Source organism: Dermacentor andersoni, chromosome 1 (assembly GCF_023375885.2).
Source record: "Dermacentor andersoni chromosome 1, qqDerAnde1_hic_scaffold, whole genome shotgun sequence".
Taxonomy (NCBI): domain Eukaryota; kingdom Metazoa; phylum Arthropoda; class Arachnida; order Ixodida; family Ixodidae; genus Dermacentor; species Dermacentor andersoni.
In genome coordinates, this window is record NC_092814.1 from 31,553,459 (window position 1) to 31,625,547 (window position 72,089).

Here is a 72,089-nt window from a genome sequence, read left to right on the forward strand (position 1 = left end):
TGTACGTTGAGTTATATTCCATTTGTAATTTATTTTGCCACGTTTGTTTGGAAACGAAAGGTAAGGGTTTAGTTAGTGATGTCATCCATCATTAAAACCATGAACAGCAGTAATGAAACGTGAACAAGTAACAAAGCGGAGAGAATAATTGAAGAAATAACATAGCCTGTAAGAACATCGTTTAGTGAATTAAGTACCTCACTTTCGTTGAATGGAGGCGGGTTCATTTACCTCAATATCCGTATTAACGAAGTAACAGCCAAAGCTTCCTGAGGCGTACGAAAGAAACTTAACGCATTGAAGAGAAATAATAGCGCTACTTCAGGTGAGTTTGCTGTTGGGTTAGTTGGTACAAGGGGTCATACTTTTTTGACAAGTCCTACCTCCTAAGACACACCACAGCCGTTTTGGAGGAAACTTGCAAGTCTAGGGGAGCAACTGTTTTTAAATAAGGCACGCAGCGGGAGATGAAAACCTGCGATAACGAAAAGAGCATGAGGAGGAAAGTGGTGGAGGACGGTGCAGCGGAACCATGAGGCGGAAAGCGGAGGAGAAGCAAAGCGTAGTGCCGCGCAAGACTGGCTTTGCGGCGACGATGTCTACGAGATGGTGCCAGAGCAGAGAGCGTCGTCTGTATGGAAAGAAAGCGCTGCATGAGCGGAGGTCTGTCTGCTGCGGCTGCTGTGAATCGCGCCCACGCGTCACCCACGCGCCGCCTCTCGCGATCTCCCGATTAGCGAGGCAGTCGCGCCACACATCGTTCTGTTTGCAACGTGCCGCACGAGACAGATTGTCCGCGCCAGCATATATATCTCGTGCGTCTCTTTGGTATAAGACTGCCCAAGCACCGTAGTTAGATGCGTCAGTATTCATCGCAAAGGGCAGGTTGAAGTCCAGTAACGTAAGCACTGGGTCGGATGATATTCTATGTACGAGTGCCTGGTAGGCTGGCTCACATTCCTCAGTCCATAGAAAATGGATATAATTTTTGGTCAGTTCCGTCAAGCATTTTGCTATTTTAGCAAAATCTTTGATAAATATTCAGAAGTATCCAGCAAGTCCAAGAAGATCTCCGAGTTAATGCAGATCATAAGGCTTCGTAAGCTTCAAGATTCGTTGCACCGACTCTTGTTTGGTGCTCTTGGTGGCACTATCAAACACCCTTCGAAGAAAAACTGCCCGAATCTTGAAGAATTATGCACTTTTTATTTCGTTTACCTTCAGATCTGCATCACTATGAGCCCTTGCAATAGTGTGGCCAAGTGCTCAGAGTGCTCTTTTTTTTACCTCGAGTAAACTATAATGTCATCAATGTAGACGTTGCAAAAGCGTCCAAGATGTGGCTTCAGGACATTATTCATCTGTTGAAACGAAGTTCGCGAACCCGGTAAAAGATTTTCCGCTCATTTTGTATGGATACGACGGCAAAAATTTGGACGACGCTTAGGCTTCGCCTTTAAGAGTGGAACGCAAAAGCGTTCAAAAACCATTTACTGCTTTTCACGCTTTCTGGCAACTGCAGTTTATGTAACCGTGACGTTTACCCGGAAACGCTGGCTGCGAACGCTATGTACCAAGGCAAGCTTTCTGGTAGACACGCGGACTTTTGCGTGGGTCGGTCTCCTGTTATTGTTTCGCACTTTCAATATTTCAGTCTGAGAAGAGCTAACATAAAGGACATGCGCTGTCGGTGTTTTTTTTTTTTTCTCATTACATTTATTTGTGGGCTGCCGTTCTCAAAATTCCGAGGAAAAACTTCGTAAAGAATGAAAGACAAGGTATTCGCAACTTTGGTGGTGGATGATTGGTTGGCTATGCATGGTACGGAATTTGGTTCGAAATTCGTTTTGTCGTAACGACGTCCAACGCCGACGCGGGACGCCGACGCCGGATTTTCTGCGACACCGGCTCCTTAACGCTATCGCGTTGAAAGCAAGTGCCCAATGAGCGGGCGGAGGTAATCATCACGTGCCAGGGCAAGAGTATCAAAACCAGAGCGCTGGTCCTCGACGGAGTAAAATATCAAATGCTTTTGTCATGTCCAGTAATGCAAGAGGTCCGTCTAAATCTTTAGTGGGATGGCTAAGTTACTATTTCAGATGGTTATCAGTTATCATCGTTCTCCCTACTTAGTGAAAGCCTTCGGAAGCCCGCTACAGCGGATTACGTTACCAGGATGTACCCAGAGCTCCTTTGCGTAGGAGGTTACACTAAGGCAAAATCAAAGTTAAAATACCGTTTGAGCTTTGAGATACAAGAGTTGTGAAACGCAAGCCTTACATGTCGCTGGATAAGAAGATATGGCTCAAGAAAGAACTGCAGGAGATGCTCGACACTAGTGTTATCCGACCGTCCACGTCTACCTTCGCATCACCCATCACTATAGCACCGTAAGAAGACGGAAGGTATCGACCTTGCATCGACTACCGTCAACTTAACAAACTGTCCTGTTTCCTTTCCCGATGCCACACATGGACGAAATTATCAACGAAACTGGTTGCTCCAGCGTCTTTTCACGCTAGGATCTTTGTAAGGGCTTTTGACGAGTGCCTTTAGAAGAGGAGACCAAAAAGTTTTCAGCATTTGTCACACCTTTCGACATATATGAATATATTAAACTGCCTTTTGGTTGGAAGAATTCGCCAGCTTGATTTCAAAAGATGATGAATAATGTTCTGGAAGCCACATCTTGGACGCTTATGCAACGTCTACATTGATGATATTATAATTTACTTGAAGTCGGAAAAAGAGAACTTTGAGCACTTGATCATTATTCTGCAAGCGCTTAGTGATGCAGCTTTGAAGATAAACGAAAGAAAAAATGAAATTATTCAAGCCTCGGGCAGTTTTTCTTCGAAGGGTGTATGATGGTGCCACTAAGAGCACCAAACAAGAGTCGGTGCAACGAATCTCGAAACTCGAAGACACATGATTTGCATTCATTCAGAGTTTTTCTTGGACTTGCTGGCCATTTCAGCGCATTTATCAAAGATTTTGCTAAAATAGCAAAATGCTTGACTGAACTGACCAAGAAATGGTGTTCCTTTTCTCTGGACTGAATAACGTGAGGCAGCCTACCAGGAACTCGTACATCGAATATCATCCGACCCATTGCTTACTTTACAGGACTTCAGCTTGCTCTGTGCGATGAATATTGACGCATCTAACAATGGTGCTTGGGCAGTCTTATACCAAAGAGACACGCGATCTTCCCCAAGTCAGCAGCTATGAGTAATAGGTTACTATTTCTACACCTTCAACCCTCGTCAATTTAATTATACTACGAACGAGAAAGAAGCCCTGGCTGTTTTAATGCCAGTGCGCTATTTTCGGTCATATATCGATGGAAGCAAGTTTAAATTACATAGAAATGATCAAACCTTGACTTACCTCCTGAATATGTTGGAACCAAGAGGGAAGCTTGCTCTTTGGATAAATGAACAGACATAAACAGTGATGGCCGCCTTTTTAGCCTCTTACAAAATTGCTCGGCGAAGTCTACATGTATGACTTCAAAAGGTCTGTCGAGTGTTCAGGCAATACAATTAAGCTCGTCTGGTCGTGGCCGGTACTTGGCTTCGTTTATCTGGTAGAAATGACATGACCTTACATAGTTTTTCAATGTCTTTTTTCATGTGTTTCCATATAAAGCTTTGAAAAAATCCTGCCGACTGTGCCAAATTTTAAGAGAACAGGTGACCAGGCCAACAAGGTGGTCATCACTGTTTATTTCTGTTCATAAAAAGCCGCCCACTGCTTCCTCTTCCGGAGCAGCTTCCTCGCTTCTTCTTCTTCGGCTAGGTTACAATATACTCCCGGAAATTTGGAAGTAAAAAAAAAAAGAAGGATTGAAGCCCGAGGTTTACAGATCCGTAACAATGTATCAAAAATACACATCGCAGTTTTGTAAAGTGCATCTGTTAGAGCATCTCAAGGGGACAATTTAGAGCTGGCGTGGATTTGTTGCAACGTTTACGAGGGTTTTGCAAAAGCTTGCTCGCAAATTATTGACATATCTCATAGTCGGGTATACTACATCTATATTATCCTCCTTAGATTTATTGTTAGCTGCAGTTTACAGAATGGTCATATCGTGTTTTTATTGCTCGGTTACAGAGTTGTAAACTTGATGCTCGAGTCTTTCTTTTCAATTTTGCTATTGTCAACAATTTTCGTAAAAACATTGACGCCCTATATAACGAATACGCTTCCTACAGTCACTAGATATTAACTCTTTCTTATAAGTGCAACAAACCTCACCAAATTTGGTGCAGTGATGCTTAGCAAAAAGATTTCTCCATGCAACGGCCGCATGGCCCTAGCTGTAGCGAGCGCTGAAACTAGATTGATAGCCAGTGGCACAGTTCCAACGGATTGCTCTCAAATTGGAGAAGAATCTGCCATAGCACTTGCAATTGCAAGTGCTTCAGCCAAGATTATAGTCAGCGACTCTAAGGTTGCGGTGATGAACTTTGCCAGAGGCAGAATTTCTCCCGAAGCGAACAGAATCCTGCAGACCTGCAGAGATAGCAGGAAAATTGAAATAATCTGGGCACCTGCACACGCCTCCCTCGCTGGGAACGAGGCGGCCCACGAATTAGCTCGAGGACTTACATTCCGAGCTGGTGGGCTAGCCGAAGGCTTCACGGGGCGAGACCGCTTAGTGTGCTACAGAGAGATCACACAACACTACAGACTAGGGCGGGTTAAATATCCTCCGGCTGATGCATCCTTAAACAAGAGCCAGGTTTCCACTTGGCGTCGCCTGCAAACCAACTCGTTTCCAAGCCCGGTGTCGTGCAGCCTCTACTACACGGGTCAGTACTCCAGCCAGTGTAAGCTATGTAAAGCCAGGGCTAATCTTAATCACATTCTGTGGGAATGCCCACAGGCTCCCTCTGAGGCAAGAATAAAGTCTTTAGAACAGTGGGAGACCTTATTACTCAGCTCCGATCCGGAGATTCAACTGAAGACCGTCCAACTGGCCGAAATCGCCGCTAGGGTCCAAGGACTCCTGGCCGTCGTCTAGGTGGGAAGACTTAAAGCCTTCCCTACATCTGTTGGACAAATAAAGTTTTACAATCCAAAAATCCATTCTCACGGTATTTAGATGGGAGCCTCGGCCCGGGCTAGAGCTTCCTCTAAAGGCGACACCGGTGTTGTCTGTGCGTCGATACTTTAAGGCATAATGAGACTTCACTTTACACCAGTTCTGGAAATTCTTGCGAGTCATATTTGCGGATTCTTTGATCCCCTTAAAAGCTGCATGCAAATTCGCACATAGTTTGTGGAGCTGATTTTTTGTTCCTGCTTGTCTCTCTCTTTCTTCTTACGTTTCTTGCTTACCGACGGCGTGAACTGGCCAGGTCATGTGCCGTATAGAGATCACCATGTGCGTTGCTACGCCTGCGGTCCAGACGCTGTAGGCGGCAGTGGAAAGCGCTCGGGCCATTGTCGAGGAGGGTTTAGCGCAGCTATGCTTCGCTCCTGCATGCGCACAGCTCGCGAATAGCGCATGCTGTTGCAGTTCGCAGACGGCGGTGGTGAGCGACGTCGTCGAAGGCATCATTAATTCACATTTGGCGCCCTGCGTCATGAATATTAATTGAGGACACGGGAGCGCGACTGCGGTGAAGAATGCTCGATCTATTAGGGGCCTTTCAGTCATATTCGGCGCGAGCAGCGCTTGGCGAACGATTCGCGACAGGTAAAGCGATTGCGTCATCGCCAAGCGGCTCCTGTTCGCATCGAATACATTTCCAGACAGTGACGACATCAGCTGAGTGCACACCCGTCCGCCCATGCCTATAGGGGGGGGGGGGGGGGGGTGAGCGGTCGTTTCGCCTTCTGACTCAGGGTCGTGAGTTCGAGTCCAAGTCACACGTTTCGAAGGCGGGGAGCGTGCGCGAGAGCTTTTGTGCTGATACGCTGGTGTGTGTCGAAGAGCACTCCAGAGTGGACTGAAAATCTAAACACTTGGAGCCGTATTTTATGAGCATTCGTTTGCTCCGGTCGTGTTTATTTCATGTCATTTTTTCCGCAGTGTGACCAAGTCCGGCGATAGCAGTGGCGGATTCGTGCGATCCAGTGACGAAGGGCAAACGAAGAGCAAGAAGAATGGAAAATGAAAAGAATCGCTACAAAACACGGCACTTGAGCTCTGTAACGTAAAACTATTACGATCTGCTTCTATTCCAATCTACTAACGTCAAACTTACTTAACCACCGGCGCAAGCATCGGGCAGCAACCCGCAGCGTTTTTCTTAAAGGCCAATCAAACGCGCTCCTCGTTTATAGGAGATCACTTGTTGTTGTTCTTTTTTTTTGCCTTCAAAGCGAATAGCATTGTCGACACTGAGTAGCTTTAAATGCATAAGCATTTCTATGCTTATCCAACGAGAAAAACATCCGCCCCTCCGTTCGTCCTTTAAGACGAACGCTTTCAAGATAGAGCCCGCAAAAGCGAGCGAATTCACTCGCGCGCTGCCTCTCGCTTCAACGCCAACGAAGCGGCGAGAACACTGCGCTCACGGAGCTCTCAGCACACGCCTCACTCTGCCACTTTCGCCGGTCGCTTGCAATATAGGGGCCCGCGCGTCTCTCTTCAACGCTAAGTAAGCAGCGAGAACACAGCCCGCGAAGCTATCAGCAGTCGGCACTCTTTGTCGGGGTCGCAGATCGCTTTCAAGGTGCGGCCCGCGCGGCGGTGCCACACGATGTCGCCGCATGAGTACGTTTGGTCACGGTTCATAATGGTTCGACGCGGATGTATAACGTGCTAAAGAGCAATAACGGCTTATAATGACCAGAACGTCATCAGCGCACGTGGCGTCGCCACCTGCAGTACTTGCTTGGGTCATCAATGCTCCTTGCGCCGCCGTCCGCACCAGTTCGTGTTGCCACAGCGCTGTCGTTTGTAATCGCCTGATCAACTTTTGTAATATTGATAATGACACCAGACTACGTGGAGATGAACAAGTGGCACAATGCTTACGCATACTTAGACAACTCCCAGAGGAGTGTCTGCGTGACTTTTCTTAAGAGGAAACTTTAGTTCGAGCCCAACACCGATGCCGCCTATTATCTATTTGGCTGACAAGAGGCGAGGAGCACGCTCAAGTGGAGAGGGTTTCGATGTGGCTCGAGCCAACACAATGAAAGTAAATAACTGGATGAGGAGGGTAGTCCCGGCGTCTGCGATTGGTCCGCTTCCCCTTACATGCTTGCCATGGTTGGTCGAAAATCACGGCGGCTTGCAACGGAACGTTAAAAATGACGCTAAAACGCATTCTTAGCAAAGAAGAGTTGGCAGAGCCATGTTGTATACGTGCCGAAAGTGCTCGAGAAAGTTTTTTTTTTCTTTAAATTTTATTATGCGCAAATAAATACATACTCTCCGGCAGCTCCGAGTAGCCAGTGCCAGTGTGATCGGCGGGCAGCCATCTTCTATTCCTTTCGGAACGGGGAAGTCTCCGGCTATACAGAAAAAAAAAATTCAGTTTTGTTCGGCATATTAATGCTTCTTTAACGCGTGGACTTCACTTTGACGCGGTAAATTTTCGCGGTTTTGTGGCGTCACGTCACAGACAGGCAAAGTGGGCGCAGCCCGAAAACATTTGACCAATAGCAGAGGGCTAATGGCGAAAAAAGCGTCGAATCAGAAATATTTATTTTTCTTTCGTTCGGTTGAATCCTGCATGTACAGTTTGCACATATATCAGAGGGGCGTTTTCGCGGGTTTTGTGACGTCACGTGACAGACAGGAAAAGTGGGGGGTGACCTGAAAATGTTTTGATCAATCGTGGAGGGCTGATTGTAGAATTGGAATAAAAGAGTTTGGAATAGGATTTACGTTATAGCGCCCTTGGTATCAATCTACGGGTTCTCAAGTGGACACTATGTAGTGCACTGCCTTGTGGTTGGACACCATGCTCGTGATCGGACCCAAATGATAGCCTATACGCACTGGTGTACCGTAGGACTCGCGCGCGCTTTAAGGTCTCCCGCGCTGGGCAGTTATAATATAAGGATTCCTTCAGCACGATTTGCATTTTTATATAATCCACCATCCATGACCAGACGATGCCAGTGATAACGTTGGCGGAGGGCCGTTCTGACCATTGGTGAAAGAAACAGCAAGAAAATAGAATCGCTACGTTATCCCGACCCTGAATTCAAAAAGGTTTATGTTATTAAGGCGAAAGCCTTAAGTGCCTCATGGGTCGAAAAATCTGTTATCCGGCGTTATATAAAAATTGACCGTCCGGCGTTATGCCACCAATGAATGAATAGAATTTATTGATAGGAAAGACAGAGAGGTCGACCTGAGCTAGTGCGCTCTAGCCTGCTACTCTGCACTGGGGAAGAGGGAAGGGGAGTGAAAGTACTGGGATAGATGATGATGATAAGAGAAGTGAGAGAGAGAAGGGAAAACGGAAAGGCAGGGAGGTTAACCAGACTGAGTCCGGTTTGCTACCCTACACGTGGGGAGGGGAATGGGGAGTGAAAGAGAGAGAGAGAGAGAACTTAGGTGTAGGATGTCTATAGTCGGGCACTCAAGTCTGTTGCCCTCAGGTAGCGAAAAAGCGCTCGAACTGCTTTCTGGGCTAATGAACTGTGAGGCCAGGCTCCCAAGATCTTCGCTTCCGTAAATGGCCTGTCATCCATTCTATTTAAGGCACTCTGGAGAGTCTCACGTTGATTATCGAAGCGAGAACAGTGGCACAGAAGGTGACTGATGGTCTCTTCGCACTTGCACTTAGCGCACATTGGTGAATCCGCCATTCCAATACGATAGCTGTAGGAGTTGGTGAATGCTACTCCTACCCACAGCCGACACAGCAGTGTTGCGTCACGTCGTGGAAGGTGCGCTGGTAATTTAAGTTTCAGTGATGGGTCGAGGCTGTATAAACGACACTTAGAGTTCTGTGGTGTATGCCAGCAACCTAACGTGATGGTACGAGCGAGTCTGCGAAGCTCTCTTGCAGCGTCGACTCTGGATAAAGGTATAAGGAGTGTCAGTGAGCCAGCCTGGGCACGTCGGGCAGCGTCATCGGCGAGGTGATTATCAACGATGCCACAATGTCCCGGCAGCCACTGAAATATGATATCATGTCCTCGTTCAGAAGCGCAATGGCAGGTTTCGTTGATTTATGACACCAGCTGTTCATAATTGCCACGTCGTAAACTTCGCAAGCTCTGGAGGGCTGCTTTCGAGTCACAAAATATTGCCCATTTGTTGGGCGGTTCTTTTTCAATGTATTCGACAGCAGCGCAAAGAGCGGCCAGTTCGGAACCTGTAGATGTCGTTACGTGTGAAGTCTTAAACTTGATGACGACCGATTGAGATGGTGGAACAACGGCACCAGTAGAATTTTCCGAGACGGAACCATCCGTGTAAACATGAATTCGGTTAGCGTATGAACAATGCAGAAGTTCCAATGTGATCTGCTTGAGAGCCGCGGTGGTCAGGCTAGCTTTCTTCACTATTCCTGGAACAGCAAGGTACACAGGAGGCTTCTTCAAGCACCACATAGGGGATGGCGTTCTTGTTGCGGGTGAGTGCCTCAAAGACAAAGAGTGCCGGTTAGCCGCAATTGATCTGGAGAACGCTGCCTTGGGTCTTTTCTCAGGCAAGTGAGCGAGATGGTGGTCAGGGACTCTGGATATATGGCGAACATGCGCCCGGAGTGCGTCGATATCTATATAGGTCCTTATTGGGTGGTCTCTCGCGGTGGCAATTGTTGCCACGGTTGAAGCATTTCGAGGTAGCCCCAGACATGTTCGAAGGGCTTGGCCTTGAATGCTCTGTAGGACATGGATGTTAGTTTTGTTAGCATTGGACAGCACTGGTGTGCTGTATCGCAAGTATCCTACGAAGAGCGTCCTGTATAGTTGAAGCATAGATGCCACGGATGTGCCCCACGTTTTACCGGCAAGAAACCTTAGTATATGGGAGATAGAAGTAAGCCTCTTCTTCAAGATTGAGATGTGGGGGCTCCATGAAAGGTCTCTGTCTATAATAACGCCTAGGAATCGGTGAGTTTTTGCGTAGGAAATTGGTTGGTGGTCAATAGAAATGGGGTACCAGGTCATGGGCTTAAAGGTAAAAGCGACTAAGGCGCACTTGGACGAAATGCTGAGGCCTTGCGCACGCAGGTACGATGATGTTAGGGTCACTGCTTTTTGGAGCCGTGCACGCACCTGGAGACGTGTAACTTCCGAGGCCCATATGCATATGTCGTCAGCATATATGGAAAGGTTTACTGTATGTGGTAGAACGTCGGCAAGTCCAAGGATTGCAAGGTTGAACAAAGTGGGGCTAAGAACCCCACCCTGAGGGACGCCACAGCAAGTGTAATGGTCAGCAGTTCGGCCATCTGCACTGTGCACAAAGGAGGATCTTTTGAATAGATAGCTCCGAATCCACCGAAACATGCGTCCACCAATTCCATTATTTTCCAGGGCATCAAGCATAGCTTCATGCGTTACATTATGATAGGCGCTTTTCACGTCGATGAATAGTGCAACCGATATACGCTTGTGGTGTTTTTCTTGTTATACAGACGTGACTAGGTCGATGACATTGTCAATAGAGGAACGGCCTCTTCTAAAACCAGCCATAGCCTCGGGGCATACGTTGTGGCGCTCAAGATACCATTCTAGGCGGGTGAGAATCATTCTTTCCATGACCTTCCCAACACAGCTGGACAGCGCAATGGGTCGGTAGGACGCTAGGTCAAGTGGCGACTTTCCAGGCTTCAGGAGTGGTATCAAGCGGCTGGACTTCCACCGCTCAGGAACGACGCCATCATTCCATGACTGGTTATAACATTCCAGAAGTCTGCTTCGGCCATCTTCACCTAGGTGGCATAAAGCAGCGTAGGTGATGCCGTCTGGTCCTGGCGACGATGAGCGCCTGCATGTGGCCAGAGCAGCGTGCAATTCCTCAAGTGAGAAGGACACATTCAATTCTGGGAAGCGTGTCGCAGGAACCTCACCCGAAATTTCGCTATTGATGGTGACCACACTGCCCGCAATCTTCACACAGAAATCTTCGGCTATATAGACCTGTGAGCGGCCTTGATGGAGGGCTAGGGCTGAGAATGGGTGTCGTTGCTGTGGAGACGAGCCAAGGCCGCGCACCGTCCTCCATATGATAGACAGTGGCTTGCGGGGGTCAAGTGATTCGCAGAACGTCTTCCACCGTTGTTCCTCCAGCCTGTCCATACAACGTTGGATTTTCTTCTGTATACGTCGAGCGACTCTAAGGTCATGAATTGACTTCGTGCGCCTGTATCGCCTCTCGGCTCTTCTGCGAATCGTTCGAAGTCGCTCAAGTTCCATGTCATAATCAGTACGTTTTTTAGCGGATATAAATGTGTACTTAGACGATTCCAGTACACTTGTAATAAGGTTCTCAATGGTGCCGGTAAATCCTTCTTTGCATGCCTCTTCCACCTTTGTCTTATACGTTGACCACTTTATATATACTTGTCGGGAAGTACAAAAGGAGAAGCTTCCAAATCCAGTTATACTTAAGTAGGTGGGAATATGGTCACTGCCATGAGTCTCGATGTCAGAGAACCATCGAACATTTTGACCAAGTTGCCGTGACACCAAGGTCAAGTCTAAGCAACTGCTATAGTTCGAACCGCGCAAGTACGTCGGACTGCCATCGTTCATAATGCTAAGTTCATGGTCGGAAGCAAATTCCACAAGTTTCCGGCCCCTGGAATCTATTCTGGAGCTTCCCCAAGCCAAGTGATGAGCATTAAAGTTTCCCGTGATAATCCAGGGTCCAGTAGTCGCCGTCAGGATGTCTCGCAATCGGTCACCGTCGAACCGACTATATGGGGATATGTAGGCGCCGATAAGGGTGAAGGCCACTTTATTCTTTGTAATGCAGAGACCCACGTATTGGTTTCCATCATGAGGCTGCACCGAGTGGGGAATGTAACTCAGTTCTGTACGGATGTAAATAATTACTTTGCTGGATTGCCCGCACGTCGACGCCATAAAGGCTTCGTATCCAGAGAGTCTTAGCGCTTTTGACACGTTTGGTACACATATTACCACTACTGGAAATCGGTTCGTGAAAACGTATTGGCGGAAACATGAAATCCGTGATTTAAGTCCTCTGGCATTCCACTGGAAAATCGTCGCGCTACGCACTTCATCACGGAGTGAAGGCAGTGGAAGAGCCATTGTGCTTATGCAAGATTTGCAAGCACTGGGCTCAGGGCATCGAACACTTGCACTGCGCTTCGAGCTGTTGGCCTATTCGAGTTGCCCACAAGCGTGCGAATCGCATTTATCAAAGACTTGAGCATTGTTACAATTCGGCGGTCATGCTCTGTCAACTCATCTGGGTGAGGGCTGGAGCATTGTGGTGCCTCTCCTTGTTGGGGTTTTTCCACAGGGATATATCCTTGGCAGTGGTGGCCATTCCTCATCCACGGCATTCTTTTCAGATGCTCCGTTATCTATACGCGGTTTGGACACATTCTGCACTGGGGTTGGAGCAGATTCAACAGCAAGAGGCTGTGCGTCACGCGTATTCTTTGTGCGGAGAGCAGAATTCCTTGATGAGCGTCTGCGACGAGAACGGCGTCGCCTGATGTCAGCAGCTGCTTCACGATGAGTCGACCGGTCCCTCACCATTTTCTTCAAGATGGAGAGTTCTCGCTTAACTCTAGGACATTCCTTTGATGAGGCATCGTGGGGCCCTTGACAGTTCGGACACTTATACGTTTTTGCCTGGCAGTTGTCTGCAGAGTGTTGTGCTGCACAGCGGGAACATATAGCAGACTTTCCACAGACGGCGCTCACGTGGCCGAATTTCTGGCAGTTTCTGCACTGAAGCGGCTTGGGAACGAAGGGTCGGACAGCATGTCGGAAATGACCTACCTTCACATGCGATGGAAGGCAGTCAGCTTTAAAGACAATTTTCACGCATCTGGAAGTTCCGAGACGGGCCACCTGTAGTATGTGGGTCCCATGATTGGCAGGCTTTATCAAAAGTGGTAAATCCTCGCCTGAGATGGCCGCATCAATGTCATATATGACGCCTGTAGTAGCCTCTTTTCCCATCGGGATGATGGTACGGACGTTCATGCCACCGAGAACAGTGACAGCTCGCAGAGAATCTAACGCCGGCGCTTGGGCGACGTCTACCGCGACAACATTCTTCCGAAGGTTGACTCGTACGTCCTCAATGCCATTTGGCAACAGTCTCTCGAGTTCAACCGATGCAACTTGCCTGTTGAGGAACCTCATGTTGTCGGAGGGTAGCACAGGTAAGAAAAGGATGGTGTACTTCGGCGAACTCTGCGGAGTCCTCATAGTAGATGTGTCCACAGAGGCCCTAAGCATCCGCCGCTTTGCTTTCTGACTCAGGACAGTCACGTAGTCGTCGTCGGAGCTGTCGTCGCTCTCGGTCGAGTCTATCAGGGCAGCCTCGCTGTCGCTCGAGAGGCTGTTCCGCTTCCTTGAGGCTGCCGACGCGGGCGCCGCTACATCAGGTGGGAGAGCGGGTGGCTCCACTTCCATTCCCGTCGGGCAGGGAACAGTGTTCCCCGGAAGAAAGCGAGAATTACCACAAAATACTGGTGACGGAGAACAAACACTCAGCAATAGGATCACTTCGCCGTCTTCATAAGAGAAGTGGTGAGTGCTTATGTATATGAGACAGTTGCCTTTCTAGAGCCGCTCGTGGAGCTTGGTGTCCTGCAGAAACTTCAACAATACTTTTGTTGCACGAATTGAAATTGCAGTGTCAGGCCATGGGCTATGCCACCAAAATTCAATGGTACTAAAATTGATGGTGCCACCCACGGCCATTGGTGGGACGTACTGGAACCCACGACCATTGGTGGGAGGCAAATCTACCACCTTTGATGTTAATTAAGGCCATTCGAACCCACGATCTTTGGGGGGAGTCGTACCCTCGGCCTTTGGTCGGTCTAAAATTCAATGGCACCAAAATTGATGGTGCCACCATTGATGGTCGAACTCACGACCTTTGGTGTTAAGACGAAGTTAATAAGGTACCGTTAATTAAGGCAGAAGTAATTAAGGCACTCGGACTCCTGACCTTTAGTGGTAGAAAATGGGAAGTAACAACGCATTCTAATGAGAATTTCAATTAATTTAATCAATGTCTCGTGAGTGTGCAGGCTTTCGCATTCATCCTCTTTAGCGTATGCTAAAGTGACTGTCAACTTTTTTTGGGGAAACACGGGGAATGCGGGAGATGTAAATTCAAGACGATGAACAAATCGAGAACAAAATGAACGCAGGAGCCAACGTTTCGACAAATGGACTTGAAAAAGACAAGTCCACTTAGAACGACAGAAAGCTGAGCTAGTTGCTAAGGATTCATATTGCAAAGAAGGGGTAAAGCGTGCAGACACGGACACAAGAGAAGTGGACAACACGAACGCCGACTATCAACTGAAGGAAGCACTGAGGCGAGAAAAGAAAGAAGACGCAAAACTCATCTGCGCATGCTCTGGAAAGGTAGCACCAGGTGTCAATCGGGTACACGTGCCGGTCTACGTGATAGGTGACTGTTAAGGCATTTGATCTCTTTTTTATGTAAGGTAATCGAAGGCTGACTCACGGACGTACTTCCGCTATTATTTATATGCCATGCCTCGACCATTAGACGCGTGTCTTCATTCCTATGCCTGTACAATGTCGCGCATTCATCTAACTGAGGCGTGCCGTTACAATCTTGGCAGTTTTGGCAATGTAAGGAAATATTAGAGGGCGATCAACCGGTTAACGACCTTTTATGTTCCATTAGCATCTGATTGATACACCGCCCCGTTTGCCCTACGTAGGACTTGTCGAAACGGACTTGTCGAAACGTTGGCTCCTGCGTTCATCTTCTCGTTTTGCTCATTGTCAACTTCTTTGAAAGCACTGTGTGCCATTGACTGGCCACCTTGGTTAATTATATATCGGACATCACAATTGGCTGGCATGTGAATGCTTTTACGAACAGTTCTATAGCGCAATAACTTATGGCGAAAGCCTTAGACAGGTGATGGGACGAAAACTCTGATGTCCGGCGCCAGGCCGTCCGGCGTTATGGCACCAAAATTCATAGGGAATCGAACCCTCGACCTTTGGTGGGACTCAAACGCACTTCTCGTAGTGTTAATTAAGGTGAATTTAATTAAGACCGACGGGCTTTGGTGTTAATTAGTGCGAATTAAGATATCAATTTCTTTATAAGAAAGCGTGAAGTCAAGGCGAAGAAGCGTCAGCATGACCTGTGGTGTTAATTAAGGCACAGTTTAGTCTCTTGAACCGTGACCTTTGGTGGTAGTCTGCGCAGCGAGTTCAGCAGAGACCAGGTCTGACCATTGTGAGCTGACAAGCGTAGTGCATGCAATGCGCGCTAACGATCGTGTCTGCTAAGTATTACATGCCCGCACGCCGCGTAAAGAGCTAAAATTTCAAACCAAACGCGTTTGCCCTCTCCTCACGGGCGCCGCGCTTCCATCCGGACAGTCGACCTTTATCGCTAACTGGACAGTCGACCTATCCTCTAACCTATCCTTACCTATGCAGACACTTTGACTTAGACAGACTGAAAGATATATCATGCTATGACATGTGGTTCTTGGATCATCATGGATAGTTTTAATGCGCTCCACTCAACTTGAGGGAGCGCTAAGATAAACTTCAGAGGATGAACCCATGTCTCGTCTGCGACCATGAAATTTGCTGTCGAAACGACGGTAGTACAAAATTTCTGCAAGGGTTTACTTTGTTTCGCGGTTTCTGCTCGACAGTGTCCTCAGGGTTCTAAGGCATAAAGTGTTACGACTGGCGTGTAACACCCCGTGTAAAAATGAGCTAAAGACCCTGCCTAATCGAAGCGGAGGATGGATCCCTAATTTGATATGGTTGTCTCGAGAGGTTGCCGGTCTGGCGGGCGCCCCACAGTGATTTCGGGCCCCTTTGTGTGTGTGCGATTCAATGGGAGACCCTTTCCGCGTACTGTGCGACTCAAGGGGAGACTCCTTTCCGCGAACCAAACAGGACCCACGGGTTGCCGCCAGCGGAGGCAAGCACGTGCAACGTCGCCTAGGAGAGAGGGAGCAGCCGCGAAGCACCGACGGGATTCAATACATGTCACGTGACGTTGACGAGAGCAAGATCCCGCCTACGATTTTACCGGGCCTATTTAAGCGGCCCCGCAATGTATTCTTTATTCATTCATTCTCTTCTTTTTATCCTTCACCAACCATGGAACAAACAGTGCAAGTTTCGCACTAGAAATCGTCTCGCCCCTGCCTGGTCGCCATGGTCTACCAGACGCCTGCAGCCTGCCGACAACGCCACGCTACCCAGTAGTAACGCCGGTCGAGGTTCGAGTAACAGGCTTCGCAACAAAAGAGACATAGACGCGACCAGACCAACTTGGAGGTTAACGGTCTTATGAAGATTTCTTTTTTTTTTTCGCGTAGCGCTCTTCGCCAAGTCGACTAGTCCGCGTCTAGGTCTCTTATGAAGCAGTCATGTCTAGGTGGCCTCTCTTCCAGCTTGGAAAATAAGATCGCAAAGGCTACGCAAGACGTCTTATGCACGTTGCAGTCAATGTCCAAATATGCGGAGTTCGTGGAGATACTATTAGCTTCGTGTCGTCTGCTGGAGGGCCAGAACAGATACAGACTTACCAAATCGATCCACAATCCTAGAGAGGCACAAGCGCATTCAAAAGGAGTTTCAGCAAGCAAAACTTGAAGTACGAAAACATTGAGATATTCAAATATCACAAACATTTGCGAAGTTCCACACAAGAGTTAAAGAAGTCACAGAAAAGAGTAAGAGGACACAATAGACACACAATTCCGCAAACGCAAGCTAGTTCGAAAGCGCGCACATAAGTTGACGTTTTGCAACACTGTGAAGTAGAGTAGCCGGCGCCAAATCTTTCTTGAATAACACAATAAATAATTAAATAAATAAATAAATGTAACCAGGAACAACACTGAGGTCTGGGTGCTGGTGCACAGAAAAACGAAAGCAAAAAAGGTAAATATGTGATACAACTATACGACTAAAATTTATGCGATAAAGATTACATTGGAAAAACAAAGGCGAAAAAAGAACTGGAATAAACGGCTATAAATTGAGCAATGATACAGTAATAACACACAAGTGAGAGACGTAGAACACGTACGGAAAAAGAAACTATGAGCAAGGAAGGAGAGAGAGAGAGAGTAAACTTTATAGAAAAGAGGACATCAACGTAGCGTGGTTTGACAGAAATGAAGCTCAAGAGAAAGTGCGAAGCTCGGTACTGAAAGAAGATGGCACGTTTCAAAAGATATCGAGGTAGAGAAAATGACGGTTGCAAAGATTTTGCATAGACGAGTGTCTGCTGAAAGAGGCAGGAACGTGGAAGGGCCTATGTACCCTAGTAGTCTTCTGCGGAACCCGCATTGGGAAACCGAAGCTAGTAGATCTGAATATTTAATAATTCCATGAATGATATTGTGAAAAGAGAAGATGTCGGTATGACTACATCTGCAGCAAAGTGGCGGAAATGTAGAATGAATATTCTGTCTTAAAACGTTGTTCGTGCGCGATACCAGAAAACGATGTTTATATACAGGGTGTTTCAGCGAACAGTTTCAAATATTTTTTAAAAAATTGCCTGTGGCAGATAGCACAATTCTAGTCCAGGAGCTGGTCTACTCGAAGAGGCAGACATTGCACAAAAAATGCATAATAGAAAAATTAACAAAAATTCACTAAGTTTTTAAGTAGTTACTTATGGCACATATTGCAATTTACAAATTCTAGCCGGGGAGTTCGCAAGGCGGATCCACTTGGAACAGTTTCTCAGGATGTGTTTGGGCGATACGTTGTTCCCCTTTGTTGTTTGTTATTTTCTGTTTGCTGCATTGCATTACATGCAAACTAATGTTCCTCTATCACCCTGATGTGCCGTTATTTGAAGGTGTTATAAGAATTACAAAGCTGTGCGGCAAAGCGGTTCCCATTTTTCTTTTTTTTTTTTTTTGCATACGTATTTATAATACAGTTTTAGAAGCGAAGCGACCTAATTACTTCTTGGCAATGGAAGCACCGCTCGTTAACAAAAAAGGTCTGACTAACTTAATTGTGTAGCAGATGCCACTATAATGGTGCCATTACTTTCTATATGGTCACTATCTATATGCAGTTCCACTCAACGTGAAAGTTGTCGGAAGTGCGGAGCAGTGATTCGCCAGTGTTTCCATTGTGTTATTGTTGTGAGTACCTTGTGTTTATCTTCTGTTTATTTGTGTTTTGCTTTTGTTTCTCAGTGTTTATTCTTATAATTTTTCTCTGTTTAGCTTTTCTTTTTGCGTGTTTTGCCTTTCTTTTTCTGTGTTTGGCTTTACATTTGACCTTTAACCAAATTAGTGTCAGCTTACCTTTTCTGCCGTTTCGCTTGAGCTTCCCGAAGTTTAACCGGAGGATTCGCTTTTCATCGCTGTTGTTGAACCTTGACTGCTGCCTGACGAAGCTGGGGATTTGCCTCTCTTCGTTGACACTTGGCTTCTGCTTCACGTTGTCGTACAGACGAATCGGCCCTCCGGTGTCGCTGAATGGATGGATTGATGCTATAAGCGTCCCCTTTGGAACGGGGTGTTGGGTTGCTCCACCAAGCTCGTGTTATTATATTGTCTAATCTCCTAGCTATGTTTAAAAATAAAAAAGGAAAGAAAAACAAACAAACAATGAATTCCCATAACCAAACTTTCTGAACCCCTATTGTAAACTTTGTTTTTGCACGCTTCCGTTGTTTGTCGTTTTCTTACTTATCTTCCGATCGCCGCTTACTAATCTCTACTGTGGACATGTTCACTTTCCCCCTGCTCTCGCTGAAACCAAGGGATTCAAGGATGCCAGAGATGCTTAAATCGACCGATGGGCAGATATCTTCACATTCTAATAAAACATGATCCATCGTTTCTCTAGCTTTACCACAGCAAGCACATGCTTCTTCTTCTTTCTCATATCTCGTTTTGTAAGTGCGTGTTCCAAGGCACCCTGATCTCGCTTCGAAAAGCAATGAGCTTCCCTTTGAGTAATCATAAATTGTTTCTTTCCCGATTTTGTTTTTTCCTCGTAAGTAGTTACTCATAGCAGGTTTTTTTACTATTACGGCTCTTTGTACGTGACTGTCACGTATAGGCACTCCGCCACCGTACACACCACGATCTACAGCTGAGGGGACAGATCGCGCAAGTCTTCTACCCCCTTCGCCAAGCGCTGGGCTAGTCCTGTCCTTTCCTGTGTAGGACGTCGTTTAGCCCACCTGCTCCTATGACAAGGTTGCGCACGTGGGCATTTTCCGCGAGCTTTGCTTCTGCTCGCTCCATGACAGAACCCAGTGTCCGTTCTTTAAATGTCCCTACCGTCACTCTTTTATCACCTTTCACCCTCTCCACAATTGCTTCTGAGCACCTAGTCAGGTTTGAGTCGCCGGGGATAATCACCATTTCACTCTCTTTTACCTCTCCTTGCTTCCTTTTGTCCTTTTCCGCGTGATTCGGACTTGACAAGGGGCATTGACCCCTGCGCTCCAGCTTTCTTTGTGTGGCGGCCTCAAGGTAGGTGCCGCTCTATCCAGCTACCCCCTCCTCACGTTGCGCGCATTCCACGTGCTTTGCTGACGCTCTCTCTAATGTCACGTCCGGGGACTGCGTTCCATTGTCACGACCATTCTCGTTCATGATGGCGGCCTTGTTCAGCTTTTCCTCGGCTGCTTTTCCACTACGTTCCGTGCATCACGCTCAATATTTAGCTCATTTTTGAGCTCTTCAAGCTGTTTGACAAGCTCATCCTGGAAAGCATCCATTTTCTTCAGCCTAGCATCGACATCACAATGTGTGTGCCGATTGACTCGATTCCCTCTCTATTCTCAGCCGTCCTTTCGTCTGACTTGAGGTACTCCCCGCACATTGAGCGCTTTCCCGGCTTTCTTGCCATGTATTGCACGGCTTTTTCTAATGCAAATGCTATAATACTTGGCAGTGGTGACGACGGCACTGCATCTCGCCTAACCGCTGTCGGTTATTTGGTGCAGGTCTCCGATCGTTCAGCTGCACTTCGTCCTTCCGTTCCTGCGCATCACCATCTGCACATCACTGTTTGCTGCCTTCCAGCGACGTGTGAAGATAACATCCGGACGGAAGTTGAACAGTCAGCAGTGCTTGGAACCTGTTACAACTAGCGGCGGCGTTTATCAACCTCAAGAAAGCGCATATAAGGACCTGCAAGAGCTGCTACCGGCCACACTTGGCAGTGGTGACGACGGCACTGCATCTCGCCTAACCGCTGTCGGTTATTTGGTGCAGGTCTCCGATCGTTCAGCTGCACTTCGTCCTTCCGTTCCTGCGCATCACCATCTGCACATCACTGTTTGCTGCCTTCCAGCGACGTGTGAAGATAACATCCGGACGGAAGTTGAACAGTCAGCAGTGCTTGGAACCTGTTACAACTAGCGGCGGCGTTTATCAACCTCAAGAAAGCGCATATAAGGACCTGCAAGAGCTGCTACCGGCCACACTTGGCAGTGGTGACGACGGCACTGCATCTCGCCTAACCGCTGTCGGTTATTTGGTGCAGGTTAGTGCTCGCTAAACTTGCAGTATTTTCCGGTTCTTCTTAGACGTATTCGTTGTTGCCACAGCCATAGTTTGTTGTTTGTTTGTTTTTGTAAACATACTTCTTTTGCACTCTTCGGCTTGCTACTACAGCGTTGTATGAGTGAAATGGCCAAGGAATTGAGCAAGTTAAAAGAAGATTTTAAGGCAGAATTTAATAAACTCAAAGAGGAACTTAAGACGTCGAGAGAGTCATTGGAGAGAGACTTGCGAATTGAAATTCGTGAGCTCCGCAACGAACAAAGAAAAATGACGGAAAGCCTTGAATTCTCACACGGTACTGTGGCGGAATTAAAGAAGAGTCTGGAAGCAGAAATTGCAAGAAATGCTAAGTTGAACAGGGAAAATGAAGCTTTGCAAACCAGGTGTACAACTCTTGAAAAGCGTGCTTGTGAGCTTGAAAGACGTATCACGAATCAAGAACAGTACTCGAGAAACTGCAATGTCGAAATTCAAGGGGTCGAAAAACGTGAAGACGAACAGGTCTGCGACATTGTTTCTAAGATTGGTACTGCTATTGGCGAACCAATAGCACTTTCCGATATCGAATCCTGCCATCGTGTGCCGACAAGAAATCCTGACAAAACAAACATTATTGTCCAGTTTAAAACGCGCGCGAAACGCGACATAACGCTGAGAAAGGCCAAAAGGACAAAGCTCACTAACTTGCAGATTGGGCTTAATACTCGAACTCCGTTTTTGTTAATGAGCATTTGTGCCCTACTCTGAAGCGGCTTCTGGGCATGGCTATCAGACGTAAACATGAACACAAGTGGAAGTCTGTGTGGACGTTCGGTGGCAGGATATTTGCGAGGCAGTTTGATGACTCAGTCATGATTCAGATCACAGACGAGGCTGACCTTGACAAAATACGCTAGTTTTTTCGGGTTACATCTGTTGGTTGCTACTAAGAAACAGAAAACCTCCAAAAATGGATTATCACGAATTTGTCTTGCCACGTCACATTAACCCAGCTAACGCAAATTGTCGCTCTGTTCTGCACATGAATGCACGCTCAGCTTCTAGTAAGCATGTAGAAATATATGATTTTGTAACTGCATTTAGTTTCCAATTTTCTGCCGTACTAATCACAGAAACTTGGTATAATGATGGATGCACTATGCTAAATTTACCTGGCTATAATAATTTCTTTCTAAATAGGCCTCAACAACGAGGTGGAGGCGTCGCTATATATGTTAAAAAGGGACCAACGTATGTCTTAGTACCAGAGTTTTGCAGGGTTACTGATGACTACGAAATACTAACACTGCGGGACAACACAGAGTTCATAGCTGTCGTATACCGCCCACCACGTGGCAATACGTATGCATTTTTTACTTACCTCGAAAGCTTCCTAGACTACATCTCAGTAAATAATTTTAACCTTATTAGCGGCGGTGACTTCAATATAAATATCTCGGAGAACACACGCGAAACGACCGCCTTCAAAAATATCCTTAGCTCTACTGGTTTCACTAATTTAATTAGTACTGCGACACGCGTGACACTTACTACTGCATCAACTCTCGACTTAATAATTACGAACGTCGAAACCATTGTACTGCATGCGGGAACGTTGGCGTCAGGTCTCAGTGACCACTGCCCCATATTTGCTGTATTTGATAGCATTATACGTGACAAAAGACGCGAACCTGAGCCTCTCGTTGTTCAGCACTTATCTGAAACAGCCTTGCAGTCGTTCAAACATGAAATAACTAAGTGCGATTGGTCACATGTTACGCGTACAAGAGACGTAAATGAAGCCTATTGCAGATTTCTTGAAACCTTTCTTCACGTGTACACTAAGCATTTTCCGTTTAAAACTCTTAAACAATCCAAAAAGATAAGGAAGCCATGGGTTACACGCGACCACCTAGTAATGATAAAAAATAAAAATAAACTGTATCATCTATTTCTACGCACACGGTGCCCGTCACAGCTGAAAGAATTCAAGGCACTACGAAATAAGCTAAACAGTGAGCTAAAGCGTGCTAAAATTATTTATTATCATTCACTTTTCTCTGATATCAATAAGAAACGCCCAGAGGCTGTTTGGAGGGTGGTGAACTCTGTTTTGGGTCGCGGCAAGAAGCATATCACTCCAGATAGTATCACAGTTAATGGTCAGCATATTACTGGCACAAATCTAGCTGAACACTTCAATGCATACTTTGTGAATGCTGGCGTGCCTGATTACAAGAAGAGCCCTACGAACGTGTCACATACGCAATTTTTGAACTACAACATTAGTGACAGCTTGTTTTTAGCTCCAACCGATGAATCTGAAATCTTCAGAACCTTCATAAACCTGAAAAACAGCAGGGCCTTAGATATAAATAACGTGCAGATAAAGCCAGTAAAATACGTCATTGCATGTATCTCTCCCGTTCTAAAGCATATATTTAACCTTGCACTAACTTCTGCTGCTTTCCCCGAAGAAATGAAGATAGCAAGGGTGTCTGTAATACACAAAGGAGGTGATCATCAGTCCATGAAAAACTACAGGCCAATATCCGTTCTGCCAGTTTTTTCCAAAGGCTTAGAAAAAATAATCTGTACGCGTATAACTGTTTTTTTCTCTAATAAACATATCTTATCAGATGCGCAATTTGGCTTTCGTAAGGGAAGGTCGACAGAAACAGCTCTACTAACAATGAAAGAAATTATAGTTTCCAACATAGATAACAGACTTTACACGTTAGGCCTTTTTATTGACTTCTCCAAGGCGTTCGATTCTCTGTCATGAGATTCTTGCGGACAAGTTGTTCGCATGTGGAATTCGTGGGAAACCTTTGGACTTGTTGAAATCTTACTTAAAAAACCGCCAGCAGAACGTATGTTTGCAGAATTTCCAATCGTCTCTCCGTCCTATTTCAAGAGGTGTGCCACAAGGGAGCATTCTGGGTCCCCTCTTGTTCAATCTTTATATCAATGACCTCGTAAATATTGAAAAATCAGCAAAATTTATCATATATGCCGATGACAGTAGCATACTATTTTCTGGGCCAAACATAAATGATCTAGTCCTTCAATGTAATAACACACTTTCAAAGCTATCCACATGGTCGCGTCTTAACGAAATAAAGATTAATCCTCTAAAAACCAAAATTATTATATTTCGTGCAAGGAGTAAAGTAGTTACACGGTTAAGCCCTATTGTATATGAAGGTCTGAACATAGCTGTAGTAAACGAACACAAGATACTCGGCGTTACGTTTTCCGCTCACCTTAGTTGGAACTCGCATGTGGAAGAACTATGTAGGAAACTGTCATCAACTACTGGAGCATTATCACGATGTCAACGCTTACTCCCCTCAAAGGTAAAACTTCAAGTGTATTACGCACTGTTCGCATCCTATATTAACTACTGTAGTCTAGTCTGGGCTACCACAACTAAACGGAACTTAAATAAAATCTTGCTTTTACAAAAAAAGATTCTTCGCCATGTTGCAAACATTTCCTACCTGGCCTCAACTGAAACGGTGTTTCAGGAATATGGCATCATACGGATACAGCACTTATACAAATTTCGGATTTTGCGATCCTTCTTCTTTTCAAACAGTTATAAAGAATTCCTTGTAACTATATCAAACCTAACACCTAACTACCCTAATAGGCTTACGCGACATACCTTAACATGGTCTGTTCCTCATTACCGAACCACCTACAACTCACAGGCACTCCACTTCAATTTACCATCTATTCTAAACGAATTTCCTGAACTAACTACTGCTAGACAACGGCAGCTATGTCAGTTCTTCACATCAATGTCGTAAATAGAGGTCGCATAGTTATCTTTGGGATGGCGTGCATGTGTCTTGTTTACGTGGCTTTTGCCCATCCTGTACTTATTGCATTTTTTTTTCTTTTTTTTGGTCCTGTCATCGTTGCGCGATGTCTGTTATCAGTGCTATTTTTACTCTTTATTGTTTGTGAAACCTGTTAAATAAACAGAATCTTATTTTTATTTACATTTTTTTTTTTAAACGATGATGTTTATTTTATGCTGTATAAAACAATTGATGTGAACCCTGCTGTAACTCTGTATGTTAACTTCAAGTGAGCCTTACGTAAACTTGTTACAGTATTGCTCACATGTTATAATTATGAATTCATATGCATATATGTGCTGTGAACGTCGGATGCTGCCAATGTAAGGGCCTTCAGGGACTCAGTCAAGCTGCCTAGAGCAGCTTTTAGCCCTGAAGACTACCCAGAATTTTCTGGTGAAATAAACTTTTGATTGATTGATTGATAATGCAGAGCATGTGCCTTATAGCAAAAACCAATACACACGGAATCTAAATTCTTAAAATTCCGCAAATTAATTCTGACCATTCAATGCCGCACAGAATTAAGGTATGACACTTTTTCGCACGTGTTCAACCACGCGGCCACGCTCTCACTTTCCTACCAAAGCAATTTTCCCGATACCAAATCACACAGTAAAACCACTAATAGCTATTAGTCTTGGCCCTTCCAAGCTTCTATTTAAGCGCTATAAAGACTTAACGTCCCACACGGTTGCACGTGTTGAAGCACGTGGCGCGAAAGGACGCTCTGACTATCCTGCAAAACCAAAAATACACAAAACACACCCGCGCACACGAAAAAAGATAGAAAAAAAAATGCTTCACAATCATTATTTTAAGGCTAAAAATATCAGTAAATCAAAACAGAACCAAGCTCAAAGCATGCACAAAGAACTTATGATTTCGTCACCGCCACGGATCCTGCCTTGGAAAAACACGTCCATTCGCCGCAAGAGGCTGTGGCGCCCTCTCTTGACTAGTTTCGGTAGCAGCCTGGGTGCGTGACGCCCAACGACATTGGACGGATGACATCCTGGACCGCTAAAGTGTTCCGCACTTAACAAAAAAATTGGGGGACGCTTAAGCTTCGCCTTCAAAAGTGGAACGCGATAGCGTTCCCGTCGACCCGCCAAGGGGTGTAAGACATTGCGCTACGGCGCAGCGATCACTTATGAGGCGCCCTGCATCGGACTTTGCACCCACCAATCACGCGGTGAGCGCCGAGCAACGCAGCGTTCGGCGCGGCAACGAAACGTGCGCCTGAGCAAGCGGAACGAACCAAAGAACTCGGTGTCTCGGAGGGAGAAATTATCTACGTGAGCCAAACGTCGTGATCAGCATGGAAAGCATGGCCGCGACGCGCCATGAAGGCCGACGCGATCATGGAGCTAACGCCTCGATGGGATCGTCCTCTATCTCGCTTGGGAGCACCACGCAGACGCCCGACTCCTCGGAAGCCGCTTGGCACACATCGCAGGGGACGCTTTCCCACCAGACGCGCTACGGCGCAGCGATCAGGTCAGAGGCATCCCGCATCGGACGCAGCACCTACGAATCGCAGCTGTGAGCGGAAAGAGGAGCCACGTCGCCAAAACGCGAGGGTGCGAGTGACGAGTGAAGTTGGAAGGGGAGAGAGCGAGAAAACTTATTAAACGCAAGGGTAGTGGGGCATCCTCGCACCAGTCCCCGCACGGCCCGAAGGGGAGAAGCGGGCGAGTGGCGCGCCACGTGTCGGGGCAGCGCCGCACATTGCGAGGAGGGGGTCTTCTGTGTTTGCCGCAAGATGGCTCTGCATGTGCGCAGAGCGCAGAAGAAATGTAGCGGAAACGTACTTCCCTACTCGTGTAACTGCGACTTCTGTAAGTTACATGCTCATAAATACCGATATACACCGCAGTATAACTTTCTACGGCACGTTTCTAAGGCAACACCGCATTCACAAGAGGCGCTTTTGTACCGCTCTGAAGCATCGAACTCGTGACTGAGTGATAGCGTCTCCGTCTCACACTCCGGAGACCCCGGTTCGATTCCCACCCAGCCCATCTTGCAAGTTGTTTTTTATTCATGAAGTGCCTCCCGGGATTTATCGCTCACGGCCAACGCCGCCGACACCGGCGCCGACAACACCGGCTTTTCTGCGACACGAGCTCCTTAACGCTGTCGCGTTAAAAGGCCCCACTAACCTATTTGTTCAGCAGATGGCACTATAATGACGCCATTACTATCTGTGTGGTTCGTAAGCTGACTACGTGTGCTATGGTTGCATGCACGTGTACCTTTCCCTGATAGTAAATGTAACAACCGGTGCCGTTTACTAACTACCCTTACTAAAATCTTGGTTAACTTTATAAAAACAAGTTACTAGCGTTTGGTTAGTAACTGACGAGACTTTTTTCTAAGAGTGCATGACGTCTTCGCAGAGCGGTGAAGGGATTGGCAAGTTATAAGCTATGAAGGTGACCGACTTTCTCGTGATTGACTTCGGCGGTAAAACACGAAAGTTGCATTTATTATATTATTTATTATATTATTTTATTTTTGTGCCAAACATATGTTTATGTCCACGACAGCTTAACTTACTTGGAATCAATGAACATGCGAGTCGAGAGTGAGCGTATACGTCAGGATTCAGTGCCAACGATAGGCTTGAACCTGAAACCCTGTGCGCCTTTCTGCTACCGAAGTTTTGACTATACCAATTGGAAATAGAGTGAGAATGCACAAATATATAGAGAGAAAATGTGGCTTGATAAGCCAGAGATATGCGTCTTCATAAAACATAGGAAGTCGCATCGCCTTGACTTTTTTTTTTCTTGAATTCCGGATCGACGAGCAGAAAAACAACTGATGGGCGCAACCATCAATGTTAGCTTACTTTTCCAACCCCTATTTCCCCCACCCTAGAGAAGGGTAGCTAACCGGAAACTCACAGCTGGTTAACCTCGCTGCCTTGCCTCTCTCTCTCCCTCCTGCCAAATATCTATAACGAAAGCTACATCATCACTGTGATGCATGTAGCGGTCTTTTCATTTGGTGCAATCCTAGTTGCCCTGATTGTCAGAAAGGCTCATCAGGTGCATAGGGTTCTCGCATACTTCGATTCTGAAATCTGTCAGCCGTAAACACCTCTTGTACTCCGTGTTTTGCCCACACCTATGTACTAACAGTAGTAACCAAAACCTAAGCAGGTGAGAGAGAGAGAGAGAAATATTTAAAAAAGAAAGTGTAACAGGAAGGGCGTTCCAATCACCGCCGTTCACACACGCCGGTCGATCTCAAGAAGCGCAGTAGTGCTTCCACGGCCTTCTGGTGCGATGTTAAGACGCATAGATGTTTCAAAATTCTTTCTTCCGACAAAGGCCGGTTGTCCAACTGGTTTAGCACGAAGGAAAGCAATTGTCTCTGATCATTGTACTGCGAGCACGCGCAAAGAACACGGCGAATTGTTTCCTCGTCGCTGAAGTGGCCACAGGCTGCAGTATCGGTGATCCCTATGCGGAACGCATGGACATCGGTAGACGCAACACCCTTCCATAGCATCCATAGCCAACACAAAAGGGTCGCGCCTCTTCGAGAAAGTCTTGGTGGAAGTCGAAGGCTTAAGTTTGGAACCAGAGTGTATAAACGGGCGTGGATAGAGTGCGGTTCATTCCACTCTGATGTAGTGCAATGACGTGCAAGTAGCCGCTGCATCCTTGCAGCATCCGCCCTAGACAGCGGGATCGATAGGCGGCAGTGAGAGAGTAAACCACAATATACATCACTGTTTTAAAACGTCGCTGTACCATGGGCCCCATGTAACTTGTTCAAAAATTTTAAAATATGCAACAGTCACGTAGCTGGACAGAACCAAGGTAATAATGTAGTGTTTGCCGTAGGTTGGAGTAAGTCAGACTATTATTATAGTTCGCCTAATTGTATAATATTATACAATTAGTTATTATTAATTAATAAACTGCTCGAATATTATATTCAGAGCAAAAGTATCAATGATAAAATTCTAGACCATCCTATTCTAAGTCCATCCTGAAAAGTTCACGTGGCACTTTTCGCGGGTGTCTTTCAGGCTTTGAAAAAACTTGCTTGTAGCGCGTATTGGGTAACAGAAAGCTGGATCAGGATATTTCAGGATGGTCTACAATTTTCTCATCGGCATTTTTGCTTTGTATATAATATTTCATGAACTTGATTAATTAATAATAACTAATTATTAATTAGGCGCAATACAAGAAATAGTCTGACTTGTTCAAACGACGGCAAACAAGATTACCTTGCAAGGTCTGTCCAGCTACGTGGCGTTTGCATATTTTAAAATGTTGGCACAAGTTGCGCAGGGCACATGATATATGATTCGAATGAAACGCCATAAAACTATTTACTTTCGAGTGGAGTGCCGTGAGGTCAAGCCGCCTATCCGGACACCTTGTTCTTTGTTTTTCTTTTTCATTGCCAGAATTATTTGTCAGGTTAGAAACACAGTCAATTGTTTTGAGAAGAAAGATACGTTTGGACATTCCTCGCATTGTTTATGCTGACGAGCGAATCGACCAGCCATTCTCGCGAATCATTGCATTGTACGCAATGTCTTGAACAAATTATGATAATGAAGTGGAATTGAGGACGGTAGATACAGCGTTAAATATAAATATTGGATGTCATGTACATAATTTTTTATTCACGTTGAAGACTGCATTGGCAATTGTATAATACTGTTACTCGAACAAAGGATTAAGACTGGAGACTATTTACAAAATATATTTACAAACGGCAACTGCAGCGCTGGCCTGTTCAGCCGACAGCTCGAGAGCGAGCACGGACTTTCCCGACCAGTCTTCCTGGGACTCAGCGCTCAGAAGCACAGAGCTCATCGCTCAGCTCAAGGCTGTCCAGGGGGCGCGGGCCGTCGCCGAAGGACTCTGTCTACCGGCCCCGACCTGGGTGGAGCCGCCGCATAGATTTCCCCTCAGGACCTAAATAATGTTCTAACTCACTCACTCGAGAGCCAGAGAGCGTTCGTCGTCTTCGTCGGGGCGCCCATGTGCATCGGCCACAAGAAACACGCAATATGCATGTATCATTGCCCCCGGCGGCAGAAGCACAGTCCCGGGGCGTCTAAATATCGGTGATAACACGAGAATAATATGGCTTGAGGCGTGCGACATGCACAACGTCAGTGGAATTCGGGGCAGATGAGGCACTGGTACTGACTGGGGCGATCTCGTAGGTAACTGGAGTCATGGCCCGCAGCACGCGATATGGACCTGTGTACCGAGACAGGAGTTTTTCTGACAGGCCAACGTGACCAGTCGGGGACCAAAGGAGTACCAGAGATCCAGGCGAAAAGTGGATGTCTCTGTGTTGGCCATCGTACAAGCGCCGTTGCTTGTCTTGAGAGGTCAGGAGGCGATCGCGGGCAATTTCGCGTGCTTGGGCTGCCCTGGTGATGGCGTCAAGTGCATACTCGCTGGTCTCTGCTGCGGCGGATGGAAGGGATACGTCCAGTGGCAATGTGGGTTCTCGGCCGAACAGCAGAAAGACCGGGGAATAACCGGCAGTGCCCTGACACGAATAATTATATGCAAAAGTTACATAAGGTCGGGCCAGGTCCCAATCAGTATGGTCGGACGAGACGTACTTTGCAAGCATGTCTGTTAGAGTGCGATTCAGACGCTCAGTGAGACCATTAGTCTGTGGATGGTAAGACGTAGTCAGCTTGTGCTTGGTGGAGCAGGACTGCAGGATGTCGGCTATGACTTTAGAAAGAAATGTCCGAGTACGGTCTGTGAGCAGTTGGTGGGGAGCACCATACTGCAGAATCACGTCGCGTAAAAGAAAATCGGCGACATCTGTGGCGCAGCTTGTTGGAAGCAAAAATAACGTACAGCGTGAAGGACAAGGACTGCGAGAGACGACATACACAGCGCTGACTTCCAACAATATTTGTCTTGTTGGAAGTCAGCGCTGTGTATGTCGTCTCTCGCAGTCCTTGTCCTTCGCGCTGTACGTTATTTTTGATCATGAATTACCAACTAGCCCAAGCAACCACCCTTGTTGGAAGCGCTCTCTCTGGTGATGGCGCAGCGCATGGCGTGATCTTTCGCCACAGCGACCCACTTGTTGCCAGACGTGGATAACGGGAAAGGGCCAAGTCCAAGCCAACGCGAAAGAACGGCTCCGAAGGAATGTCGAGCGGTTGAAGGCATCCGGCAGGGAGCGTCGATGGTGTTATTCGGCGCTGGCATTTTTCGCACGCCGCAACGTATTTCCGGACGAAGCGGGCAAGACCTGGCAAAAAGAAGCGTCGGCGGATCCGGTCGTAGGTGCGGGAGACGCCAAGGTGACCAGCCGTTGGTAAATCGTGAAGTTCTTGGAGAACAGCTGACCGGAGATGCTTAGGAATGACGAGGAGTAGGGCAGGATCGTGGGGGCGTACATTGTGGCGGTATAGTACAAACCATCCTGGAGAACAAACAGGTGAAAAGACGAATCAGAAGGCGAAGATTACAAGCCATCAATGATGGCGCGCAAAGTGGCATCACGGCGTTGCTCGTCGGCAGTGTGTAGCAGCTGAGAAACGGAGAAAACGCAAGCGTCGGTATCGGGGTCAGGGTCGCCGGGTGGTTCGTCGACTGGATACCGTGATAAACAGTCTGCGTCTTGATGAAATCGGCCCGACTTGTACACTACTGTATATGAATATTCTTGCGGCCACAAAGGCCAGCGACCAAGCCGGCCGGTAGGATCCTTGAGTGAGGAAAGCCAGCAGAGCGCGTGGTGGTCCGTGATTACAGAGAAGTGCGTGCCATACAAGTACGGGCGGAATTTGGAAACTGCCCAGACGAGAGCCAGGCATTCACGATCTGTAATCGAATAGTTGCGCTCCGCTGCTGTGAGGAGGCGGCTAGCGTATGTGATAACGTGATCTTGACCCTGTTGGCGCTGGGCTAAGACGGCTCCGATACCGTGACCACTGGCATCGGTACGCACCTCTGTAAGAGAGGAAGGGTCAAAGTTGGACAGAATAGGTGGCGTAGTAAGAATGTTGGTGAGGTGAATAAACGCGGCAGTTTGAGCGGAGCCCCATATAAACGGCACGTCCTTCTTCAGAAGATCAGTAAGAGGTCGGGCAATCGCTGCGAAGTCTTTAACGAAGCGTCGGAAGTAGGAGCAGTGTCCTACAAAACTTCGGACGTCTTTGACAAACTGAGGTACAGGAAAAGACGTGACAGCACGAATTTTCTCCTGGTCTGGTTGAATACCGGAAGCATCTACGAGGTGGCCCAGCACTGTAATCTAGAAATTTAGTTGCAGCCCAGCCTCGCGGAAGACTCGAAGAACAGCTGATAAGCGCTCAAAGTGTGTCTCAAATGTAGGCGAAAATACGAGAACGTCGTCTACGTAGCAGAGGCATGTTGACCATTCGAACCCTTGAAGCAAGGAGTCCATCATACGTTCGAACGTTGCTGGGGTGTTGCATAGACCGAATGGCATAACTTTGAATTCATATAGACCATCAGGAGTGACGAACGTGGTCTTCTCTTGTCTTTTCATCCACTAATCATGCCAATAATCAGACCGCAGGTCTATTGATGAAAAGTAGTTGGCACTGCGGAGACAATAGAGGGCGTCGTCAATGCGGTTTAGATTACGATAATCTACGCAGAAACGCCATGTGCCATCTTTCTTTTTAACAAGCACTACTGGCGACGCCCAAGGACTCGACGAAGGTTCAATAATGCCTTTGGCAAGCATCTTGTGCACTTCATCTTGAATAAGCTTACGCTCTGAAGCAGAAACTCGATATGGCAGGCGATGAATAGGACTGGCATCACCAGTATTTATGGGATGCTTAACAATTGAAGTCTGACTCAATTGGCGATTGCTGAGATCGAATATGTCGTGGTAGGAAACCAAAAGGCGACACAGAGCTGCTGCTTGTTCAAGCAATAGGTCCGCAGCAATCATAGGACGAAATGTCGCGTCAGGGCAAATAGGATCCTGTGGACATGGTGAAGAATCTGATCAGACGTCTTCGGAAAATGTCTTGACGTGGGTCATCTCCAATAGCACGGAGCGTTGCAACCCATATGCCTTTGTGTAGAACTTCCTTTGTCAGGCCAACATTAACGACAGGGAGGCATGTCCGGTTATTGGCGACGATGACGACGGAGTGGGGCACAGTGATATTGCGCATCAAAAGGACATCAGGAACAGGTGTGGCAACGTAATCACCATCGGGCACACGAAAATATGATAGCGAATCGACGAAAGTCGAGGCTTTAGGTGGCAGGCGGACGAAGGCTGTCGTACTAAAGTTGTTCGGCAGTTCGGCACGAATATGTGCGAGCAAAGGAAGTTCGAGGCAAAGGGTACCGGCAGAACAGTCGACCAAAGCTGAATGCGCCATAAGAAAGTCAAGTCCGAGGATTAGGTCCTGGGGACAATTGGTCAGCACTGTAAAAAAAAACAGGAACGTGGCGGCCGGCGATACTTATACGGGAAGTACACATTCCAGTGACGTCAACAGTGCTGCCATCAGCCACGCGTACGGCTCAAGTAGTAGGGGGCGTGAGAACTTTCCTCAGTCGACAACAGAGGTTACAACTCATTATGGACACCTGGGCTTCAGTGTCGATTAACACAGTCGAAGGGATGCCCGTCGACGTGGACGTCAAGTAAGTTCTGGTTCACCGGGAGTGTCAATGGAGAATTTCGACACATCGAAGATAACGCAGCACTACCTCCAGGAGCTGCATGGTCTAGTTTTCTGTCCGTGATGGTACATAATTGGTCGGCGACGAATAGCAGCGTGGCTGGGGCGACGGGGACCGACGGCTCTGAGGTGACGGCGAGCGAACAGGACGACTGACATCGACGGATACGTCAGAGGTAGGAGGCATACGGCGGCGCGAGTAACGGCGCGGGTCAGCATATGGGCGAGGAGACGGGTAAAAGGAGGTCGAATACGGTGACGTGCAGGAGGTGCGGCAGTGGCGAGCGACGTGGCCAATGCGGAGGCAACGGAAGCAAATGGGCTAGTCGTCCGGAGTTCTCCACTCGGTAGGGTTGCGGTATCTGGGAGGGGAATACAGATCGCCGCGAGGCGAAGCAGTAGGCACCGGTCGGGAGTCAGGTCGGGAGACGGAGCAGGCAGCAGGAAAACCTAGGTTTGCAAATTCTTGCCGTACAATTAATTGCCTAAATGAGAGAGATCGCTGGGGCTGGTTGTTCAATGGTGGGTTCAAGTGGGCGTGAATGGAACGGCGCAGGACTTGTAGCCTAGAGTTCGTGGCGAACAATACGTGTGACGTGCTCATTTAAGGGTGGTGAAGCGGTAAGGTCAACGCAAGACGACGTTGCAGCCGTGTTAGGGAGCCGGGAGAACTATGGAATGACGCGGCGGCATTCCTTGACAATGACGTCGATGGTGGACACACAGAAAAACAAGTTGAAAGCGTCGTCCGCGATCACTTTGAGTACGTGGCCGACTTTGTCAACCTCGGCCATTTTCTCGTCGACTTTCAGGCAAAGAGCGAGCACATCTTGTATGTACGAGACATACGATTCAGTAGAAGACTGAACTCGGGTAGCAAGCTCTTTTCTAACAGCCAGCTGCCGAGCGGTGGGATTTCCAAAGAGGTCGACAAGCTTCTCCTTGAAAGCATCCCAGTTAGTGATCTCGTCCTTGTGTGTTCGGAACTAGGCACGAGGAGTTCCGCCTAAGTAGAATAGGACATTGGCTAGCATAAGGGTAGGGTCCCAGCGGTTGTTTTGGCTAACACGCTCATACAGGTTGAGCCAGTCCTCAACGTCGACATTATCTTGGCCGGAGAATATGCGAGGATCGCGAGGATTGGTAACGGTAACGTACGTTGTTGTCGGGGTCGTAGGAGTAGAAGGAGACGAGGTGTCGTCAGCGGGAGCCATGGCGGAAAGCATGACGGTGCGGCCGCTGCGGAGCTCCGTGGCGAGGACGGGGAACGGCGCCCTCCACCAAAATGTTACGCGAACAAAGGATTAAGACTGGAGACTATTTACAAAATATAATTACAAGCGGTAGCTGCAGCGCTGGCCAGTTCAGCCGAGAGCTAGAGAGCCAGAGAGCGTTCGTCGTCTTCGTCAGGGCGGCCACGTGCATCGGCCACAAGAAACATGGAATATGCATGTATCAATACTACCGGGTGTTCAAAATTAAGCTTAATGGTTTTCTTAAAGTTAGGCACTGGGAGGCACGCGAAGACGACCTGTGCAAATAAGGTATGTGGCGAGGTAAACACAAATTGAGATGATAATTATCGCTGTCAGCAGCCCAATTAACTAAAATTGAATAAATAACATTTTATTGACTGCAGTAAGTGTGTGTTTGTATTCGAAAGTTAGAGGCAGTCATGTTTCTACACAGTTTCACATGGAAGAATTCTTCTAGAATGTCTGTGCTCCGAGATATCCGACTCCAAATTTTAATTGTCGTTCGCATGTTTACGCATGCAAGAGAGTGAGGATCGGCGCAAAGCTTCTCCCTGATGTGACGCGGCTGTTGCGTGCGGCGTTTATTCCAACAGGGCGGCACTTTTATTTCAATTAATTTATCATTTCTTTAATTCAATTAGTAAGTAGAAGTAATTTCCCCTATGTTGTCCTTGATGTCATTGTTTGTGGGCTTCTTATGATATGATTACTAAAAATCGAGCCCCTCGGTTAACCCCTTTCTTCTCGTTCATTACATAACGAGGATCTCAAATCAGGCAACATTGATGCCTTCGTGTGGGTTTATTGACCAGCTGCCTTCACCCAAAAAGATCACGTGCCCGTGACGCCTAAGGCAGAAAGGATGTTCTACATCCGCTGCCAAGATTTGTGAGTGGTGGCGCTGGCTAACACTCCTAGGGTTAGTTCAGGTAGTGAAACATAAATACCCAAGAAAGTTGATGGGAGAACGGCGCCGCAGTAGCCCAATTGGCAGAGCATGACACTCGCAATGCGAAGACACGAGATCGTTCCCAACCTGCGGAAAGTTGTTTTTCATCCACTTTCATTTCAATTAGTTTATCATTCCTTTAATTCAGTTAGTAAGTAGAAGTAATGTCTCCTATGTTGTCCTTGGTGTCATTGTTTGTTGGCTTCTTATGATATGATTAACAAAAATCGGGCTCTTCGGATAACCCCTTTCTTCTCGTTCATTACATAACGGGGATCTCGAATCCTGCAACATTGATGCCTTCAGGTAGAATGTGTGGGTTTTCTGACCAGTTGCCTTCATCCAAAAAGATCACGTGCTCGTGACGCTTGCGCCAGAAAGCCGATGCCAAGGTTTGTGAGTGGTGGCGCTGGCTAACACTCCCGGCGTTAGTTCAAGTAGTAAAACATAAATACCCAAGAAAGTTGATGGGAGAACGGCACCGCAGTAGCCCAATTGGTAGAGCATGGCACGCGTAATACGAAGACATGAGATCGTTCCCCACCTGCGGCAAGTTGTTTTTTCATCCACTTTCATTTCAATTAGTTTATCATTCCTTTAATTCAGTTAGTGAGTAGAAGTAATTTCCCCTATGTTGTCTTTGGTGTTATTGTTTGTTGGCTTCTTATGATATATATATATATATATATATATATATATATATATATATATATATATATATATATATATATATATATATATATATATATATATATATATATATATATATATATATATATATATATATATATATCATATATATATATATATATATATATATATATATTATTTATTATTTATTGCAGAGGGGAGTGGGAAAACGGGAAGTATAACAATGAAGTACGGAAAATAAACAATGCAGCGTGTTAGTAATTCCTAATTATACAATACTATGTAATATCTTGCCCAATATTTGTAAGTACGACAGACAATCTAAACAAAGTAGCATCTTGATAATTTCTGTTAGTGCAATGTTAACCAGTGTCGTCATTAGTCGCTTGTAAGTACGGAAAGTAAATGAAATTACGTATTAATAATTCCTAATTATACAATGTTAGCTAATGCCTTACGAAACACTTTGTTGTCGACAATAGATACAATTTCACAGGGAAGGTGGTTCCACTGCCGTTCCTCTGCCGATATATATATATATCGTCGCGCCACTACTCCGATGAAAAAGAGGACAACGCGAGTAAGCATGAGCGTTTTTTTCAAGGTGCAGTGAAGTCGCAGTTGCGCTTGGTATTGAAAAGGCGACCCACCGCTGTGCCTCCTCTATGGCGCTCTACGACCCCGGTTTTTGACGTTGCGACACTGGTGGAGTTGCTGGAGCCTGCAACCCCATGCGGGCGACCCCGGTTCGGAGCCGTGCACCCAGTCCCGAAGCTCCACCTCTCCTAACGACTCCAGTCCACCGTTTAAGTCAGCGCCTGCTTGGCCTCAGCCCGGAGTACCCTCCCGCTGCGACTCTCACCGACATGGCTACATCATCGGCGCTTCTCCCTCCTTCACAGACGGCGCCTAGCCTTTCCCAGGTGACTCTTGAACACCATCGCGTCCCCGAGATCTTGCAAGGCGATGTTTTTGAAGATGTTGAGGACTAGCTTGACCAGTACGAGCGCGTCGCTCTGGTAAATCGCTGGAACGACCAACAAAAGCTCGCCCATGCTTATATCGTGCTTGAAAAAAGCGCTCGTACATGGTACACGAACAGGGAAGCGAGCTTCCAAACGTGGGGCAATTTTCGTCGTGAGCTCCTCGATACATTCTCGACTCAGACCGGCGAGATTACGCGCAACAACTTATTGAGGCTCGGGTACAGGAACCCAACGAAACCGTCGCCATGTATGCGGAAGACATGGGCCGTCTGTTTCGCCGAGCTGACCCCGATATGACCGAGGCAAAGAAGGTGCGTCACCTTATGCGGCAAATTAAGGAACCGCTGTTTGCCGGTCTTGTACGAAACCCGCCTACCACGGTCGACGAATTCATCAAGGAAGCCACTGTCATCGAGCGGGCACTTCAGCAACGTTGCCGCCACTTCTACCACCAGCCAAACAACACACCAATGAGCTCCGAAGCTTAGATTGTTGACCACGCTTCTTTACGGGACATGATTTGTGACATCCTGTGTGAAGAGCTGCGAGCCCTCGTTATTCCTCCTACGGAGTCGCCGGCCGTTTCTGTTGCGGAAGTCGAGCACCAGGAGTTGCGGCAAGCTTTCTCCTCACCAGTCCCATGTCCAGAGACAGCCACGGCCCGCTCCCGTGCCGTGGGGGCAACTGCAGTCTGTGAGACGACCTCCAGTTCGCCGTACCGACTTGGGGCGCGCGGCCAACCGTCGACCACTCTGCTTCCACTGCGGCGAACTAGGCCATATTGCCCGCTACTGCCCCCATCCAGACGCTGGAGTCGGCTCCTTTTCGCCTGCCGCTTCCGTGCACTTCGACGACTGTCGCGCCCCGCGCAGTGATCAGCTGTCCACCAGCTAGGCAGCTTCACCACGTCGTCGCTGGCAGTCCCCGTCACCTGTGCGTTACACTTCCCCAAATCGCCGGGGTTTCACCACTGACGTCGGCAAGGGTGGTCGCTCCTCTAGTCCGCGCCGGGGAAACTGACGGCAGCGACCTCCGGGGGGAAGGTTGCCCTGTGTTGAAACGCCAAAAATACCCTCCACGCTCCCCATGAAGACGACATCATGACGACGACGAATACTCACGCCGACGACGTTGCCCGTGCTGATCTCAGCATTCTGGTGAATGGCCATCACGTCACCGCACTTCTTGACACTGGCGCAGGCTTCTCGATTATGCGGCAAGAGCTGGCCGACCGAATTAGGAAAGTGAAGACGCCGTGGACAGGGCCCCACATAAGAAGTTGGGGTCAGCTAATGACACTAACGGGAACATACACCGCCCGAATCCACATCGGTAATTCCAGCTTCGTTGCCACTTTCGTCATTCTCCTCGACTGCTGCAACGACCTCATCTTGGGGATGAATTTTCTGCGAGATCACGGTGCAGTTATAAACATTCCGGAACGTTATGGTGACATCCTCTGCCAGCCCGTACGGTGACACGATGGATGACGGGCAACATGAGCGTTTGGGAATTGCCGACGATGTGACCATTCAGCCGCGATCCTGCCACCTTGTATCTGTATCATGCAAGAAGCCCTACTACGGGGATGTGATCGCGGAGCAAATCGTTGCACTATTGCTCACGCAAGGCGTTTCCATTGCTAGAGGCGTACTGGACATGACTCATGTATATGCGTCAGTCGTTCTCACGAACTTCAGCAACGAACGCCGTCACATCCAGAAAGGTACCGCAATTGCGTACTGCGACGACATCACCCAAGTTACAGATTGTTTCGCTCTACAAGCAGCGACCGTCCCGCCCTCGACGCCTTTGTCTGTCGACGTCAGCTTCACCCTGTCGCCTTCCGAGCGGCAGCGCCTATTGGAGCTGATACACCAGTTCGAAGATTGCTTTTCGACTATGTCAAAGGTCACACAGACACCACTGACCAAGCAACGTATCATTACGGATGATACTACGCGGCCGATTCGACAAAATCCCTGCCGCGTAGCTCCAAACGAACGCGAAGAGATTCAAAAGCAAGTGGAGAAGATGCTCGAGGATGATGTGATACAGCCTTCTAAAAGGCCCTGGACGTCACCTGTGGTCTTAGTCAAAAAGAAAGACGGCAGTTTGCGATTCTGCATCGATTACTGCAAATTAAACCAGGTCACGAAGAAAGACGTCTATCCGCTGCCACGCATCGACGATTCGCTGGACAGGCTGCGGCATGCACGTTATTTTTCAGCAATGACCTATGAAGCGGGTATTGGCAGATTGAGGTCGATGAGAGAGTTCGTGAGAAAACTGCCTTCGTGACCCCCGATGGTCCTTACGAATTTAAGGTCCTTTCTTTCGGTTTGTGCTCAGCGCGTGCCACTTTTCAGCGTCTAAGGGACACCGTACTATCAGGCCTGAAGTGGCAAACATGCTTGGTCTATCTGAACGACGTCATAGTGTTCTCAGCTACATTTGAGGAGCACCTAAGCCGGTTACTCACTGTTCTCCAAGCCATGCGCTCGGCTGGCCTGAAGTTAAAGCCCGAGAAATGTAATTTTGGTTTCAGTGAACTGTGCTTCCTCGGCCACGTCGTCAGTCACGAGGGTGTACGACCTGATCCAGCAAAATAGACGCTGTGGCAAAGTTCCCCACATCATCCGGCAAGAAGGCAGGGAGGCGCTTCTTGGGGCTGTGCGCCTATTACCGACGCTTTATTGCGAATTTCTTCATGCATTGCTGCGCCGTTAACACGCTCATGTGTTAACACGTTAACACATGAGCAAGTAGCTTTTAGCGAACTACGCCAATGCCTGCAAACGCCTCCTGTTCTTGCGCACTTCGACCAAGATGCCCCTACAGCACTTCAAACTGATGCGATCGCGCAATGTTTCTGGGGGCCGTACTGGTGCAGTGGCAAGACGGGTACGGAGGAAAACTACTCAACTACCGAGAAGGAATGCCTCGCCGTGCTGTGGGTGGTTATCAAATTTCACCCCGTATTTGTACGGCCGTTCATTCAAGGTTGTCAGCGATCATCATTCTCTTTGTTGACTGACTAACTTGAAAGACCCATCTGACCGTCTGGCGCGCTGGAGTCTTGGGCTTCAGGAGTTCGACATGACTATCATTCACAAATCAGGAAAGAGGCACACCGACGCCGACTGCCTCTCGCGGTCGCCCGTCGAGTTCGCAGGTAACGATGACGTGGACGCTGCATTTTTGGGCGTCGTCGACGCCGTCACTATTTCACAGGACCAGCGCCACGACCCAGAGCTGCTCCCACTCATTATTTCTTGGAAGGCCGAAGTAAAGACGTACCGCGACTCTATGCCAAGGGAATGCCGTCGTTTTGTCTCTGTAACGATGTTCTATATAAGAACTTTTCTGCCAGTGGCAGCACGTACCTGCTTGTCGTACCGGTATCACTTCGAAAAGAACTACTAAAAGCATGCCACGATGAAACCACCGCACGTCATCTAGGCTACACGAGAACATCGTCCCGGCTCCGACGGAAGTACTACTGGCCGAAGCAACCCGCTGCTGTAAAACGTCACGTACAAACATGTGCAGACTGCCAAAGACGCAAAGCGCCTCCCGACAAGCCCGCAAGTCTCTTACATCCGGTCGAGATACCAGGCCAGCGATTCGCCCAAGTTGGAATGGATTTCCTGGGCCCATTTCAAACTTCTACAGCTGGCAACAGATGGATCATTGTTACCACCGATTACCTGACGCGCTACGCGGATACGAAAGCTTCACAGCGGGGCACAGCAGCCGATAGAAGGAGCTCATTTTTTCATTGAAAACATCGTCCTAGGCACGGCGCCCCAAAAGTAGTCATGCCTTCATGCTAACTACCTTTACTGCCGAACTTTTTGACTCGCTTCTCAGACTCAGTGGAACAAGCCACCGGAAAACAACCGCTTATCATCCCCAGACGGACGGCTTAACCGAGCGTCTTAATAATACCCTCGCAGACATGCTATGCATGTATGTCGACGTAGAACGTAAGAACTGGGATCAGATCAGAGGCCTTACGTAACCTTCGCCTACAATACCGCTCGACAGGAAACTACTGGGATGACACCATTCGGCTTGGTCCATGGTCGCGAAGCCACGGCAACGCTGGATGCCATGCTGTAGCACGAGTTTGACGACCTACCTACTGACGTTGACGAATTTACTCAACGCGTCGAAGAAGCCAGACAGCTTGCCCGCGTACGTATCTGCATTCAGCAAGACCAAGATGCAAAACGGTACGATCTTAAACACATGTGCGTTTTCTACACTCCCGGCGACAAAGTATGGGTCTGGATACCCATACGCCGTCGTGGACTCTCCGAAAAACTCCTAAGACGGCACTTTAGGCCGTACGGAGTGATGCGCCGACGGAGCAACGTGAATTACGAGGTCGTTCCCGACATTAGCCGCAAGCATTCACCCGAAGTGGTGCATGTGGTACGGATGAAGCCGCACCAGTCGACCTAACTTTTGCTTTTTTTTCTCGTTTTTTTTTGTGTGACTGTCCGGTTGTACTATGGTCCCATTGCCCAATTAAATTGCACATCGGGACGATGCTTCCTTTGGAGGGACACAAATGCCGCGCCAGTACTCCGATGAAGAAGAGGACAACGTGAGTCGGCATGAGCTTTTTTGTCAAGTTGCAGTGAAGTCGCAGTTGCGCTCGATATTCAAAAGGCGACCCGTCGCAGTGCCTCCTGAATAGCGCTCTACGACCCCTGTGTTTGAGGTTGCGACAATATATATATATATATATATATATATATATATATATATATATATATATATATATATATATATATATATATATATATATATATATTGTCACGGGTGAGTGAGTGAGTGAAGAAACTTTATTGTAGGTCCGGCGAGGACACGAACTCGTCGCGCGCCCGACTCGTCCCACGTCGGGACCGGCAGGTCTAGCCCACCGGCCCGGTCGCGGGCACGCCGGACAGCCAGGATTTGCTTTTCTAGAGCGGGGCTACGCAGAAGCGAGTCCCACTCCTCCTTGATGAACTTGGGGTATGTTGACCCGCACTCCCAGAGCATGTGCGCTAGAGTGGAGGTCTGCCCGCAGGAGGGGCAGGCGTCGTCGCGGTACACGTCCGGGTAAGCCTCGTGAAGAACGGACAGACACGGATACGTGCTTGTCTGCAGAAGTCTAAGCGAAACGGCTTTCGCCCTATTCAACTTGGAGTGAGGGGCTGGAAAGACCCTTCTAGACACGTAGAATTTAATAATCTTGTCGTGAGCAGCGGGAGCGTCCCTGTGGCCGTAGGGAGGAGGGGAGTCGGTGCTTCTTGCAGACGAAGCGTGGTCGGTGAGGTCACGCGCAGCCTCGTGAGCAGACTCATTGAGGTTCGGGGGAGCACCCTCGACTGACCCTACGTGAGCGTATAAAAGTGAGTGAATAAACTTTTATTGGGTCCAGCAAAACGCGATAAAACGCGCACCCGGCTAATCCCACAACGGGACTGACAGATATAGTCTGCCGGCCCTATCGCGGGCACGCTGGACGGTCAGGATTTGGTCCTCGAAGACGGGTCTTCGCAGGAGCACGTCCCACTCTTCCTTGGTGAACTTCGGGCCCAGTGACCCGCACTCCCAGAGCATATGAGGCAAAGTAGCAACCTCACCACAGGCCGCGCAAAAACAATTCGGATAAATCTCGGGATATATGCTGTTAAGGGACGCCAGATTTGGGTACGAGTTCGTTTGCAAGAGTCTGAACGTGACCATCTGCGACCTGCTTAGCTTGGAGTGAGGCGGCGGGAAAACCCTTCTCTTTAAGTAAAAAAATTTAGTATGTTGATTGTGCGTGATAGGAGCGTCTCTGTGTCCGGGGAGAGAGTCGCCCGATCCGAGCGCAGCGCGGTAGGTAAAGCCACGCGCAGCCTCGTAGACAGACCCGTTGAGGTTCAGAGGAACCCGCTCAATCGCCCCGACGTGGGCAGGGAACCAAAGGATGGAGTGTATGGAGGTGTCGCCGTGTTTGGCGCCTTTCAGAATTTGAATTACCTGCCGGGCTACCCGGCCTGTCTGCAATACCCTTACGGCCACTTTCGAATCGCTATACACCCTTTCTCTCCGACCGTCTTGCATGACGAGTGCAATGGGACTTGCTCGGCCACCTCGGGGTTCGTCGTCCGGACGGAAGCACAGTTGATGACTTTGCCCAGCGTGTCCACGACGGAAACCGCAAAAGCCTTGCCGTCTCGGTATGCAGCTGCGTCAACGAAGCTTGCTACGATCTTGTCTTTGTTTATTTGCTTCAGTATATTCAATGCTCTTGCCTTGCAACGACCTGCATTGTGAACGGGATGAACGTTGCGGGGCTAAGGGGCGACCATGATCTTCTCCCCTATTTCTCTGGGGAATTGGGTGTTTTCAACGAAGTTCTTGGGTGCGAGTCCGATCTCCTCGAGGATACGCCTGCCGGCCGGCGTGGTGGACAGCCATGTTAGCTGGGCCCGTTCCTGAGCCTCGGATATCTCCTCCATGGTGTTGCCGAGCCGACGGAGGTCCTCGGTATGCGTTCTGACGGGCAACTCGAGAGCTCTCTCAACGAATTTTCTAATGAGGGCATTAAGCTTTTCCCGCTCGGCTCTGAGCCAGTTGTGCATGGCCACAGTGTAGGTGAAGTGACATAGCACAAAGGCGTTGATGAGCCGAAGCAGGTTGTCCTGCTTGAGGCCACGATGTCTGTTCGTGACCCTTCGCACGAGGCGAAAGCATTGTGAGTCTTCGCAATGATCTTGCGCAACGCAGTGCCGTTGCCGCCACCTGATTCGATGAACATACCCAGGACTCTGATGGTGTCGACACTGGGCATCGGGTCACCGCTCCGAGTGAACAGGTGAATGTCACTTTCCGAGACCGGTTTCCAGCCCTTGGGTCTGCCGCCTTTTTCTTTTCTATAAAGCAGAAGCTCAGATTTGGTCGGGGAGCACCTGAGTCCGGTGGGTAGCAGGTATTGCTCCGTGACGTCTAACGCCTCTTGCATGGCGCTTTCCACTTGCCCTTCGCTACCGCCGGTGCACCAGATCGTGATGTATAAAACTATTTACAAGATCTATTTACAAGGCGCATATAAACAGCAGCCAAGAATCCCGAGAGACTGTTGCCATTTCGTCGTCTTCACCATCCATGACCTTGTCCTCTTTTCCCACCGTATCACTACCCCCGGCAGAAAAAGCACCGTCCCGGTGCTTCAGACGAGGCCGTCGGTAAGGGCATAGTAAGGCTTAAGACGAGAGACGTGTACGACGTCAGGTGATGTGGAACCGGGTGGCACGACGGAGGTCTCGGGGATTATCTCATAAGTGACATTGGTCACTTGACGTAGAACGCGGTAAGGGCCTTTGTAACACGGAAGGAGTTTCTCGGAGAGGCCCACTCGGCGGCAAGGGGACAAAAGTAGTACGATTGAGCCTGGTGAAAAATGTGTCATGATGGCGGCGATTGTAAGCGTGCCGTTGAGATTCCTGCAATGCCAACAGACGAGCACGGGCAAGCTGGCACGCATGGTCAGCATGGGCGATGGCGTCGCGGGCATACTCGGTCCTCGAATCCTGTATCAAGGGAAGTGAAGCGCCCAATGGTAATACAGGGTCACGACCGAAGAGTAAGTAAAAAGGGGAATACCCAGCAGTATCGTGCCATGATGAATTATAGGCGAACGTGACGTAGGGCAGCGCCACATCCCAGTCCTTGTGGTCGGGTGAAACGTATTTCGATAGCATGTCAGTAATGGTCCGATTAAGTCGCTCAGTAAGACCATTAGTCTGGGGATGATAGGAGGTGGCCAGTTTGTGCCTGGTAGAACATGAGCGTAGGATATCGGCGACGACTTTGGATAGGAAAGTGTGGCCTCGGTCAGTAAGGAGCTGTCGCGGGACGCCATGTACTAAAATGATATCCCGGAGTAGGAAATCTGCGACGTCGGTTGCGCAGCTCGTGGGAAGTGCCCGAGTGATGGCATAGCGCGTCGCGTAATCAGTAGCCACAGCGATCCACCTGTTGCTGGAGCTGTACTCGGGGAAAGTGCCAAGGAGATCCAAACCCACGCGAAAGAACGGCTCAGGTGGAATGTCGATCGGCTCTAAGTACGCGGCAGGAAGCGTTGCTGGCTTTTTGCGATGTTGACAGGGCTTGCAAGCAGCTACATAGCGCCGTACGGAGCGTGCGAGGCCGGGCCAGTAGAAGCGGCGGCGCGCGTGGTCGTAAGTGCGAGCAAAGCCAAGGTGTCCGGCAGTTGGGGCGTCATGAAGCTCCTGAAGCCCGGTTGAGCGGAGGTGTTGAGAAACGACAAGGAGAAGGGGAGGACCGTCAGGATGAAAACTGCATCGATACGATATCCCGTCGTTGAGAACGGACCACCGTAACGATGGATCAGTAGGAGCGGATTCCATTCGGTCAATGAGGGTCCTCAAAGTAGTGTCATGGCGTTGCTCGTTGGCCATGTCCAAAAGCTCGGAAATGGAAAGAACACTTGCGGAAGCGTCCATGTCGGCGTTGGCGGGCGTGTGTACAGGGTAACGGGATAAACAGTCGGCGTCCTTGTGTAGGCGACCAGAGCTAAACACCGCCGAATAGGAGCCTCCCTGTGGGATCTTTTAAGGACGAAAGCCAACAGAGGGCGTGGTGGTCCGTTACAATAGAAAAGGGCATGCCGTATAATTAGGGGCGGAATTTCGCCATTGACCACACAACGGCCAAACATTCGCGCTCGGTAATAGAGTAGTTCCGCTCCGCAGGTGACAAAAGACGGCTAGCGTACGCGATGGCACGTTCATAGCTGTGTTGAACTTGTGCCAAGACGGCACCGATTCCGTGGCCACTGGCATCGGTGCGCACCTCTGTAGGGGCTGAAGTAGCGAAGTGTCCTATAATCGGTGGGGCGGTGAGCATGGTGGTAAGGCGAGAAAGGGCGGTGGCCTGAGAGGATCCCCATGAAAACGGTACATTTTTCTTCAGGAGATATGTGAGAGGGCGTGCTATGGTGGCAAAACTTTTAACAAAGCGGCGGAAGTAAGCGCAAAGGCCCGCGCAGCTTCGGACATCTTTTGCGGACCGTGGAACAGGGAACTCTTTCACGGCGCGAATTTTCTCTGGGTCCGGTCAGGTGCCAGTCGCGTTGACGACATGTCCAAGAACAGTAATCTCACGATGGCTGAAGTTACATTTCTTGGAGTTGAGCTGTAGACCGGCCTTGCGAAAAACGGCAAGTACAGCTGAAAGGCGCTCAATGTGTGTGCTGAATTTGATCCAACTTTTGCAATAAATTCTGATTCTGATTCTGATTCTGAATGAGGGCGAGAACACAATAACATCATCTAGGTAGCAGAGACAAATCGACCACTTGAATCCTTGGAGTAATGAGTCCATCATACGCTCAAAGGTAGCCGGAGCGTCGCATAGCCCAAAAGGTATAACCTTGAAGTGGTAAAGATCATCAGGAGTTATAAAGGCGGTCTTTTTACGATCTAGATCATCGACAGCGAGCATCGACAGCGAGGTCGATAAACGAAAAATACTGTGCACCGTATAGGTAATCGAGGGCGTCATCGATACGAGGTAGTGGGTAGACGTCCTTTTTCGTGATGCGGTTGAGGTGGCGGTAATCGACGCAGAATCTCCATGAGCCGTCCTTCTTTTTGACCAGCACGACAGGGGACGCCCAGGGACTTGACGATGGCTCTATGATATCTTTCGCTAGCATCTTGTCTACTTCCGTTTTGATGACGTGACGCTCCGAAGCTGAAACTCGGTAGGGTCTCCGATGGATGGGTGGATTATCGTCTGTATGTATGCGATGTTTGACAAGTGACGTCTGGCCTAAGGGTCGGTTGTTCAGGTCGAATATATCCTTGTAGGAAAGCAATAGACTGCACAGCTGTTCAGTCTCCGCAGGAGTGAGATTCTGGGCGATCATTTTTCTAATGTCGTTGTCAGTACATTTAGCAGACCGGAAAGGCTCACAGGCAGCGTCGACGGCGAAGGTCTCAACGCAACTAACTTCGAAAGGAGTGATTGTAGCCAGGGTGATATCTTTCGGCAGAATTTGCTTAGCGAGCCCGAAATTCACCACAGGGGGATACGTGCGATTGTCTGTGACCCTCACTATTGTATGCGGAACGGTAACCCAAAGCGTTCAAGGCAGAAAGCTGGGCTAGTTGGTGTGTCATCATTATTCAAAAGACTAGCGCAAAATAGCAGGGACAAAGACAGAGAATACGACATTAGCGCTCCTCCTGTCGTCTTCTCTCTCTTTGTCCCTGCTATTTTGCGCTAGTCTTTTGAATAATGGCACGGTAACGTTGTGGGTGAGAACGATGGCAGTTATGGGAGCGGAGATGTAATCACCATCGGGTACTGGCGTAGAAGGCGACATTTCGATGTATGTGAAGACCTGTGGTGGAACGTGAACAAAATCAGTCGGTCTTAGGCGAATTTCGTGTGGTGTCGGAGGAACTTCCAGCAGAGGCAGGTCAAGACGCACAGTACTTGAGGAACAATCGATGAGCGCTGAATGGGCGGAGAGGAAGTCTAGGCCTAGTATGAGCACGGTGAAAAGGACGACAGTATATGGTGGCCGGAAATGCTCACACGGGCAGTACACATTCCGACCACGGTCACCGTGCTACCGTCGGCGATTCGTACGAACCGAGTAACGGCAGGCGTAACAATTTTCTTTAAATGAGGGCGTAGCGGCTGGTCATAATCTATATGTGTGCTCCGGTATCTATGAGGGCTGTCACGGGTGTGCCATCAACTTGGACGTCAAGAAGGTTATGTCTCGTAAACAGCGTCAAAAGAGGATTTTGCGGCGAATCCGACATTGCAGCACCACCTCGAGGTGCCGCATTGCCTAGTTTTCGTGCTGGGATGGTCCGGGGTAGGTCGCCGACGGCGAGCGGTGAAGCTGGGGCAGACGTGGCTGGCGACGTTGAGGCGAGGGTGAGCGAGCATAGCGGCGAGTCGAGGTTGTGGCGTCGGAAGCGCCGTAGAAGCGATGAGGTGAGGAACTTCGGGGCGAAGTTCCTCCTTCGGGGAAGGTGTTTCGAGGAGGGGACGGCCAACGGCGCCGGCAGTGATGGGAAACGTGACCGATTCGGCCGCAGTGGAAACAGATCGGCCTGTCGTCAGGTGTACGCCAGTCCAATGGATTCCTGGTTAGTTAGGGATAACGGACACTGTGAGGTGGACTGCGATAGGACCGAGGCATAGAGCAGTACGGGTGTCAGGGCGACTCAAGGAGCAGGCGCTGGGAAGACCCATATTAGCGATTTCCTGGCGAACCACGGACTGGATGAGCGATATCGTCTCAGTGGTGTTGTTCCACGACGTCGATTGAGGCGAGGTAGGAAACGCTGCTTCGAGTTCGCAGCGTACAATTCGGGTCACGTTTTCGCTTGGTGGTGGCGAGCTGGATTGGTCGGTGGGGTCAGTACAGGAAGAGGTCGCTGCAGTATTTGGAAGTCGTGTAAACTGATTGTATATATGGCGACTCTTCGCCTGCTCGAAACAGCGACATTCATTCATGATGGCGTCGACAGTCGACAAGTTTCTAAAGACCAGAAGGTTGAATGCGTCATCCGCGATGCCTTTGATAATGTGTCCAACCTTGTCCGCCTCTGGCATGGACGTGCCGATTTTATGACAGAGGGCTAGGACATCGTGAATGTAGGAGACATACGTCTCGGTAGCAGTTTGGGCACTCGTGGTGAGTTATTGCTTGGCGGCTAGTTGTCGACCGGTCAGACTGCCAAAAACGTCGGACAGCTTTTCTTTGAACAAGTCCCAGCTGGTTAGCTCTTCCTTGTGTGTGTAAAACCACGTTCGCGGTGTTCCATCGAGGTAGAACACGACATCGGCCAGCATTATGGTCGGATCCCACCTGTTCACCTTGCTGACGCGGTCATACATCTTCAACCATTCTTCTACGTCAACACCATCTAAGCCAGTGAACTTGCCAGGGTCTTGCGGCTGAGGCAAAGTAACGTACTGGATATGCGTAGTCGACATTGTAGCTGCAGACGCGGTGCCTTCCACTGGAAGAATGGTCCCAGGCTGGGTGAGACGTCCGCTGCGGAGCTCCGTGGCGAATACGCGTACCCCGCACGTCCACCAAAATGTCACGGGTATAAAACTATCTACAAGATGTATTTACAAGGCGTATATAAACAGCAGCCGAGAATCCCGAGAGGCTGTTGCCACTTCGTCGTCTTCACCATCGACTAACTTGTCCGCTTTTCCCACCGTAACAATATATATATATATATATATATATATATATATATATATATATATATGGGGAAAAGGAAGAAGGAAAACGTAGGTTTGATGTGAGAAGGTCGAGAGGGCCTAGGACGTACCAATACAAAGGGTATAGTCACATGCACTGTGTGGTGTAGTCGGACGTCACTGAGCGATAGGGGCTATAGTACGGTTTCAACCGCACAGCGTGCACAATCTCTTATAGTCCTTTTCGGTGGATGAGAGTCCAGAACAAATCTTGATCACCAGGTACTCGACTTATCTATGGCAGAGATTGTAATGGCGCGCACCGATGCTCTGTTGTTTCTTTGTGTTCACTCGGGCAAGCTGACATGCTTCTTCCGCGCGTTGCACGAAAAGTTCGGCATCTTGGGCGAGATCAAGATGATCGACGTTGTCGCACAGGAACATTGCTTCTTGCATAGCCTGCAATTCACGACCATAAACGAGGCAAAGCGGCTTGAAGTGTTATAGGCAAACGTTACGTAAGGGAGTATAACGTCCGACGTCTTGTGCTGCACCTCTACGCATATAACGTACATACACAGCATGGCAGTCATCGTTTTGTTCAGTCGTTCGGTCAAGCCGTCTTTCTGCTAATGAGATAGGCAGTTGTGTTTCGATAGGTCATGTAGCTGAATTTAAAAACGTCTTCAATTAGTTGTGCTGTAAAGGCTGTACTTTAGTTTGTGATGACGTACGATGGGGCGCCATGGCGTAGTACGATGCTCTGTATGAAAATCTGGGCAACTTCAAAAGCTGTGTCTTGAGGCAGCGACTTTGTCTTAGAATACCGCGTCAAATAGTCTTGTGGCGACGATTATCTACTTGTTTCCAGATAGTGGAAATGGGCCCGGAAGATCCATGCGAACCTGATCGAAAGGTTTGCCAGGTAGGTCCGAATTCAGCAAGCCCGCAGGCTTCACAGCTGGCGACTTCCGGCGCTGGAGTCCAAGGCAGGCTAGGACGTACCGCTTAAAAGACGCGGCAAGTTTAGGCCAGTAATAATATCTGCGCACTCTAGCAAGCGTTCGCGTTAAACCCAAATGGCCAAACGGAGGCTCATCATGACAATCGAACAAAACTTCGTCACGTAGGTCTGCCGGAACGACCAAAAGGTAGGTAGGTAGCGAGACGGGATGCGCCTGTCCCGTCTCGCTTGCTGTGTGTTGTCTTTTTCGGCGCTACAACCCTCTTCTGGAAACATGCACCAACTAGCCCCCCAACAAGTATTACTCAGTAGGTCTTGTTGTTGGCAGCGGAGTTCTTCTTGTACAAGACGACATGCCGTAAACAAAAAGACGACAATCCTCGAGCGATATGCCGAGGTATCGATGGGTTTGTTCATTTTGTTCAACGTAGCGAAGTGCTACGTAGTGAAGTGCTACGTAGCGAAGTGCTATGTAGCGAAGTGCTTCCTTCTAGGTGTTCGAATATAGGTCTTAGTGCGTCGTCTGCGCGCTGCCGTGCCGGCAAATCGGTCACGCTTACGGCCCCAAGGAAAGCGCTGTCATCCTAAATGTCTTGGTCGTCTGTAGAAGCGCGCGAGAGTGCGTCAGCGTCTTCGTGTATGCGGCCCGACTTGTACACGATGGTGACGTTGTACTACTCCAAACGCAGACTCCACCGTGCAATTGGTGCAGAATGGTCCCGCAGGTTTGCAAGCGAGCATAACGAGTGATGATCTATTACAACTTTGAATAGGCGGTCGTAGAGGTAAGGTCGAAATTTATCCAGTGCCCACACGACTGCAAGGCATTCTCTCTCCGTGGTGGCGTAGTTGGTCTCTGCACGCGATAATATGGACCTGCGTGAGCGATCACTCCTTTAATGCCTTCCTGCCGGTGTACAAGCACCGCACCCAGACCAATGTTACTGGCGTCAGTATTGTTACGATCGCCCTGCAGAGGTACCGACTTACAAAATTCTCCGAGCCCGCCGCAGCTGCGGGGGTGGCGATCTAGAGGAGAAGCGACCTCTGAACTCTCCCAGCCCGCTGCGGTGACTCGCTTTGTAAGGACAATGATGCGCCGCGTCAGCAGTCCATCGGCGCCATCATGTCTGCTGCGGTGACTCGCTTTGTAAGGATGACAATGCACCGCGTCAACAGCCCGTCGGCGCCACCATGTCTAGACGTGGTCGGCCGACCAAGTATTGTTTGTGAGTTCGCCGTCGCCGTCTCGGTTTGTTTGGAGCGGGGGAACTCCTGGAAGATGTTTTGCGGTGCGGTCTCACGGGCCCCAGAAGTGGTCAGTCAATGAAGAGACGCGGCGGCCACTGTCTGCGGGGTCAGCTCTGGGATCAAAGAGGTGCCTGCTTGGGTCAAGACCTCTGTCTGCGAGAACACTCTCACCTCGGTGTGTTCAGTGAAACCTGTGCGGAAGTGAGTGTGTAAACCCTCCCCCCCCAAAGGTGGGTCGGCTACGATGACTTTGGACTCTCCGATTGGTCGAAGGGAGGACAGAGGGAGGACAGAGTGTTTGTAAGCAACTGTTGCGCGGCTGCTGAGTGTGCATTCTTTTTCAGTCATGCTAGACTGATGAACTGTAACGTTCTCATGTAGATACTGTAAATAAATCCCAGATTCCTCGTTCTTGATGAGAACAAGTCCTTTCCTTCAACAACGTCCTCAGCGTGGATGAGTTGGACGACGGCATGGGCCAGCTACTATCTAATTCATGCGCGACCCCAATCCTTACAGTATGGACTTCCGTGTCGTCAAAGTGGGCCAGGTGCTGTCGAAGCTCGGTGAATGCACTCTCAGGCTGTGAGGTCCATACGAATGATACATCGTCCCTCGTGAGGTGAGTCAGCGGTTCCGCCATCTTCGAAAATTTTTCGATAAAACGCTGGTAGTATGCGCAAAGGCCCAGGAAGCGTCGGACGCCTTTCTTGTCGGTTGATGTTGAAAACGTGGCTACAGCGGCAGTTTTCTCGGGATCGGGGCTAACGTTACAACACGTTGGCGGGCTAGTTGGTTAGAATCCATGATAGAGTGTATAAGCGCGACTGAACGAGGACGTAGAAAGAAACAGATACAGAGATACGCCTTATTTCCGTGCTGACCATGTGTCGCAGAAGCATCAGCTCCTTGTAGCCGAAGTGACAGTAATGAGGCTTAAGGCTGAGGTTAGCCGATTGGATGGCTTCGAGAACTTACCGCAATCGTTTCAGCTATTCGTCAAATGTCGCCGAAAAAACAACCACGTCGTCGAGGTAGACGAGGCAACTTTGCCACTTCAGACCAGCGAGAACGGTGTCCATCATTCAATGGAAAGTTTTGCAGAACAGAGGCCGAAAAGAAGCACTCTGAATTCGTAAAGGCCGTGTGAAGTGACGAAAGCAGTATTTTTGCGGTCTCGTGCGTTCATCTACCTTAATTTGCCAGTAACCGCTCTTTTGATCGAGAGACAAAAAATACTTAGCTTGCGGCAACCTGTATAGTCATTCTTCTTGGTACACACTATTCTTGGTAACATCGTTGAGGTGCCTATAATCAACACGAAAGCGAAGCGCTCCGTCTTTTTTCTTGGGAAGAACTATATTGGGGAGTACCACGGACTGTGCGAAGGCTGAATGACGCCATCATCTAGCATCTCCTAGACTTGGGCTTGAATTTCGGCACGTTCTTTCGGCGAGACACGATAGGGTTGTTGCTTGATGGGGCGTGCGTCGTCGGTGCTTCGTGATTGGCGTTTGGCCCACCTTAGTAGACCGAGCGAAGCACGTGAAACTCGTCCAAGAGTTCCTGAAGTGCGCTCTTTTGGTCTTCCATAAGCTTGGAGTTTACATCTATGCCTCTGAGCGAATCGTCGTCTGTGCCCAGTTCAGAAGCAAAACACCTGACGATGTCCGTTGATGGTTCGACGTAGGCGACGGCAGTGACACAAAAGATGTGCCGATGCTCAAAGGTAAAGTTGGTAAAAAGGGCTGTCAGGAACGAGGCTGTCAGGAAGTTCAACAAGGCTTCGCGCTACACAAGTACCTTGGGTCAGCAACAGAGAAATGTTGCCTTCTATGCAATGCGCTTCACCGTCTCGTAGCTCGTCGCACTTGACCGGAACCATCGTACTCTTACGCGACGGTATCATGATGCTGCTGTCCGAAACGCGAAGTGCGGCTCTGTGTCCGATGGCGTCGGTTTGTGCTGTTGCCCTCTTTGTCGAGAAAATGATGCAGCGCTTGCGGAGGTCAATAATGGAGCCATATTCCAACAGAAAGTCCATCCCAATAATAAACTCGCGGGAACACTCACGGGAATATTTGCGCAGAACCAGACAAGTGGTCAGAAAAGCAGCACCGCGAATTTCTACTCTAGCGCGGTGCATAAGCCAAGCGGTGTGACCACATGGCCACCTGCCGTACAAACTGGCGTCCCATTCCAGGGCAACGCAACTTTTTCCGGAACGCTCACCAGTTTACCACTGATAATTGAGTAGCCTGCGCCGGCATCTACAAGTGCGCTCATTTTTCTGCCGTGGATCAACACAGGTATGTCCAGTAAAATCGCGTTTGCGGGAACGGGTTTTGGCGTCGGCGTATTTTCGTTGTGCTGCAGTTGGTTCGATACGAGGTCTTCAGCGCGTCGAGTATCAGCGGCCTCGCCTCGGAAGGTCGCTGACGTCAGTCTTCCCAGCGTGGACTTGGTCATCGCCCCTGCGCCGTCCTCGATGCGGTATAACTAGCAAGGAACTATCGTCGCGGTGAGGGGGAGCGTGACTACCGCTGCGATGTGCCCGACCTGCACTGTTGGTCGAGGAATTCTGCAGTGTCGGGAGGCCTCTGGCCGCACCTGGGTCGGGGCGAATCGATAGAAAATCACCGCAGTCCGAGTCATCGGTAAGGGCACTCCCGATACACCTGACCAGCTTCGCCGCAGTCGCAGCACAGCGGTCATTGATCGGGTGCTCGCTAAACCGCCGATTGTCTTGTGGATGTTCGGCAGTCGTCGAAGTACGGTAGCGCAGTTGTGGAATGGCTTGAGCCGATTGCAACGCGACTGGCGAAGCAACAAAAGTAGCTGTGAAAGCTTGGACAAAGCGCATCAATGTTTCTACGTAAGTCTTGCGCTAGGACTCGCTTGACAGAGGCGGTGCTTCACTGCTAGAACGAGATGCCTCAAGCGCGTACTGTACTTCGCTGCGTACGACGCTGGCGAGGGAGCAAACTGGAGGTGGCGACGTACCGTGTTGCTTCTGCAGCTCATCGCGAACCACTGAGCGAATCGGCTCGCAAAGCAAGGCGACGTCGCACCCGAACTACTGGCGTATCCGAAGTGGAGGCGGCATTCACGTGTCGGTTGTACATATTGGTCCGCTGCTGAAGTGTCCTCTGCGTAGCGGTGGCTTCGGTAAGGAACTCTGCAACAGTCTTTGGCTGATTTCGAACAAGACCGCCAAAGAGCTGTTCCTCTACGCTTTTCATGAGATGATGCACCTTCTCCTCTCCCGACATGCTCGGATCGGCACGCTGACAGAGACGCGTCGTGTCCTCCACGTGCATAGTGACGCTTTCGTTGGACTTGTGAACGCGTGACTGAAGGGCTCGCTCCGCTTTTTCCCGCCGATTAGGGCTGGAGTAAATCTTCAGAAGCTTAAGCTGGAACTCAGGCCATGATGACAGGGAACTTTCTCGGTTCATCAACCACGTGCGAGCACCATCCTCGAGGCTGAAGTAGACGTTCCTGAGTTTGGTGTTGTCCTACTCGTTAAATGCAGCTACGCGCTCGAAGTCAGCGAGCCAATTTGCCACGTCTTCAAAGGCGCCTCCATGAAAAGCCGCCGGCACTCGTCATGTAAGTAGGCGTTACCCTTTCTGTAGTGTCCGCAGTGGTCGCAGTCATCACTTTTTTCCTGGAGGTTTCCAAGTTCTGGGGCGAGGCCTCGGATTCGCCGACTTGTGCGGTGAACTGGAGTCAGCTCCAACTGTGGGGCGGTGTTCTTGCTGTCCGGTAGGGTCTCCTGCATACGTCTAGCTTACCCAGCAACTCCACCAGCACTGTGAGGCGTCTGTTGCAATGACCGTATCTATAGCTAAATTCAATAAATGGTCTTGTAATAGAAAATTAAATTATAGAGTTTTACGTGCCAAAACCACTTTCTGATTATGAGGCACGCCGTAGTGGGGGTGTTACGATCGGCCTGCATGAGTACTGACCTGCAAACCTTTCCCAGCCCGCTGCGACGAGTCGTTTGGGAGAGCCAACAATGCGCCTCCTGCGGACAGCCAGCGGCGCCAGCGAATCTAGCCACGTTCGACGGACCGAGTATTGTTAGTTGATTCGCTGTCGCCTTCACGGTCTACTTGGAGCAAGAGAACTCCGGGAAAAGGGTGTTTTGTGGTGCTTTCTCATGGGCCCCAGAATTCGTCACAGTCTGCTGACAGTCGCGGCGGCTACCTGAGAAATCAGCTCTGGAATCAAGAGGCGCCCGCTGGGGTCAAGCGTGGCAACCCATGTCTACGAGGACCCGCTCACCTCAGTGTGTTCAGTAAAACCAAAGTGAGGAAGTGAGTGTGTGAACCCTCCCCCTCAAAGGCGTGTCAACTACGACTACGATGACTTTGGACGCTCCCATTGGACGAAGGTTGAACGGCACTTTTCCCTCACCTACGGATCTAGGGAGGACAGAGGGTTTTTAAGCAGCCGTTTACGGCTGCTGTGTGTGCTTGACTTTCCAGTCTTGCTAGACTGATGAAATGTATCTCCTGTCTTCATGTAAATATTGTACATAAAACCCGTATTCCTCGTTCTCGATGAGAACAAGCCCCTTCCTTCAACAACGTCCTTAGCGTTGATGAGTCGGACGACGGCATGGGCCAGCTACCACTTATTTCATGCCCGACCCCAACTCTTACAGAGGACTCCGGAAATTTGGACCACCTGCGGTTCTTTAACGTGCACCTAATCTAAGTACGCGGGTGTTTTCTGGTCTTGTAACAGTCCATGTAATATATTACCAGAGAGGTTTTGCGTTACGGGGGTAGATGTGATCATAGATGATTTGTAGACTCCCTCGCACATCACAAACAGGTGGCACCTCCCAGATACGTACATTTAAGGGATTAATCAATGTCTGTACAAATACCATTTGTACATGGTGTACGAAACCGGGACCAGTGTACGCCGAAGAATAATGCAGGCTGGGAAATGAATATGTATTCCAATCTCCTAATAGGGGTTTCGTACATATTGTTACGCGTGGAAAGACACAGATGAAAGAGGCTATTTACAGGCTATTTACACTGGAGCCAGACCGCCAGGCCGACACTCGCTCGCGCCAAGGGCACAGGCCCACTTCGTCGTCGTTCTCGCGGCGGCTCGTCCCTTGAGCATCGCTCGATGATATCGTAATACGACCCCCCGGCGCCAAGAGCGCCGTCACGGTGCTGTTAAATATCCAAGACGCGTGGAGAGTTGTAGTGTGAGTCAGGCGACGTGGACAATGTCACTGGTTGTCACAGCGGAGGACGTAGTGGGCGTGGCGAGAACGATTCCATAGCTAACATCGGTCACTTGGCGGAGCACGCGATATGGGCCTGTGTAGCAGGAAAGCAGTTTTTCACAAAGGCCAACTTTACGCGATGGTGACCAAAGCAACACGAGGGTGCCGGGCACAAAATGGACATCATGGTGACGGAGGTCGTAGCGTTGCTTCTGTTTGTCTTGAGAGACTTGTAGACGAGCTCGCGCAAGTTTGCGAGCATGGTCAGCATGGGCGATAGCATCACGGGCATAAGCGCTAGTTGAAGCTGTGGTGGACGGAAGCACAGTGTCCAGTGGTAGCGTCGGTTCACGGCCATACAAGAGGTAAAATGGCGAAAAGCCAGCAGTTTCGAGACGGGAATAGTTGTACGCAAAGGTAATGTAAGGTAGAGCCAGGTCCCAGTCACGGTGGTCGTCGGGAATGTATTTGGATAGCATGTCTGTAAGGGTGCGGTTCAAACGCTCAGTGAGGCCGTTTGTTTGAGGGTGGTAGGAGGTGGTAAATTTATGCTGTATTGAGCAGGCATGCATGATGTCGTCAATGACTTTGGCTAAGAACGTACGGCCATGGTCTGTTAGCAATTGACGCGAAGCACCATGAATCAAAATGATATCATGCAGGAGGAAGTCCGCAACATCAGTTGCGCAACTGGTCGGAAGAGCGCGGGTTACGGCGTAGCGGGTCGCGTAGTCCGCCGCGACTGCAAACCTCTTGTTTTCTGATGTAGATTCCGGAAATGGGCCGAGAAGGTCTAAGCCGACACGATGGAAGGGCTCGGCAGGGATGTCGAGCGGCTGCAGGTAACCAGCGGGGAGTTGGGAAGGCGTCTTGCGTCGTTGGCAAAGTTCACAAGCAGTGATGTGACGTCGTACGGAACGGGCAAGGCCTGGCCAGAAAAAACGGTGACGTACACGGTCATAGGTTCGAGATACGCCGAAGTGTCCTGCCATTGGTGTATCGTGAAGCTCTTCTAGAACGGTTGAGCGGAGGTGTTTAGGTATTACAAGTAGGAACTCAGAGCCGTCTGGGTGAAGGTTAGGACGGTACAGAGTACCGTCGCGGAGGACGAAGAGGCGTAGAGCAGTATCGGCCGGAGAGTGTTCAAAACGGTCGATGAGTGCTCTGATGTAGGTGTCACGACGTTGCTGGTCGGCGAAATGAAGCAGCTGTGATATAGAGGATACGCAAGCAGCACTGGCAATATTGGAGGAGTCAAAGTCGTCAACAGGATAACGCGACAAGCTGTCAGCGTCTTGGTGCAGGCGGCCAGACTTGTACACCACGGAATATGAAAATTCTTGTAGCCTCAAAGCCCATTGACCAAGCCGGCCTGTGGGATCTTTTAGCGATGAGAGCCAGCAGAGAGCATGATGGTTAGTGACTACGGAAAAAGGGCGACCGTAAAGGTAAGGACGGAACTTCGCAGCCGCCCAGACTACAGCAAGGCATTCTCGTTCCGTAATGGAATAGTTGCGCTCCGATGGTGCGAGAAGGCGGCTCGCATAAGCAATAACGCGATCCTGGCCACGCTGACGCTGGGCTAAGACGGCACCTACGCCATGACCGCTGGCATCTGTACGCAATTCTGTAGTAGCATCAGGGTCGAAGTGGGCCAGAATGGGTGGTGAGGAGAGAAGCGTGGCGAGACGAGAGAAGGCGGCGGCTTCTGCAGTACCTCACGAGAATTGTACGCCTTTTTTCAAAAGGTTAGTGAGGCGTCTAGCAATTGCCGCAAAATCTTGAACAAAACGACGAAAGTACGAGCATAGCCCTACAAAACTTCGAACGTCTGCGGCTGTCTTCGGAACCGGAAACTCTCTGACAGCGCGAGTTTTGTCGGGATCAGACTGTACTCCGGAAGCGTCAACGAGATGGCCCAGAAGAGTAATTTGCCGGTGGCCAAAACGACATTTGGACGAGTTAAGTTGCAGCTTCGCCTTTCGAAATACATCAAGTATAGTTGTGAGACGTTCAAGGTGAGTGTCGAACGTTGGCGAGAAGACGATGACGTCGTCGAGGTAGCAGAGACATGTGGACCATTTGAAACCTCGGAGCAAGGAGTCCATCATACGCTCAAAGGTGGCAGGGGCGTTGCATAATCCAAACGGCATTACTTTAAATTGGTATAGGCCATCAGGTGTGATGAACGCGGTTTTTTCTCTGTCCATATCGTCAACAGCAACCTGCCAGTATCCAGAACGAAGATCAATAGAAGAGAAATAGCTGGAACCGTGGAGGCAGTCAAGGGCGTCGTCTATACATGGGAACGGGTAGACGTCCTTCTTAGTAATGTTGTTCAGATGACGGTAGTCTACACAGAAGCGTCACGTGCCATCCTTCTTAACCAACACTACAGGTGACGCCCAGGGACTAGAAGAAGGCTTAATGATGTTTTTATCTAGCATTTTGTTCACTTTGAATTACTTCACTTTGAATTACTCGGCGTTCCGACGCAGAAACTCGATACGGTCGTCAGTGAATAGGAGTAGCATCGCCAGTAAGAATCCGATGCTTGACCGCGAGCGTCTGGCCTAAAGGGCCATCGTCGAAGTCGAAAGTATCTCGGTAGGACGATAATACTTGGCAAAGGTCTTCAGCCTGCGCAGAAGACAGGTCCGTCGCAACCATTTTCTGTATCTGGGGATCGGCGGCCGAGGCTGGCACGATGGGCCTGCTAAGCTCGCAAGAAGCATCGGTCGATAAAGTTGCCACGTGATGGTCGCCGAGACAGTCAACGTTGGCAAGGCAAATGCCTTGCGGTAGAATCTGCTTTGCCAATCCAAAGTTAAAGATAGGCATGAAAGTGCGGTTCGCAGTAATAGTAAGTATACTATGAGGCACGGTAACGTCATACTGTAGTGGAATGTCGGGCAGAGGAGTGACGAGGTACTCGCCATCAGGGACTGGTGGGGAAGACAAGAGTTCAATATAGGCTTTTGATTTTGGCGGCAGGCGAATAAAGCCGGTGGGGCGTAGGCGGCACTGAGGTGCGTCAGAAGGTTCTGCGAGAATCAGCAACTCAAGGCGAAGGGTACTGGCAGAGCAGTCAGTAAGAGCAGAATGCACGGAGAGAAAATCGAGGCCGAGAATGAGGTCGTGGGGGCAATGATCAATCGCGGTGAAGAGGACAGGAGTGTGGCGGCCGGCGATGCTAACACGAGCCGTACACATGCCGTTGATAGGCACAGTACCGCCATCCGCAACGCGGACGATGCGTGCCGACGCTGGGGTGAGGAGCTTGTTCAGTCGTCGTCGGAAGGCAGCACTCATAATAGAAAGATGTGCTCCTGTATCGATGAGTGCCGTGACAGGATAGCCATCAACGTCAGCCTCAAGAAGGTTTTGGTTCGTAGGCAACGTGAGCAGAGGATTTGAGGGCAGGGTGGACAACGCAGCTTCACCTCCAGAAGCTGCAGTGCCTAGTTTTCCGGCTGGATCCGGGAGGCGATAGGCGGCGGAGAGAAGCGACGGGGTTGAGGCGAACGAGACTGATGGCGTCGAGGTGAGGGCGAGCGGGTGTAGCGAAGGTTCGGGGCAGGAGCCCTAGCGGCAGTGGGTTCATGGCGGGTGGCATAGGGATCAGAAGGTCCAAAGAGGCTGGAATAAGCAGCGGTGTATGTCCGAGGATGTGGTGGCCATCGGTTGCGGCAGTGACGAGCGACGTGGCCGATGCGACAGCAGTGGAAGCAGATCGGCCTGTCATCAGGGGTGCGCCATTCGGACGGGTTGCGCTCAACTCCGTTCACACTCACTGGCACTCACTCGCACTCACGCCTTTTAAATGAGTGCGATTGAATGTGAGTAAGTGCATTCATGAATGAGTGCGTTACCCTCTGCCGCTCACAATTCGTGCATGTTCAGGCCGAAGCTTCCGGTTTAGCACCTACTACATCTGGAGTGCGAGAAGGCAGTGTTTTGGACCCAGTTTTATTTTTAACATGCATAAATGATTTGCCTTCCCGATTATACATGATAAATTCCGTCTATTCGCTGACGATTGTTTTTCGTACCACGAAATTAATTGCAGTGATGATTACCATATACAAAATTCTACCTTTCCTTAGTGTCAGAAGTGGCAGATGACTCTAAATGCCCAAACATAAGTAATGTTAACAGTAAGTAGAAAGAAACAGATTTCTTATTTTACCTACATTATCAATGACGCACCTTTCACTTGTGTATTTCAGGCTAAATATTTAGGTGTCACTTTAACACGCGCTCTCCGATTGGAAATCCATGTTCACAACATAACCTCAAGTGGAAATCAATGTATGTGCTGAGCATCAAAGCGACTCATCTTTCTGAGAAAACGCCTTCGTCTTGCGTGAGCAGATATAAATCTGCTGGCCTACAAAATGCTTGTTCGCACGGCGGCCGCATTTCGATGGGGGCGAAATGCGAAAACACCGGTGTACTTTGATTTAGGTGCACGTTAAAGAAACCCAGGTGGTCGAAATTTCCGCAGTCCCCCACTACGGCGTGCCTCATAATGAGAAAGTGGTTTTGGCACGTAAAACCCCATAATTTTAATATGCTTGTTCGACCAGTGCTGGAGTACGCACGTATTGTTTGATTTACGTACACAATAGAACTCATAAGAGGGGGTGCCGGGGAAGGCAGTAAGGTTCATTTATAATAAATACAAGTTAACGGATTCATCGACTGAATTATTTAAAAGAGCCGGTTTATTAACGCTGCAAAGTTGGGCGAAACTAGCACGAGCAAAGTTTTTCTTTCAATTTATTCGTGGTGTCAAAAAGATTCTTTGAATTCTTTGAATTGTTCTAGGTCGACAGGCCACAAGCACTCTAAATCATCTAATGAATACACCTTTAACTCAAATTCCTTTAAATCTTCATATTTCCTTAAAACAGTTAGGGAACAGAATGAACTTAGTCGTACCATTACTAACGCTCTATATTTAAATAAGTTCATGACTTCGAGCGGCCGCCAACTTCAACAGCGTTCTCTCGGAGCTTGCCCCTCGTTGATCATCGAGGAGGGAACGGCACGTAGACGAGACGACATAAAACAAACTGGTTTTATACATCGCTACGGGCGAGCGCACATCGAGCAGCAGTGCACCTTAGTGTATGCCAGCCATAGGTCGGCAGTGTGCGAGAATACTCACTCACACTCACTCGTCTTAATTTTTCCAGGCCCCGCACTCACTCACGTTCACGCTCACCTCCACTCCCACACACAAGCGCCCACTCATGCTCGCACACACCTCCACTCACACTCACCTCCATTCACACTCACTGGCACTCACTCGCACTCACGCCTTTGAAATGAGTGCGAGTGAGTGGGAGTGAGTGCACTCATGAGTGAGCGCGCCGAACTGTGAGTGACAGCTCCTTGAGGAACACTTCGTGATTGCTTATGTATGCTCGAAGATAAGCCGCTTAGAGCAGTAGAATTTCCTCCCATTTAACAATTCACGTATCCAGTTCACAAGATAATTTGAAAACTCTAGATTTCGTAATATATCCAATAAAATTACGTATTCTACACTATAGTGGGCTTTGGAGATGTCTAGTGTCACAATAGCACATATCTGTCTTTGACTCCGGCTAATTTTATTCTACTTTGTAGAAGGGTATGGGTGCGAGCTAGTTGGTGCCGGTCATCCATTTCAAACAGCGCCAAAAAAAAAAAAAAAAGTACGGACAAGGAAGAGCACAGGACAGCGCTGGTCCTGTGCTCTTCCTTGTCCGTGCTTCTTTTTTCTTTTTTTTGGCGCTGTTTAAAATGAATTTACCTTCTAAGTCCATGTGAGCATGCCAGATTGAAAATGATGGTTGGAATACAATTTTGCAGAGACTAAGCAAGTCTTTGTTCTTTACAAATTTAAGCATAAGGGCATATAGGATTCTTTCAATTAATTTCACCAAATGCGAGATTAGCGAGATTGATCTAATGTTACCTATTGTACATCCTTCCCCATGATTTTTAAGAATTTGAATTATTTTAGAAATTTTCGACGCGGACGGAATCCATGAAAATCTGATTGAGTGGTTTATAATAGCTAAAAGGTCGTCAGTAGCTTCCTTAGATACATGTTAATCATGGAAGAGGTAACCCCATCTGTGCCGGCAGCTGAATCTGGCTGTCGCTCCACGATTTCAGCAAATTCTAACATAGTAATTTCTTCAAAATCATCTGATGCACTTCGTAAGTTAGAACCCGATTCGGTAAAACTGAAGAAAATATAATTTCTAATTTCTATAAAGTCAATATTAGTTGGACGCGGAAGAACTTTCCTACTGCGGAGGAAACTGACCAACGCACGTTTATTTTTATTGTTAGATAGGAAATCAATATGCTTGCATTCTTATGCATTCAATATGCTTTCAGTCGTATTCGGCTTTGGCTTTTATAACTGTAGGTTTAAAGAGGGCTCGAAAAATATATGATCGCTCCTATTTTTGGGGCTCTGATTGTGTAACAATTTATTCCAAGCGGCTTGTCTCTTTTTGTAATCACGAGCGCATTCTTCATTTCACCAAGGGCTGTATGAATTTCTGTTCAATTCAAGTTTATTTGCATCTGTACATGTACAGATGACAGGAGTACAGACAAAAAGCCAAATGAATTCGGCTTGACGGGGTCTGTACTCCCTACAGAAATGGCACTGTGCACAATAAAGAGAACACAAACATAGAATAATGTATAAACGAGAAAACAAAAGTGAACATTAGTGAACATTGTAAACAGAAATGCATACGGGTAAAAAATCAACAATAGAATGCTGCAAGAAATTATATTATTTTATTTATTTATTTATTTATTTTATTTCGAATACTGTTAGCCCTTTTCGGGCTGGTACAGGGTGGGAGGATTGACACATTTTGTCAACACATCAAGCAATGAAACAAAATCAATACATCACGAGAGGTACATTTCCAGCTTCCGTTCAAATGATTGTACAGTCATTGTGTCATCAAAAATCTGTACATCAAGGCCATTCCAGTCTTCAATTGTCTTAACAAGGGGAGAATATTTAAAAACATAAATTCTGGCATTGTAAGGCATAAAAACATAAGGGTGATTCACACGGGGGGAGACTCTGCCAGGACGTAACAAGTAGCGCGACTGATTTAAGTTAAATTTATTAGTAGAAAGCTGGTACAAAAACTTCAGTCGTGCGATTTTTCTGCGTGTTGCCAGTGTCGATAAATTTGCCCTAGCGAGCAGAGCGGTCACGGACTGTGTTTTGCGATACGCTGAAAATATAAACCGTACTGCAAGTCTCTGAATGCGTTCAAGTTGGTTAATCTGATATTGCTGGTGAGGATCCCATATAACACTAGCATATTCTAAAGAAGGACGTACAACAGCTGTATATGCCTTAAGTTTAACTGCAGGCGTTGCATGTGACAATTTTCTTTTCAAAAATCCAAGTTTTCGCTGAGCAGATCCACATATGTTGTTTACATGATTCTTCCAATTGAGGTTATTTGAGATGGTGACACCAAGATACTATAGTTTTGTCGTGCGGGCTATTTGTTTGTTGCCTACAAAGTAATTAAAACACAGTGGTATTTTCTTGTTCGAGACAGTCATACACGCGGTCTTTTCAAAATTAACCTCCATGTTCCATTTGGAGCACCAATTGTGGATTCCTTCCAAAGATTTATTCAGTAATTTTTGATCATCTATTGATTTCACTGGGCAGTACAATATACAATCGTCCGCAAATAAGCGAACCTCAACACTAGTATCTATATGCTCGGCTATATCATTAATGTAAATCAAGAATAATATCGGCCCCAACACAGACCCTTGCGGTACACCAGAAGAAACGGGTAAACTTTGGGAGTGTTGGCCATTAATTTCAACAAATTGCAGCCTATTTATCAAGTACGCCTGAATCCAATTAATGATTTGTTCGTTGACTCCAAAGTCATAAAGCTTGCTGATCAGTTTGCTGTGACAGACCTTATCGAATGCCTTTGAGATGACAATTGAAATTACGTCAACTTGCGCTTTCGAGTTGACTGCCTCAGCAAAGCTGTGGATAGTTTCAAACAGTTGGGTCACAGTTTATAGATTTCTTCGAAAGCCATGCTGCTTACTGTGGAAAAGATTATTATTTTCTATGTACTGAACTAACTCCTTAGCAATTATATGTTCCAGGACCTTGCATATTGTGCACGTAATAGAAATCGGGCGATAATTCCCAATGGCAAGCTTGCTTCCAGATTTGAAAATTGGTTTCACCCTTGCCATCAGCCAGTCAGTAGGTATAATACCGCTATGAAGCGATAACGAAAAAAGCTTTTCGAGAAAGCATGCCACCCACTCAGAATAACGTTTAAGAAAAGCGTTTGGAATCATATCCGGGCCTGGTGACTTTTTGTTGTCTAGTCTTAGCAAGGCAGCAATTATACCTTCTTTGGTGATAACAATGTCGTTGCTGAAAAGATTTATGTCCGAGTGTTTTATGACAGTACTATCATCTTTTGAAGTGAATACAGAGCAGAAGTACTTGTTAAATGCTTCAGCTAGGAGGGAGGGTTCAGAACATGACATACCATCTACAAGAACGGCTTCGGTTGTGTCTCTGCTCCTTGACATGTATCGCCAAAATTTCTGCGGCGATTCTTGCATATATTTAGTTAACGCATTGGAAAGGAAAAAGCTTTTAGCTCTTTTTAACTCGCAACGCGCTTGCGCACTGAGGTTACTGATAGCTGTCGCGTCTCTTTGAATTCTCTGACGTGCACGGCGCAGTCGCCGTTTTAGATGAATAATATCTTGTGTAATCCATGGGTTTGGCCTATCTGTCCTTTTTGTTTTTTGGGGAACATATTTGAGCAAGCAATCATTTACGACTGCTAGGAAATGACGTCAGAGCCCATTTACGTCTTCATGATGTGGCATTTCATCGACACCGATTTCCAATCGGTCGAGAATAGATGTGTCATCGGCTCGAAAAAAATCAAATACTTTACTAGCCGATTTCTTAATTAAGAGTTTATTGCTGACTTTAAGAGACGAAATTACTGCTTTGTGGTCGGATATTCCTTCTTCCACATCAATTTCATAATCAAACGTTCCCTCGGATAGAAACAATAAGTCCAACGTCGTCGAACTTGCCGCACGTACTCGCGTTGGAGACGAGACCACCTGAATAAGACCGAGCTTAGCCATTGTTTCTAACATACTGTCTGTATGAATCCTATCAGTGGAACTTGGGATTCTTGCCTCCCAATCTACACCAGGCAAATTGAAGTCACCAGTGATTATTATTCTCGCCTTCTTACTTAACGCTGTTAGGTAATTATCAAGGCTTTCAAAGAATTCCACAGAGCTGCCAGGAGGCCTGTAGATGACGCCCACTAACAATACGGTATTACCAAGAAATAGTCGGCACCAAGCGTTTTCATGCCCTTCAAATGACGGTAAGGGCTCGTATTTTAATGGTTTCTTTAACAATAGCGCAACGCCCCCACCTCTTGTTAATCTGTCATTTCGCAAGACATTATAAGAACAAGGAAAAACTTCATCACTCGCAATATCATCTCTCAACCATGTTTCTGTAATAGCTATTATGTCAGGGTCATGCGTTAAAGCCAATCCCTCAAGCAACTCAGTCTTATTCACAATGCTTTGGGCATTCAAATTCACGAGCCGTATTTCATGCTGCTTCTCTTGTCAATCACGGTTCAGCGAAGGGTTTCCTTTGCTACCGCGCATCTTTACCCGCATGCCAGACTGTTCATCCCACAAGTAGGCCTCATCATCCACAAGAAGCCTATCATGCACGAGCTTAACTTTGGCTCCTCGACTTTTATCGGCCTTAGCCGTTTCCCAAAGGCGTGTTCACTTTTTGAGTGTTTCCGGCGAGTAATCATCAGAAATGCTTATTTTTGAGCCTTTCAGTTTATGGCAGTTCTTGAAAAGTGCTACCTTTTCATTGAAGTTATAAAGCTTCATGATGACTGGCCGATCCCGGTCATCTTTCTTCTTCCCAAGCCTGTGAATTCGCTCTACTGACGACACGTCAACATCAAGGCGGTTCAAAAAAATGTCTTAACACTTTGCGTTCAATATCGTCACTTGTTTCTTTCGCGTTTTCTTTGACACCGTAAACTATGACGTTATTCCGCCTTGATCTGTCTTCTAAGTCAGTTATCCTTTCTTGTTGGTTTCTGATCGTCCGCTCAAGATCTCTAACTGTACTTTCAAGTTCTTGCACCTTATTGCACACATCTTTGAGGCTATCGACCTTTTCTTCAAGGCTTATAAGCTTAGCCTCTGCTTTTGTTTGGTTGGCTAATATTTCTTTAAGCATTTCCTCAACAATAGGACCCGGGTTAGTTTCCACATCCCCGGCAAGCAAAATTTCAAAGTACAACCATAACTTACTCAAAATTTCACGACACTTCATTGGGAGCGGCAGCACAATAATGCAAGGATCGTCTGAACGAAAACATGATACGCAAGGATAGTAACGAACCTGTAAAATAATCCAGGCATATTTAGGCGGCATGGTCGCTCCAGCGCTGCCGCTCCCACTGAAGGTTGTCGGCTGCGGAACAGGCTTTATATGATTCCAGGCCGTCGGTGACGTCCCTGCGGTTGGATGATGCCATGGGGTGGCGCTGTTCTCTTGAAGGTCAGCCGGCGTTTCCAGCAAAAAGGCAGTTCCGTTGCTTGTGCTGACGTAACTTGTAATCAGCGGCAATATCTGTAAAATAATCTAGGCATATTTAGGCGACATGGTCGCTCCAGCGCTGCCGCTCCCACTCCCAGAAAGCGAATAGTATAAAATGATTCAAACAATACAGCCTTGAAATTCACATCTATAAATAATAAGTTATTTACAAGTAGAGAAAATTGGTTAAGCATTCATGGCGTCAGTGTATACCAGAGCAAAAAAAAAAAAAAAAGGAATTCACAATGAGCCCATTAAAAGGAGAGATAGGCGTCTATTGATGAGTTTAACAAAGATGGCAGTGCGTGGCGTATCATTTGTTGACCGTAGTTAGTGCGCGCTTTAGGAACGTACCATGTTTCTCTGTGACGTGTGTTGTAAATGTTAGAATTCATTGTCAATAGAGATAAATGCTTGAAAATTTTCGTGTTCTGTTTTTTCGCAGACGCTTGAGTAAAATACTACGATATATGGAGGTGACCGGTTGTAAATTAAGGGCGCTGAAAAGAGGCTGCGTATGAGCGTCATATGAAGAATTGGCGATAGCGCGCACTGCTTTCTTCAGCAATAGAAGAAGTTTTGTGATGTTAGACGTCGTGATGTTTCCCCAGACTAAATGACAGTAATTCAGATGGGACAGGAAGAGAGAGTTATAAACCCGTTTTTTGACGCTCAAGGGAAGAAAAAGTCGAAGTTTCGTTAGTATTCCCACAACACGAGCGATTTTGTTATCAACTGAGTCTGTATAAAGATTCCAAAGTAAGTTTTCTTGAAATACGACCCCGAGGCATTTAATGGATGGCACAAAGTTGATAATCGAGGAACCCATTTGCAAATGGCCGTCAATGTGGACATTTTTGTTTTTAAGTTGAAAAAGTACAGCCTTTGTCTTGTTTTTATTTATAGACAGTGAATTCAATGAATGCCATCGATTAAGTTCACTTAAAGCAGCGTTCGCAAGAGCCAATAGGTCCCTTGCACAACCAGATGTAAAGAACAGACTAGTGCCATCAGCGTATATGATGAATCGGGCAGTGGTGTCAATATTCATTATGTCGTTTACGTAAAAATTAAATAACAGAGGTCCAAGAATGCTTCCTTGAGGTACACCAGAATGAATGGGTAAGTTATTGGAAATAGAGTTATTTATTGAAATCCTCTGACACCTGAACTGCAGATAGCTTTTGATTAAGCCAAGGAATGGGCCCCTGAAACCGTAAATTTCAAGTTTTGTTAGCAGAGTGGTGTGGTTAATTGTGTCAAAGGCCTTTGAAAAATCGATGAAAACGCCTAGTGTCACTAAATGTTGCTCAAATGCTTGTAGTATTAGTTCCTTTTGTGTTAGTAGAGCTAACTCTGTCGAGCGACCCTTTCGGAAACCGAACTCACAGTCAGTAATAATATTGTGTTTTTCGCAGAAAGCGGTCACTCTCAGTGTTATTAATTTCTCTAGGCATCTTGAAAATACAGGCCAAATGGATATTGGTCTGTAGTTAGGTCGTTTTTATCACCGGCTTTGAAGGGCACTGTAACCTTTGCGAGCTACATGCGCTTGGGAATTATTCAGACGAATCTCAAATTCAGATATTTTGCGAGAACTTTCCGAAGCGGAACAGATAATCATAGCTTTTTGCTCAGTGAACGCAACAGACAGAGATGAAAGAATATTTCGTAAGCATTCTTTAAAAATATTGTAATTAATGAAAGTTCGCATTTGATCACTCTTAATTGTTACAGGGTGTGCTACTTCGAAAATTACTGGAATATGATCACTGCTTGTAGCATACTCAACAGTCGACGAAGAAGATACGGAGAGATTCGGGCCACAGAATTTAAGATCTATTGCAGAGTAAGGTCGACCCCGCACAAACGTAATAGATCCCGAGTTCACACACGTTAGCGCATTGTCCAATGACCAGTTCCACAATCTGGTGCCGCATAAATCTGTTCTTGATCCCCATGATATATGGTGAGAATTGAAGCCACTTGACAGTAGGATGTCCCGTCCACAAGAATTAAGAACCCTACACAGTGTGCGTGTGTCCTGTACGCCAAAAGAAAAATATGCATTTACAATGGTAAAGGGGCAACATCCAGGAAGATTCAGCTGTATCGTTAGGATTTAACACTCAGTAGTAGAAAGTTAAAATGAAATTTTGGCCTTATGGCAAATTTGAGACGAAATAAATGTAATTAATCCTCCACCTCTAGCAGGACGGTCAAGACGAAATAATCTGTAAAATTTTATTTGCAAATATTTTCCAGAATTTCGCCCCCATCGAAATGCGGCCGCCGTGGCCGGGATTCGATCCCGCGATCTCGTGCTTAGCAAGCCCAACATCATAGCCACTAAGCAACCACGGCTGGTAAGTTGAGTAGTTAAACAGGATAAATCTACTGAAGCAGAATATAAAGAGTGACAGTTCCACTCAAGCACCATGGTAGAGAAAGTGCCGCAGCCGAAACTGCTTTCTGTAGAATGCTTTCTTTTGTTACAGCACTGGGCTGATTTTTCTTAGCTTTCGAGTGAGGACTGCAGGAGGAATCTTCATTGATTGATGACATCTTTTTCTTTTATACGCTCGAGAGTTTTGCTCCACATCTGTCATTTCCAAATCTCTGTTTTAACCAGCTTACCAGGAGCAGACCCCACGGAAGAGGAAGTCGAGGGTTCCATACCGTCATTAGAAAGATGGGTACCTGAGCTTCTATCACTTGTTTGCTGCTTAGGATCAACTGTTTTGGTCGTAGCAGGACTTAGACAGGTAGCCTGCATCAAATGAGATAAGTGACTAGGATGGCCTGCGATATACATTCCCTAAGGCTCACAGCCATCCCATACCTTTTGTAACTGCCTTTTCCACAGCGGCCTCTATAGTTGCAGTTAGCTCGAGGTAAGAGTAGTTCGAGGTAAGAGTTTGTGTACCTGCAACACCCGCATAGCCAAGCGCCATTTCTTTCACAATGTTTATCGCCTCATTCCGAGAGCAACGTGGTCTGTCAATTATTTCAACCACCTGCAATTATTGAGCCCTAATAGATCATTTAGAATAATTGGCTGAGTGACTTCCACCACAGAGGCAGCATCACTTATCATCGGCACTATGATCACTTTGAGCGTGTTCTTCCTCACATGTGCAACAACGCTGATTTGACTTGCACCCTGCACTACTATGGCCGTATCGCCAGCAATTACGACATTGTAGCGGACGCGATGCCCGAGGTTCAACTTTGAACACAAGGGGCCACACTTTTAGTTCTGATGGAAAGGAAGTTCCTGCGAATGTTGCAATCACCGATTCTGTTGGGACCCTCTTATTGTCTACCACTCGATTGCATCGATAAACAGCTATTACTCCAGTCCCAGACAATCTCTCTAATGTTTTTGATGGAGATAGATCAGCATCGACACCTCTGACCAGGGGTGTAGCCAGGAGGGGGGGGGGGGCTTATGGGGCTTCAGCCCCCCCCCCCCTCCCATCCCCCGAAATTTTTTCTGCTGTCATGCGCCGCCGACCAAAACAATTCCCGCCGGCGGAAATCATGCTGAATTTTGTCTAGAATGTCCTATTCATGCTCGAAAATACATTTATGCGTGAATATTGCGAAATCAGGATGGATTTCGCGGCAACGCCCATGCGTCAGGAGTCGCATATCGTAAAGCAAGGAGCCTTATCCGAGCACAGTTTCAAGGGCGTTTTGATGGCGAGCGGGCTCATCGCGACATCTCGCATAGGGCGCGGAATCTATGGAACGCATGGTTGTCAATTACAAAACTTTATGGGTAGATAGTTCTCTCTCATAAACTTTTGATGCCAAAGGTGCATTGGCATTTCTAAAGTAGTAGATCGGAGCATGCAACCAGACAAGAAAATCAACGCGCTGTCAGACAAGTTGACAAAGCACGCAGCGAGGTCCGATGAGACGAAGCGTTGCGGTAGGTAATTTGTGCCGTCATGTCACAGAAAAGAGTATTAACATTTTTTTTTCACCTGTGCCAAAGCATCCATGTCAAGGCCGTAAAGCCAGCAAAGGTAACTAGTTCTTATTTATTTTTGTACTTTGACTTTTATTCGCGAGGACCCATTGAGCCTCTTCAATTTTTTTTGTGTTCGCGACCCACGGGCTGCCGGAACCAGCCAGAGCGCATGCGTTTTTCTCGTGTTACCCTGACCACCGCGCGGCGCACTTCGATGCGCGTTCGTTTTTCCCTGGCTAAGTGTATTTTCGCCTGCCAGAGTTTTGGACGCTTTCTGGCTAGCAGACGAGAAAAAGAAACAATGCATTGTCGCTTGCCGCTATCACTGCGGGTACTCGACGGATTGCAACGCGTTCGCTTGAGCGCAACCTCTCCGGAAAATTTTGTCTCGCCGGTGTAGGATACCGAGCAGTATGCGTCTGTGGACCAAGCATCTCATGTTTTCTTCGATATTCCTTCCGTAGCTACAATGGGTACCCAAAGTAGGCATTCCATTGCGGCTAACATGCTTTCCTTGCGTTTTATTTCATTTCCGTGCCCGCGCCCCACAAAAGAAAAAAAGACATTGTTGCGGGGCAGCAAATTGTCGCATGGTGAAAGTACGATTTTGTTACTTCTTCTTTTGCGGAA